Below are 53,960 nucleotides of genomic sequence, written 5' to 3'. Positions count from 1 at the left end.
ACTTAATGTAGAAAACTTAGAGGCTTTCACACTGTATATCATCTTTGTCTCCAGACCACAATAAACGGAATAAATGAAATGACCATACATCTCATCTCATCAGTGAGAAAGTTGGGATACAACCCTTTACATGTAAACAGACTATGTTATAGTTTTCCTTCTTATGTTTTTTTCCTGCTGTATATGTGCGTATAACTAATGAAACAACATTTACATCACAAAAGAGTGGTAAATGTTTATAGGAGCCTGTGTCATTTTCCTTGTATTTTGGGTCCCTGGCATTTTTTTTTTATGTTTAAAGTGGCAAAATAAGTGGGACTCATGACTGAGTTTGTGCTGACACAGGGCTACTATGCGTGTGGGTGTAAGAACAGTTTAAAAAAAAAAAAAAAAGGCTCGTGTGGGGTTAGCATCCCCCGAAATATAGTCAGGACCCAATGCCATACAGGCCTTACATTACCAGTTTACATGCAGGCAACCATTGAAGAGGCGTTAAAGTTGGAGTTATATGCGTTATGTATTGGATCTTTTGAGCGGCCGTGCTTAATGAAATCCCTCAGGACCCTGGCAAGTCCCTGGATTTGAAAACCACTCGTAGAGTTCACCAAATTCCGGGTTTAGATGTTTGGAGATAAATTCCCCACAGGCTCCCCTGAGGAGGAATACTGGAGACGCAGACTCACCGGGAGGGGTGAGCTGAACAATTAAAATAGCCACTGGTAAAACACACTCTCGTTGTGTGAACTTATTCTGAATTAAGTGGCAACAATACAGGCATCTCATTACCTCTCAGCGCTGCGTTGGTTCCAGTCTGCATTTTTCTTTTTCTGTCTGTAGAGGGCCTCGAACACCAATCTGGCAACTGCTGATCTGCAGTCTAACAGCATCCTGCGGTGAAACACCGTTGGTCCGATGTTCCTGCTGTTTTATTCTAAAGGCAGCGAAAGCATACTCATAGGTGTTTTGAAGTGGGAAGCAGAGGGTGGACTTGATAAAGGTCTAGGCCCAGGCTTAATTCCTCCTCGTCAAGTTATCATGTTGAGTGTTTGGGCACGGTCAAGTCAAATTAAGTAGTGATTTAAAATTGGGAGCTCCCCCGTCTGCCAGTGGTGGAAGAAGATGTCATGGCCTTTACTTGAGTAAAAGAGGTGATATCACGCTATAAAAAAAAAAAAAAAAAATCTTCATTACAAGTAAAAGTGCTGGAGTATTACCCGCCACATGTAATTAAAGCATCAAAAGTGAAACAAGTGAGCACATTTTCCACTTTAAATGAGTGAAAATATCAGCAGTGAGGCCATTTTTTGTGTTTCATTTAAAATAGACGCGTTTTAGCAATGCTTTAGAGAGGAATTTCTGCAGCTTGAAATGAGAAAGAATGAGTCAGTTTACTTAGTTACTTTCCACCACTGCCACATGCTCCCATGTCCATCTTCACCTCTCCATCTCCTCTCATTAGTAGAGGTCAACTCTCAGTAAGGATACTAACTTGTTTTTCTCACTTACCCTCTGAAAGGATGTTAAATAAGAGCACATTACTGTTATCATTATTATTATTATTATTAAGTAAAAGTACTTGACCTCTAGTGGCTGACAAATGATCACATATGACATTATTCATATTTATATATCAATGTTAGAGCAGCATTTGACTGTTGTAGTTGCTCGAGGGGAAGCTAGTTTTAACTACTCTATTCACAGTTGGTTAGTTTAGTACAGTGGCTCCCAACATAGGGGTCAGGCCCACTCCAAAGGGTCACATGATAAATCGGGGGAGTCCTGAGATGACTGATGGGGTAGGACTGAAAAAAAACTTTTTTGAATGCTATTCTTAATGTAAAATCTTAATCTTAAGTAACTACAGGTGTCAGGTAAGTGCAGTGGAGTAAAAATGACCATATTTCCCTCTGAAATGTAGTGGAGAGTAGTAGCAGCAGTTCAGTATATACACTGTATGAACTGTTAACAGTACATTTACCTAATAAAACAAATGTACCAAATAAAAGAAAGCATCTATGAATTGTTTGAAAGATTAAAGTGATGGTAACGTGACTGATGATGACATATGGATCTGAGGTCATGGCAGTAGGTTATTCCCAGTCAGCACCGTCATTGTCTATAAAAATGTAAAAGAAATGCTACCGCTGCTGCTGAGCATTTTTTTTCTATCGCCACAGCTGTACAGCAATTTGGAGAACGCTCCCCGGCATCCTGTCCTGACACACAGTAAACCAACAGCACCATCTTCTGTCCATCTATATTATTGTATCTCTGCCCTTGTGCTGGAAGAACCTCTCAGCTCCTGGTGTGTGTGTGTGTGTGTGTGTGTGTGGGGGGGGGGTTTTGTGCTTCATGGAAACGTCGCCCTGTATACCCTCAATCGACACCTCACGTTACTACCGTCCGGCCGGAGATCCAAAATGTTGGCGTGTGTGTGTGTGTATGTCTGTGTGTTTCTGTGTTGTACCCACAACAATCTCGCAATAAATCTTTTTCAAATCTTTCATTGCAAATGTGTCTATGCTACATTTGTGATTCATGGATTTAGCACCATGCACCAAATACCAAAGCAAATCCCTTGTATGTGAAAACCTACTTGGTAACAAACCTGATTCTGTTCCTGCATCCTCCAAGAACTGCATCATATGGACTCATAAAGGTATAATCAACTGTGCAAGTTGTCCGGTGGGGGAAAAAAAAAAAGATATTGAATTTCAATCGTTTATTTATTCATTAATTCATCAATTATTCAATCGATTTTATTCCTGTTGGCAGTCACAGTACATTCAATTTCTCATTTCATAACAGTGTAGACAAATCACACAAAATATCACATCTTATACAAAATCTAAACATCTCTTTTTATAAAACATTTAGACATCATCTGCGGGGGTTTTTTTTTTTTCTCCTTTATTTCATTTTAAATACAGTGCTCTATCTTTTAACGGCATAAAACTCACTGAGAAAGATGAAAACATCTGTTAAAATACATATATATATTATTTATTTTTCCTTACAGTATTTAAAATAGCTTCATTTACCACAACTAAACACACAGTAATACTTCTGCCACTGAGGGAGGGAAGGGGGGAGGCTATAAACATCCACAGCTGTACATCCCTCTGAAGTCCCGGCAGGTTTGCCCCAAATTTCTCTCCTTGCTGCCTTCACCTCTGCTTGCACTCACTGGCAGGTGAACAGAGGGGTTGGGGTGGTCAAAACCTAATTCTTCCATCCAACTTCATTCACTTTTAGAGGTAGAAAACTTTCAGCGGCCATTTAACTTTCACTGGCGTTCGTCTCGTCACTCATACACAAAGATACACCCCCTTGATCTTGCACCTGCTGGAGGTCTTTAGGGGGCCCAGCGCTTGGCTTGCGGGCACTTAAACAAACCCTGCTATTGAGCGACAAACCGACAACTCTGGTTAGCTTCTCTACCTCTGTCTCCCCTCCTCCCGGACAGTCTCAAGGCGCCATTTATTTGCTCTTACTTGACGCCCTGTTCAGCTCCGTGGATCCAGCCATCCAAGAAGTGCGAAATCAAAGGCAAGTGCTGTAGACGTGCGGTAGATTTCTTCGAGACGTTTCGCCTCGCACTCGGGAGGCTTTGTCAGTTCTGACTAACCTCTGTGGGGTCGTTCACAACGGCGTGAGAGTGGTTGAGCTCTCTGCGCATGATTGTGCGATGACAACCCTAAATTTCAGGAGGCACGCAGTGGGTCCGCAGATGCGTCAATTGCGGAAGTTTGCGTGTTTGTTGGGGCCCGGCGCGAGAGGCTTGCAACGAGTCACATGAGTCATGACGTGTGTCAGGAGGTATGTTAAGTGTTCGTATCTGTTCTGCTCGGCCTCACACGCGTATGTTAATGTTTGACGGACGTGGCCGTCAAAGTTGCAGGCGCGTGGCTTTTGCTTTTCAACGATGCGACAAGCACTTCATCCGAAGTGACCAAAGTCAAGGCGTGAACGGGTCTTAAACTGCCAGGCAAAGGGATGTCAGGACGGCGTAGTCAGTGGCTGATTAGTGGTGTTCTTGACCCCTCTGTTGAGTGATGGCTGCTACAGTCTGACACAGATTGCATACTTGCGCTACTCTTTCAAACCAGCTGTCCTTTCTGTTCATTTGTGCACACTGCTGTCCTCACAGCAGCGGTAGACTGCTGAGCATGTGACCTCGGTGGCTTTCAAGGTGTGGATGCCCCTGAGCTCCCCACAAGTCAGTCGGAACTGAGGAGGCCTCTCAGACAAAAGTAATCATATGACCTGGATGACTGAGAATATTCACAGGCATACTGCGGATCAAATCAAGGAAATAGTCCACCACCAGTCCACCCTTTATCTTACTAGACCACATTTGAAACCATATTTGGTCCACTTATGACTCAGTTTCAAGAAACAAGTAAACGAATGACGGGCGCATCTTAATACGCAACTCCGTCTCTATATGTCTGCTGATCTGAAAGCACTGTACAGTCTCTGTGAATGGAAGCCACTATTGCGTCCACACAGACTCTTAGTGTCTCTTTCATATTGCACCGTTGATCCAACAGACAACCTTGATCACGCCTCACCAGCCGTTAATGTGGCCCCAACCCCTTGTCACTGGCTTACATGGCGACCGCACAAGAGAGGAGAAGACGGAGAGGGAGTCACGGCAGATTAAGGAGAGAGGATGGTTTGGCTTAGCCACGAGCCCCCATCACATTTGTGTCTGAAGATCGTGTCATCTTGGAGGGCACAGGAAGATGAGGAAGATTCACATCTGCAGATACGTATACTTTCTAAGGTTATACTGTATGTACTTTTATACACTGTCTATTGGGGTCCTACAGCCAAAAGCTGCTCAGCGGCAATAGGTGCAACAGAGCTGTGCAAAATATAAGGGGTAGTGGTGAGTCCTACAGAGAGTAATTTGCTACTAGAAAGTAGGGCATACTTTCCCAGTTTACTGGTCTAGGGTTGTGGGGTTTTGGTACGATATGGGGGGTCATATGTTGGAACCATGTTAGGTAAGACACAAAGGGAAGGTAGCAGGCTGCAGAGGACACTTCTGGTTTGTGCAAATAGGAGACTAAGATATACATACACTCATAGTGAGTTATTTACACACACACAAAGCAAATGCCTCCTAACACGTCGGCTACACTAGATCAAATATAGACTCTTCACAAGCCAAAGATATCATGCACAGTTTACTAAGGCAACTTCAAAAAAACTGGAGTGAAAGTCAGCTGTTAACACTGTATTGAACACAAACACCACACTTGGGTTGAAAGGCAAGTCTGTCCACATGAATTGAGTTTTATATTCATGATGGAGTCCGATGCGATGGTACTGTAAATGGACAGTGGGTTGCTACTGTTTCAGTGTGTGTGTGTGTGTGTGTGTGTGTGTGTGTGTGTGCGTACGACCTCAAGACTGTCAGGTGACATAACACACCCATAGCTGCCATATTGGTGACTCTTTTGACAGGGATCGAATTCCATCACAGGTACGTCTGATTTCCTTTAAATGACACCAGTTTTATCAGCTAGCTGACATATCCAGGTGGCTAGCCATCATCAGCTCCACACGTCACGCATTAGCTAACACACATGGCATGAGGTCGAACCTTAACGGTTTGTTTTTTTTCGAGGCAAGCAGTCTCATGATAACATTTCTTCTGCTCAATTAGCCGGTTAGCCCACTTACAGCTAACAAACGGCAGAAATAGTTTAAATGCTCTGACTCTTTGTAAATACACACACCCTGAGTTTGTCATTCAGAAGGCCTTAGCCACCATTACTATTTTCTTTTGTGAATTTTAGACGTTTTAGCAACGTTGGACATTTTATAAGCTGATTCCAGTATTTTCAGATTCAAAAACAGCAAGGGTCAAAACAACAAAATAAATGAAATCTTCAGCAGAATGTAACTCCTGGCATTACTGAGAAGGCTTTGATTCACCGTTCACCAGTCTTTCATGCTTGGAAATAAAATGTATATAATAGCAATAATAGTTGACTTGAATAAATAACAAATGAAAAAAAAAAAAAAAACGAAATTAGAAATCTGCTCTTTGGTTTCTTGTCATAATTGTTTGAAGCTGGTGAGGGGTATGTTTTTGGCTATTGATCACCTCAGTATTTAAAAAAACAAACAAATCGTAAGCTACGGCCCTGAAAGCACCACAGATCCTGGAGTGTCGCTGTCAACCTCGGAGGAACTTTTACAGTTCGGAGGTGCCACCGGACGTTCTAACGAAATCAGAGAGTGTGTCTTTAAGCTACATTTTGGAGTAGAGGCAGGCCTAAACTTTAGTAAGACAAACATTTAGCACAGCTCTGAAAACAAATTGACCTCATTGGACTTTAGTTAAAAACTCAAAACCTCCACTCACACCACAACCCTTACTCCTGTACACCTGCAACTGTATGATGGCCCCAGATGTAGTAGCTACCTTAGATGAGCCCTGGGTGTGCTCTGAATGGAAATCAAACAAGCTTGCGCATATGTGTACGCTATAACAGAGCAGAGCCGTTATATTTCGGGGGCGTATTTTTTTTCCCTTGGGTTGAAATGCATGCGTGTGTCAGCAGGCTACCTCTAAATCACTGGCTTGTGCAAACTAAGTTAGGGCAGCATGTTCAGTGTCGCTGATTGTGCAAATGTGTGTCTAAATAAAATGTGTGTTCTTGGTGTATCTCAGCTCAGTCATTTCAAGTGCGGTACAAGTGTGCTTCCAGAAACCCCGTGTGTCGCCGTGGTCAGCCGTCATGGAAATGAGTGAGTGCACGTGAGCTTGCGTGTGCATGCAGGTGTGTGCACTTCGTGTGCGAGCATGCTTGTGAGTGTGCTGAGCTGTGTTGGCCGTTGTGCCGCGGTCTGAAGAGGCAGCTCCTCCTCCTCTTCCGTGCGCCTCTGCTCTGAGACCTCTAGAAGATGCTTTGCCTTCGGTTCTTTCCTCGACCTGGACAGAGACCGAGTGAGGTTGAGCGCTCATTTTAAAATGACGATTATTCAGTGTTGACAAGCACCAGTTGGAGCAGATGATACAGTATATATATTTCTTTTCAGACTCGTACTTTTCCCCATGTAACCTTCATCTGTTGGAAGCTACTTGCTCGCGTTAAGCATAATGAAGTTAGGTCTTTATATGAGCCTAACCAGGGAAAAATAAATAAATTCACAGTGAGACTTATTATAGTCTTATAAGTATACGAAGAGTTGATTAGAGAATGTAAACAGGTGACAGTAATCTGTATTGAATTAGTAGACAGCTCCTTGTTTTTTTTATTTTCTTTCCGTTCCTCTGAGACTCAGTGGTATTTTGATTTGTGTCAGACTAAACTAATCCAGCTCGCTGGCTTCATGCGCATCTTTGCTAATAACCTGCAGACCCTTTAGCATTTCAGATGTTGTGGTCAGCAACAAAACAGAGCTGGATATACTTCTGTTTCGTTCTGGACAATTCAGGAAGCTTACAGTGTTGGAGACCCACATTTTCTGTAGCAGCTTCTAATGGGCTGGTCTCATTATGTGTAATATAAAACTTAAGACTATGAGGATATAAGGGGGGAAAAATGTGAATGCTCACCACGGTCCAACACTGTACCCACATTATGTGCATAGCTGCCCACTATGTAAAGCCGTGAGTGGCTTCCAATAACGGCGACTTGACCGAAACTTGTTGTGAGATTGCGTGGCAGGAATCTTACTTAAAGGCTGAAACACCGAGCTGCGGTGGCCTGGGTCCTTCTGGAGCTGCACCTCTCTGAGGGAAAACACTGAAGCAGCTGAAACAAAGAGCGGAGAGAGACCGAACTCAGGAGCCCAGAAAAAAAAGAAAAAAAAGACTACTACTACTCTACTGATACTGCATACAATTATCTGTGCGGCTTTGATGCGGGAATGGAAAAAGTGCCACATGTACCATAGCTGTACTCACACGATACACCTTATCCTTATCATATAATCTGAGGTTTTAGCTTGACATGTGAACTTCTAAGAATCGAACAAAAACACATGATTCAACTGTTGTGATGTTTTTTGGGTTTTTTTTGAAAGCCCACCGCCGAAATGGCACTGTTCATAGTGTGTGTGCGCGTCTTACTGTCTGCCAAATTGTGTACGTTATCCCCTAGACTCAGGAAGTAGGGATGTCGTAGAGCGGCCTCAGAGGAGATTCTGCTCCTGGTGTCGTACTGCAATCAGAATACAAAAGCAGCTGATTAAACGTCTCTGGAATCACATGTCCCTGTGAGTGAAGGTCACTGTGCTGTCGTCTCATACCAGCAGCAGAGCAGACAGCAGGTCGATCCCCTCCGTGTCCAACCTGAAGGAGACAGAGCAAACGAGTTCAGCTTGTATTATTGACTGTTCAGCTAAATGCAACTAACCAAAAGAGCAGAGAACACCTAGAATAGAATACAACTTATACAAGAGTGGAAATGGGTCTTCAACTCACCAAAACATAAAAGTGGCATTAGAACATGTAACATATATAAAAAAAATTTATGGTAAAACACTCTCAATCACAGACTTGTAAACTATTTCTAAAACTGACCGACTAACTTGAAAGCTGTTGATTATCCTGAGAAGAAAAAGCTGTTGTGTGCAAAGCAGCTTCTCTGAAAATACCAACTATATTTTCAGAGAAGTTGGATTGGCAGCCCCGGAACTGTAGAACTGTAAGACACAGTTTCAACAAGTTGGCTGGCAAGTACAACAGGCCCTGTTATGAAATCCCGCTTGGCACAAATAATCATTTATTTAGTCCTATTAACAGTAATCTCCAAATAGCTGTGCTTTGCACCAAGTCTGGGCTTGTGTTGTGGCCAAATACTCAACTTCACTTAAGGGGTCTGTTTTCTAAAGAGGGACAACTGAGGCCATGTCATCATGTCAGGATTCATAGATTCATTTGTGTAGATGGACGATAGTACAGGGATAAGGCCACATCCTGCCTTCTCTTCATTATCTCTATATTCACACAGACTGACTGAGGAACGATATCCTGATGTCCTAAAAGTTTGAACTTGTCTAGTGACCTATCTCAGCATCTACCAGACGGATTGGTCTTGTACCCAGGTATCCATGGTTCTCAGACGATATATATATATATATACAGTGCTTAACAAACTTATTAGACCACCTGTCGTAAAAATGAGAAAACAAAAAAATATTTTAGAAATCTGTCAAAAACTTGTTTCAAACTAAAAATTGTATTGTTATTTATTAGGCAAATAACAAACTGGAACAACTAAATAGTCCTTATTCACATATATTAACCAAACATCTTAATATTTTGTATGACCTCCTTTGGCCCTGATAACAGCTTGCATTCTTGCAACCACAAAACAAATGTTTCTGTTCAGGAATGCAAGTAAATAACTGTAATTTGGCATCTCAATCAAAAAATAATAAGGTGCTTTACTATTTTTTTCAGCTTTTTTGTAAAACAGTAAATTTGAGAATTCATGGATAACAACAATAATTATATTTTACCATTAAAGATATCATTTTGATTAAAGAGCTTGGCTTGCACATACTGGTGGATTAACCATTACAGAAACATCAAATATTTTGGTAATCAGCAATACTGTTCATTTAGGGCAGCAGTGGCAAACACCTTACACTGGGTGGTGGTCTAATACATTTGTTAAGCACTGTATATATATTGGATGGATTGCCATTGAATTTGGTTCACACATTCATGTCCTCCTCAGAGTGAATGGTCAAAAACTTATTGACAATATTCTCACGGTGGCCATTTCCCTCTGACGTCACACTCAGGGTGGGAAGCTCAAATGCTTTTGTCATGTTGTGCTGCTGTGTTCGTTATAATTTCACCGCTTCTTCTCCATTGATCAGCAACTGAAAAGACAATAGATAGCAAAAATCTGGAGGGACATCCGGCCAATCTTTTAAAGGTAAAACAACATATTTGAAAACCCAACAGCTAACGTTTGACAACAGCTTACGTTAGCATTCAACCAACGGCATTTGAGCTTCCCGCCCTGAGCGTGATGTATGGTCTATACCGTCACCTGCCGCCGTCATCAAGTCGACATTTTAGCTCGACTTAACTTTAGTTAATGACCAAACCGACACTCCCATCAGCCTCAGCTGCAGCTTTGTATTTAGACCTAATTAGCAATTGTTAACATGCTAACGAGCTTAACTAAGACAGTGAACGTGGTAATGTTATACCAGCTAAAGAGCAGCCTCATTGAGCCGCTAGCAGTTGTTCGTTTTTTGTTGCAGTGTGTTACCTGGGCACGTGGTTGATGAGAGCTTGAGGTCTGTATTGAGGAAAGAGGTAAGACCGAAACTCCTCATTACTGCTGATACCAGGCCAGGTGTCCTCTGTTGGAGTGCCTGGAAGACCAAGAAACAAAGAAAGGCATGGCCCGTCTGCTGCCACAGGACACCGTCACACGTATTACTTGTTCTTACTTCCTATATTACTTGATTTCATCCTGTAGGATGTTATCATAATGTGCTGCTATCTTACCTATGAGCCTAAAAACGAGGTGTAGCTCCTCCTTCACCGTGGCACCAGGAAACATGGGGCGACCTGTTGCCATCTCGTACAGGATACAGCCCACGCCCCTGGGAGAGGAGGGAGGAGGTGAAGGCACGGGGAGGCGAAGCAAACAACAAACAGTCCTCCAACGCCACAGAGCTCTAGACGGGGCCGCGTTCGACACACACACTTCAAAGGGCGCTGATCATGAGTGCAAACACGTGCGGTGTGAGTGGGCACAGTGCATCCTTTTGTTCCATCCAGGATGGCGAGTTGAAGAGGCACCCTGTGGCCTGATGAGAGGATACGTGGCTAGGTGTCGCGTTGCTAGAGAGCCACATTTAATCCTCAGTGGTTCGCCAGAGCAGTGCGGGCTTTCTCACCACGACAAACTACTAATGAGCAAAGATATATACGGAAAGTGAGCGCAGATTTTACGCTCCATTGTATGACGAGTGACTCATCTCTCTGCTAATAACCTGGGAGGTTTTAATAGATAGGCATGATTCATAGAAATCCTGGATAATCCTCAAGCTGTTCGACAGTCATCTAATTTACCAAGTAAACAGCAAAGCTCAGGTCCAGGCGTCACACTTTTTTGTGGGGGGGGGCGGCTATGTGCTGAGTTTCTCAGCTTTGTTCAGATCCAGGTGCAGATGGCAGACAAATTATACAGTCTCAGCCAAAACTAGCGTATAGTCTATGTGTTGCTTTCAACCCAGCTGCTCTCACTTTCCCTCAGATCCCAGACGAGAGGATTAATACCACCAGTAGTCAGTCATGAAAGTCAAACATGTCAAAACGTACACATACAGACTTTTAGATCTCAGCAAATTAATATGCTTGGTCAAAAACATGAAGGTGACACAGTTTGTCCAGCAGTACAAAAGCATTCATGTGGCACCAATTAGCCCTGTCATACTGTGTGTCACAGTCCTGAACAACCATCTCTTGTAACTTATTTCAGTCACTGAAATGTATTACTGGGAACTGTTGGGTCTCTGCAATAATCTAAACCTGCTCTATATGTAAAGTATGGACGTTTTTTGGCCTCTCCATTCAAATTGCAATGCATGATGCGATTGGCAATTCAATATGCAAAGTGGCACCGCAATCCTCAATACAGTTTGAATTATTTAGACTGAAAATCCAAATGAAAGCTCAATCAGTTGCGTTTCATATTGCCATGTTTTTTTTAATTTTTTTTGTGGTCTCTTTATTCAAATTGCAGTGCATATTGAATTAGCAATTCAATGAGCATTTTGGCCGTGCAATTTAAAAATGTATTTTGCAATTGGCAATTCAGTATGCAGAGTGGCAATGCAATCCTCAATTCAGTTTGAGTTATTTAGATTAAAATTTAAAATGAACAGAGTGTGTGTGTGTGTGTGTGTGTGTGTGTTGGGGGGGGGGGGGGGTTCTTTTGACACCAAAAGAACGTGGTATCAAGTAAATGTAAATGCTAAACGTAAATGCAATAAACTGGGGGTGCTGTTTTGCTGGCACATCAAATTGCCGATTGCAAAAGGCATTTCTATTTGAATAAAGAGACCCAAAAAAAGACACAGCAGTATGAAATGCAATTGATTGAGCTTTCATTTGAATTTTTCATTCTTGAGGATTGCGTAGCCATTTTGCTCATTGAATTGCCAATTGCCAAAATGCATTGCAATTTGAATAAAGACACCAGAATACTTCCACAGTAAAGTGTTGTGAGATGACTCTTGTTGAAAATGAGCGTTGAGTGTTGAAAAATACAAACTCACAGGATGGTAGGCAATCCTCCTCACCAAGAACGTTCTCCTCCGTGAAAAGTCATTATAAGCCTTGTAAAATCACAGATTTCTTCCTGCCGAAGGTGGTGGCCAGCAGACGTATGAAGGAGACTCTCGTTAGATTCGGAAGTATTACTGTAATCTGTCTTCCACCAGTGGCAGCGCTGAGTGCTCTGCTGATGTGAGCAATTAGTTGCATTTGGGTTGTTTTTCCCAAGCTTATGAGTTGCTAATAAGATTAACTACCCACTGGTGAGTTAACATGTTCAACATTGTGCCCCAAACAAACTTCATGAGGTGCTCAGTGTCTGAAATGTCAAAGTTACTGACAGGACGATGCCGGATTTGTAACACATAGTATGACGGTCCTGGATCGAGGCCAGGCAACATTGTGTCTCCCTTTGTATTTTGTGTATTTTTGGTGATCCACACCTATCCACAAATGCACAAATACACATAATACATTAGTATATACAGAGTACATTATTTTTTGCATCATATTTAAATCTACAAAAGCAAAGCAGCTGCATGTTATTTACTATCTCCTTTTAGGTTTAGAGCCTCTGCGAGGCCCCAACACGGTGTTTGCTCCAGCATGCTTCTACATGTCACAGTTGGGACGGTTTGCAGTGTGGTAGGTCTAGTCTACCCGAGTGAGCAGACGTTCATTGTGACACTGTGGATCAGTATGCCAGGCTTGTTGACGTCCGCGTTGCACTACTCACCACATGTCGATGGGCGTGGAGTATTCTGTAGAGCCCAGCAGCACGTCGGGGGGCCGATACCATAGGGTTACCACTTCATTGGAGTAGGTCTTGGTGGGGACGGACTTGGCCCTTGCCAGACCTGGACAACACAACAGGGTCAGGGTCTAACGATGCGAGACGTCAGTAACGGCAGATTGGCTTTCGTAAGGCGATTTGGGCAAGCCTGCTTTTTGTGCAAATGTTCAACCTCTTTCACTTTGGCGCTACCTTTGTAGCAACATTCTCTCGAAATGAGAGCCTTAAGTATTGTGCATTAGGCCTCATATAGTGGGGTAAAGCTGTATCAGAGCATGAGGTGCGACCAGTAACACCTCACAGCATCTTAACATGTACACCCTCTACCAGCTCATATTCTGTGTTTAGTTAAAACTGTGGAAAAATATTCAGGGAATACTGGTGGGTCTATCTACCCACCTCCAGCACAAAACTGAGAAAACTCAGAGGCAGGGGCACAGTTGCTAGGATACAGGAAGTAAGGGTGCTAAAGTAATCGGGACAAAAGATCTCAGAGTGGCAGTAAAATATAATTGGAAAGCAATCGTGGCGGGAAACGTGGGAATCTTATTCCCAGGTGTCTGGGGCCACGTTTGCTTTTGTCCGTATGCGTGCATTGCCGCATGTAAGCGCGCTGTCTCTCCTACCGAAGTCGGCCAGTTTGAGCTCGCCCCTGTCGTTGATGAGCAAGTTCTGAGGCTTCAGGTCTCTGTGGAGGATTTTCCTCTTGTGGCAGTAGGACAGACCACGCAGCAGCTGAAACATGAAGATCTGTAGGGAGAAAAAGGGAAATGATGAAAATTAGACGTCTGTATGCATATAATGTTAAAAATGGAATACGGATTTTTAAAACCGCTGCTGGCACCTTAGCCGGTAATAAACCTCTAACCTATGACCTTCGTCAACCTTCATCAAACAATCAACAGAATTAGCTATTCAAGTCTCCCCTCCCCCCCTCTGACCCCTCCTGTCCCCCGAAGCCCTGGAACCGAAACAATGACAACATATTCATGTTCTCAAAATAGAGAAGTTACTTCGGAAATAAGAGCAGAAATCCAACAGAATCGTAGAATGAAAGGGTAAAATATCACTTAGTCCCGACCAAGACAAAACTAACAGATCATTTTACTTGATTATTTGCTTCTTGTGTTGAGAATAACCAGCTGCAAATGCTGAATTTGAATGAAAGTCAACAGGTGTAACCGATACGATACCCTCTCTCTCTCTGGTATACTGTCTGTGGTGTTTGACATCCGGTGCTGCTGCTGCTGATGACAGGGGGGCTCACCTTGACGTTATGCATGCTCATGAGATTCCCGCAGTTGTCCAAGTACTGTTTCAGATCACTGTCCTGCAAGACAAGACACAACAGCCACAGCGCTCACGCTTAAATCCATCCGTATTCCGCTCCTGTAATTGCGAGGACACCTGCGCGCCGAACTGCCGATATACTCACCAGATACTCGAACACCAGAGTGAGGCAGCGGTCGGTGTGGATGATGTCGTGCAGTGTGACGATGTTGGCGTGCTTCAGGTTCTTCAGCAGGGACACTGGGGGTTTCGACAGAGAGAAGGAAAGATGGGTTGCGCCGTTTCCTCCAGGAACCTAAAAATGTGCCCTCCGGCTCAACAACAGCAAAAGTAGGGGCCACTGGAAAACAATCTCATCACAATAAACACTCATCAACTGAATTCAACTCCATTGCTGTATCCTCAGAGGCAGCAGTTTAAACTCTACTCTGAGGTTTAGTCTAAACTCGGCTGCTGTGTCCTACAGAATAGCAACGTGTGTAGTGGTGTCATGATTAATCGTAAGACTGAAGAGGAAATGATACAACACTTGCGTTGCAGGACGTCTATAAAGCTTTAAAAAACGCAGATGAAACTTGATAAAGAGATTAAAAAAATCGAACAGTTAATCGTTAATTTCAGAGGTCTCCCTGAAGCTGTTCCGCAGTTACTTTACTTTTTTCCCCCCATGTTCATTTTCCTCTGTTCCTCCATCTCATTTGTACATTGCATCATACATATAAATAACGTTCATCGGCACACAAGCACACTCCACTTCACGCACATGAAGGAGGACTTGAGGTCAGTCTGTCAGCGATGTGGGCGGGTGAGACGCCTGCGAACACCTGTATCATCAATTCTTCCCCCAAAGTTTCATGCAGCCTGACATCTTTGACAGATTATTGATTCTGCAGTAGATTTGTTGTTGCAACCATTACATTATAGCTGATAAAACACTGCATATTGGTATTTCTGATTTAGAAACAGAAGTGGAAAATCAGAAAGCTGAAACCAATGTCCATTTTCTGAGTGAACGCATGCAGTGTTCCTTTGAATCAGCTGAGTGGGACAGACCTTATAAAGTGAGTTCACCATTCGGCTCGCCCGAAAAATTGAATTATTATCCACCCGTGGGCAGAATCCCCAGACTGGAAAATATGTGTGCATGTGTGTTGACGTGTGTGTGTGTGTGTGTGTGTGTGTTGATGTGTGTGTACCCTCTCTGATAGCAGTGCAAGGTGCTCCCTCCTCGTGCTCCAGCCGAATCTCCTTCAACGCCACCAGGTTCTCTGTTAGTTTGCTCCGTCCTTTGAACACTGTGGCATACGTCCCCTATGAACAAACACACACACACACACACACACACACACACACAGAACTGACTTTCTGATAATACTATATTCTAAAGAGCTGTTACTCAGGTTGGCAGCAGGTACGTCTCTTTTCTAAAAAAAATAAAGTAAATTTGATTGGAATGTGTTTACTCTCTCTGCCTGTTTAATTTCTCATAATCTTCCATAGTCCAAACAGGCTTTAACTGAGTCCATTGTTGTTTCTTTGGGATCTAATTATTGGGATTTCCTGATCACCGACTATCACAGCTCATCTTCCTCGCTCGTGATTATCCCTCATGTATCCCGTCTTCGCGCTGCTGAAGATTCTTCTATCATTATGCAGTTGGTTGTAGGTGTTCTGACAACTGTAGATCAGCTACTGCAGGCTGAGCAGGGGGCAAAACCTTTTCTGGACATTGAGAAAACGAAGCGGAGCAAAGGAGGTACTCTCACAACGCTCACATGCACGAATCACTGTGCTCCACTGCAATATTAACCGAGCCGTGCCTCTTTGAACCACAGGTTGTGATAATTGACGACAAAAGCAGCTCTTTTTGATCCGTCACCACTGCTGTTCTCTGCTGCCGAGCCTTGTGACTGAGACTAATGCAGACAGCTTGTGTCACTAATCATTCCTTACCCCTTGGGGCAAAAAAGCCCAAAACATTAAAAGAGATAAATGGTGCAGTCTTAACAGCCCTCCTCATCCACTGCACTGTGATCCTGCAGCACGTCTGAGCACATGGTGTGAGCGCAGTGTTTTATTCTCGCTGAAATGAAGCAAGGAAGTTGACACGTGGGTAAAACTGTAGTTTGTCTTGTTGAAGCTGTATGTGCACTTTGACAGGCTCGTGTATCCCCTGAGAGGCCTGACAGCCCCCCCCCCCCCCACAGCAAGCCTGATAAGCATAATGAAGACTCGCGCACAACTTGTGGTCAGCGGGGTCTACATTATACACCAGAGAGAGATGCTTTGTTCCTGTTCTAAGAGTTCACTTTAGCTTCACGGTATTGCTCGGGGGCCGCAGTGGCTGTAGCGGCCGTACACTCGCCTGAAAAAGGGTTAAAGGTGAATGGTAGGAGACGTACCTCTCCCAGTTTGCCGAGCTTCACGTACGTCTCCAGCTTCCCAAAGCCAATGTCAGACTGGAGGCAACAAGAAAAAGACTAGATTAATCACATAGTGTTCACTGTTGTGATTCTTCTCCTCTGATTATACCTGAGAAACAGTCAAAAGATCACATTTGCATGAATTAGCTCACGCTCTCTAAAGCCAATCAAGAAAAAATCTTTGTTCACTCCATCAGCAGGAAACAGATGCCTCTTAATGCAGAGAAATATCAGAGGAAATAAATGGACTCATTGTAATATTAATACAGAAGGAGCACAATAATAATAATAATAATAACAATAACAACAGGAAGGCAAGATAAGACGACTAGTAATTTGCAGAGAGGAAATATGAGACATTTGCTGGTTCAAGACTAATCTATCAAATGGATTGTGAAACAAACAAGAGGCCATTACGGTTGCTAAAATGAGATTTCTTTGAGTGAGTTAGATAAACAAAAAGCCTGACAGTGGTCAGTATGACAGGAAACAATGACCACTGTCAAATTGTTAACGCTCCACAGGCCTAGGGTTATTTGTGCATAACATTCTACCATATCCAAAATAGCTAAGTACGAAGTAAATACAGAGCACTAACCAGAGAAGCCCGTCGAGACATGCGACTCGGAGGTTTGCAGAGGGGTGAGTTTTCGCTCTCCAGCTGCAGTTTCTTGAGGAACTCCGGAGGCAGGCGGATGTCCATGGGCAGAGACATGCGCTTGCTGACGTCCTGAAGGAGGTCAAACGCACCAAGGTTTATATCGTGTTGTCTGTTGGTCTGTTAGTTTCCTTTTTTTTTTTTTTACTCAAAAATACAACAAACCTCGTGTCATATGAGACTCCGACTGCTGTTAAACTGCTATGTCCTTATGTCAGTTACCAATACTGACCAGCATTATTACGATTGCGAGTGTAACACGGTAACAAGTCCAGTTGTTTGGGTTTTTCCGTTTAGTTTCAGAATGTATTCATTTCTGTACATGGTACCACATTCTAATTAGGCCTAATTTACACTTTATTAATGGTCACTAAATAATTTAGGAATCCACAAAAAAACAGGCATTCACAGCTTCAGCTACACTTTTCAGTCATCTGTCTCTGACTGTCTCTGTAATAATGTAAAGAGTACAGTCTAGACCTGCTCTATGTGTAAAGTGTCATGAGGAAACCTGTTGCGATTTGGTGCTATATAAATGAAACTGAAATTGAAAGTACGCTTCTATTTTGATAAATAGAGTTGTCTGCACTGTCGACACTGTTTCACAGTGTCTATTCTCTTTCGCCGTGCGTGCAAAACTGCAGTGATTGTGTATCACGGTTCTGAGCATTGCCAAAGCTCAGGTGACCTACACTAAATGCTGTGCCTGAATGCACCCTGTGTTGACACGGACGCTGCACTGAAGCTGCTACTGCTAAAGTGCCGCTTTTACTACACGGCCTGTGTAGACGTTGTGTGAACTACTGAAATCACATTTAGTCATCCCTTTCTGTAGTTAAAAATAATGTCAGTGTTTTTTTTTTGTTTTTTCAACGTGTTTTATTATTAAAACAGCCTGTTTGATTGACAGCAGCTGGCAGGCTGCCAGTGTTACACCATAGGGACCAAGAGTCAAAGTAAACAGACTTGCGCTGCAGCTCCATGTCATGGACAGACAGCGAGTTGTTGGTGGTATTAAAGAGTAAGAACCACAGCAGCATCTAACAGGACCCAAGTGTGCTGAAGCTGTGCAGCTAATTAGCTATCTATCCTGCAAGCTGATGTCAGCAGTGTGCCCCCCCCCCCACCCCCCCGGTGAATTTGTGTTTGGTGGCTCATTCAACAAGTTAAGATAAGATCAACCTTTAACTGATCCCCAGCGGGGAGATTTGATTGAAGTTCTCCATCTACGCTGTCTAACTTTTAGACTAAACTATTCATTTGGCTGGTGTATAATAACAATATATAATATAACACAACTTGTTTCGTCTTTTTAGTTAGCTCTTAGAAAAGACCCCTCCAAAGGACAGTTTGATCTCTTAGCTTCTGGAAAAGAGCTGCAAAGCCAAACCAAAATCCACAAATTCACACGATTTGGAAAGGGAGCGTGCTTGCTGTTTTACCAGGAGTTGACATAGCTAAACGTGAAATTGAGTTAGCATAGCATAAAGACTGGAAGGATGGGGACACAGCTAGCCAGAGAAATATATGATTTTGAACAATTCCACTCTCATTTACATGCTTCACACTTTCTTAGCTAGCTAGTTAGCTACCAACACATCCACGAGAGTCAGGAAACTCAAATTATGACTAACTGATAATGTCACAGCATTCTCATTCAATAAGCCATCAGGTGTTTCTTGTTTTTTTGATTGATTGATTGATTTGCTCAGGTCAAAAGTATCAAAAGTCAACACCTATGCGGGTGTATCATGGCTGTGCGGGGCCTTTAAATGTTAAGAAGTCATTAATTAATGAAGGGCTCTTCCACTACAATAATGAGTCATGTCTGCGCTTGTAAATGTTAATGAGTTAATGAATCGATTTTGGTCTGAATGTTCTGTAGCTCTTTTCCAGAGGGTAAATGGCTGAACTGTTCATTGGAAAGGTCGTTCTGACAAATCATAGACAAATCATAAAATTGTCCTTATTAAGGGTACTATTTGTAACAATATGCAACAATTTACATGCATTAATTGCTTTTTATTTCCAATGTGTGAACAGAGTGTAACTTCACTTAAAAATATGATGAGGACGCCCCGACTTTCTCGGTCGCCTATAACACCCTGTGGACTGACTTCAGCGTGAAGGACTTCAGACAAATTTTCCGAGACAATCCAAAGGAGGTGACGTCGTGCGCGCTCCCTGAATACTTAGCCTCTCTTCAGCTCCACGTTCAGCTCCCCCACAGCCCAAACAGTGTGCAACGCTAGCTAACATAAGCTTAGAAACGGAGTCCGCTAACGTCAACAAACTACCGGCACCCACCAAAACAAAGGGCCCAACGCGCGTCCACGTAGCTTGCTTACTAATGCGGACGAATTGCTAGCTAGCTGACGTAGCAAAATGCTGTCTTGAGTGGATAATGTCAGCTAATTCACCCAGACTCCCAGGGCTAATCTGGCTGATAAATTGGCGAGCTTGCCGAATACAAATCACTTCATCAGCTAACGGTACGAAGCAATCAAGGCCAGATCCATGCAGTGTAGCTAAGTTACAGCTAGCTGGCCAACCTTAGATAAAGTACTACCAAAATACAGCAAAATACTACCTGAGTGGATCTGTTAGTTGGCTAGCTTGCCAAATTACTCCACCAGTTAACACGATCCATGATACTAACTGATGCATTATGACAAACAGTACAACGCAAATGTGTAGTAATGTTATAAGGTGGGTCTTTTTGGGGTGATTTTTGTCATTTTATTTGGCTGATTTAATGGTCTGCCCAAAGTCAAGAATTAATTAGCTATGCAGCCATTAGTTACAGCTTGTAAACCCTTTTATTTGACAGAGGCACATACATTTCTTATGCTTGTTGAATGAAGTTATCCAGATTGCCTATGCTCCCAGCCCCTCTCACTGTTGCACCATTATTGCTGTCTTCACAGCACAAGTCCTCTGGCACAGCTTCACTTGACTGTCTGGTGCGAGTCGTGCGGAGCTTGAGAAAGACTTGAAGTGAATCACGCTCCGCGGGGACTTTTTCTGAAAAGGTGGAACGGTGAACTCACTCACATTTCCAATAAAAAGTCTGGTGCTTTGGGGAGGGTTGAAAGATTCTGAGGTGACTCATCTCATTGAGCTGGCAGAGGTGGAAATGGAGAAATGAAGAGTTTAAACTGGAGAACAAACTACTTGTGCCACTGTTTATCTCTCCGTCAGGCTAACCTTTATTGTGCCTGAACCTAGACAGTTTCCTGTCAGCTTGATCAGCAACATGTAAATTACTGTGGCAAGAAAAGCTCGGCAGCATGTCACTACAGCATGACCCGGAAATCAAAGTGAACGCCTGTTCACGCCTGTTAACCCCTCATCTGTCATATGAACCTGTGTCCTCCTACAGCCGCTCTTTGAGCCCCTGCTTACCTCCATGGAGAAACGTCTGTGCTGGGCCTTGCTGTGGTAGTGGAGGTGGGATGGAGACTGAGCTCCCGGTGTTGTTGGCTCAGGAGTCACCGGGCTGGCGTCATGAGATGGAAGACCCAGCCTGTCTGGAGACAGACCTGACAGAGGAGAAACACAAGCATTCAACATTTGCTGATGCACGGGGGGGGGGGGGGGGGGTGACAAAGGAAAACCTGATGGTGTGTCGGGCCACCACAAGCTTTCAGAAGTGCCTCAATGATCAATGGCATAGATTCTCCAAGTCTCTGGAATTCAACACGTCATCCAAAAACTGTGTTCAGTTGCTTTTATAACCAACAGTGAAGGCCATAGCATAACATCCACATTATTTTTTGCTGTTTATACCCATTGTTTGACACCTTGTGCCCTGTGCTGTGTGGAAGCATCTGCACTCCTTATGTTTCTCCACTGTTTAGGTTTTCCCATAGTTATATAGTTACGCCACAGAGACAGTTGCTGCAAATGGAACCGCCTACCACATACTAACGACAAATGCAGTGTGAGGAATGCAGTACATACAGCATGCTTTTCAGAGAGAATGCAGTATGAAAATGAAATGTCAAATCAATTCATTTTGCAGTATGCCCCAGCCAGGCTTTAGCCGGAAAGTGGGCGTAATAATCATGCAGGTGTTATGCCCTTGCAAGAACAAACAAAAAAGTGAGGCCTTGTTGAAGATTCAGCAACTGGGTGAGAGACAGTAAAGCGAGGCAGACTGGTCCGATGCACACTGGAGATTTTTTCCAAATCAGTACGACATCCGGGTGTTTTTGGCATACTGCATATTTTGTTTGCATACCACATGCTACAATTTCTTAATCAGAGTTATGGAGCTGACGTTAAACAGCTTATGAGCCAGATATCTTTCTGGTGAAGACCAAAACAGAGGTAAAAGGAGGGTGAATATTGGAACATGGCTCCAAATGAATGCTAATGTTGCTCCTTGTCAACATTTGCAATGTTTGCTCCTTGTCTTGGATTGTCGATAGGCAAGTTTACGCGAGTTAACAAGTTTATAACGCCTTAATATGTCAAATATGTGCATGATTAGCTTGTATTGGATTAAATCTACTTCAAATAATTGGGACCATGATATGAGTGAGTGACGTTTAGCAGCTAAAAAAAACAACTAGTCAGTGTTCTCTGGTGGGCAAACTGTGTAATGGTGTCACTGTTTCTAAATGACCTCAAACATAAGGATTTAAAGTTCTTATCGTCTTAAGCCTCTGTTGCTACGCCGTAGCCGACATGCCCCTTCTCAGACATGTGACCGCACGTCAGGGCTACAACAGCTGCAGTGAAAGCGGCGACTGGTTGCTGTGCGTCTTTGGCTACATGCGTTTTCTCCTGCAAGTTTCTGATGTCAGCTGAGACTGCCGATAGCGAAGACGCCATTAACAAAGTTCAAGAAGGAAATACGCGACATATCTGCACAAAACAAACAAACAAAGGCATAATGATTGTACACAAGCACACAATGGACCCTCAGCTTGCTGTTTTCAGAGACAAGGCTTATGCAAGACCACAGAGGAGATGGCAGTTAACACTGTGGACACACAGTGAACACACCAGCACTGCAGCGTGACAGCTATCCAGCCAGTGCGGTGGGAGGAACGGGACTTTGATCTTCATCCTACAACACTGTATGTGATGTGTGTTTGATGCCTGGTCGGTGTCTTTTGAATGCTACCTGTTGTGAGGTTGCAGCTGCAGTTTGATCTGTCAATGGCGTGCGTGTGTTGGCCGCCTCGCCAGTATGGCGAGTGGGTTGTGTGAAGTGGACATGTTTCTCCATATGTGTGTGTTACAACTGTTCCCTCCCGAGGTGAAACATGAAGCGCTTAAACTCCTTGTTTCCATGGGGACCGTGGCTCACAAGGGAAGCAGGTCTCACATAACTCTTTAATGCCTCCCTTTTAACACACACACACACACACACACACGTTTAGATGTATGTGGATGTACATATGGACCCCCTTCAGTTCGCCTATCTGCCCCGACTTGGAGTTGAGGATGCCATCATCTACCTGCTCGACCGCGTCTACGCCCACCTGGATAAGCCGGCGAGCACTGTGAGAGTCATGTTTTTTGACTTCTCCAGTGCGTTCAACACCACCCGTCCGGCTCTACTGGGTGAGAAGCTGACGGAGATGCAGGTGGATGCCCCCCTCGTGTCCTGGATTGTCAACTACCTGACTGGCAGACCACAGTATGTGCGCTTACAACACTGTGTGTCAGACAGAGTGGTCAGCAACACCGGGGCCCCGCAGGGGACTGTCCTCTCTCCCTTCCTCTTCACCGTCTACACCACAGACTTCAGCTACTGCACTGAGACCTGCCATCTTCAGAAGGTTTCTGATGACTCAATAGTTGGATGTATCAGTAAGGGTGATGAGGAGGAGTACAGGGCTGCTGTGGACAACTTTGTCGCATGGTGCGAGCAGAACCACCTGCAACTCAACGTGACAAAGACAAAAGGAGCTGACTGTGGATCTGAGGAGGACCAAGGTGCCGATGACCCCTGTTTCCATCCAGGGGGTCAGTGTGGACATTGTAGAGGATTACAAGTACCTGGGAGTTCACATTGACAATAAACTGGACTGGGTGAAGAACACTAATGCCCTCTGCAAGAAGGCGGCTGAGGTCCTTCAACATCTGCCTGACTATGCTGAGGATGTTCTATGAGTCTGTGGTGGCCAGTGCTATCCTCTATGCTGTTGCATGCTGGGGCAGCAGGCTGCGGGTGGCGGACTACTATAGGGATGATGCTGTCCAAGCTGCGGGTCATCTTGGAGGACAATGTCTCACATCCTCTCCATGACGTACTGGTCAGGCACAAAAGCAGCTTCAGTGGGAGACTCATTCCTCCCAAATGTACAACAGAGCGCCACAGGAAATCAGTCCTGCCTGTGGCCATCAAACTGTTCAACTCCTCCCTCTGAGTGTCAGACACTCAGAAGAAACAGACTGAAAATATGGACCTATTTCACCTCTGTCAGCAACAACTAACTCATTATTTATTCTTTATTTATACCAGTGCAACACATACATATACAGACATATACATTGTTGTTGTGTATATTTTTTTACTTTTATTTTTCACTTAAATATTGTAAACGTGGATATTTTTTATTTTGTATTTCTTATTTTTTATATCTTATTTTGTACATACTCTCATTTCTAAATGTATGCTGCTTTCTACTCTTGAATAGGAACACCGGTAACTGTATAACCCCCCCTCAGCAGCATCAGAATATTTCTGATTCTGATTCTGATACACACAAACATTAATATTAACTGCACGACCAACGGCCTTTCTCATACTACGGGTGTTGAACACACACATACACACACACAAGGCCAATGTGGCTCTCAGGTTTTAAGATGTCTGCTAATGGTGCTATGGCGTGGCTGCTGACAGGCCACCCTGTTTCAGATTGATTGGCAGTCTAAATGGGCTGGGGGATGAAATGCCGACCTGTTTGCTGGTCATTTGAATATCACAGCTACAGCGCTCCTTTGATCTCCCGATGCTAATTAAGGTCAGTAAAGGCGACATTGATATGAGCACACACACACACACACACACACACACATGGACACAGTGCCTGATTGCTGTGAGATATGGATGGATGCCTGCTAGACATCTTGTGAGGAAAAGGACAATCCAATATGGTGCACCACATGACGTTTTTGCGGCGGCTCCATCTGAAACTGTGGTTACAGTGAGAGGGTGGCGGAGGCGGAGAGGAGTCAGGAAGGAAATAATAATAAAGTGTTGGGGAATAAGCTTCACAAATAATGGCAGAATGAACCCCTTATGTTTGAGAACATTTTCATATCACACACATTTAAACCTACACGCCGGTCCGTACAGCCCTCAAGCAACGTAAGGCTAAGTGCCTTGCTCAAGGACAAGACACACATTTTCCAAGCACTCATTTTAAGTCACCTTCAGCGCCCAAAACCTTGATGAAAAATTGCTGTGAATACAGCCATGCTAGCGGCTCTGTGAGACTAGCTTTGAGCTAAATGCTAACATCAGCATGCTAACGTGCTCGCAACGACAATGCTGCCATGCTGATGTTTTATCTGGTATACTGTTCACCACGGTCACCATCGTAGTTTAGTCTGTTAGCATGCTAACATTTGTTGATTAGCACTAAAGCTGATGCATTACTGTCTCAAATTTCAAGGCAATCCATCCAATAGCTGTCAAAACGGTTCACTCATAACCCACAAATATTTATATATATGTATCTATATATATATATATAGATACATATATATATATATGCATGACTATTTTGTGTCTGTCTATTAAAAATCAGTCTTGTTTAAAGCTGAAATAGAAAACTTTTATATTTAAAGATACCCTGAGGAGGTTTTGAATACTAGCGTTATACACTCCTGCTGATGGTTTGACGCTATTCCTGTGATCGACGTGATGATGTGATGATGCTAATGTGCCAAGAAACTATGGCAACACGAAAGCGAAGGCATGGAGGAAGAAGAGAGCCAGCTAGCAAACATTACTGTAAACCATGCAAAATATAAAAATAAAAAAAATCAACTTGTCCATGTTTTACTGGAAGAAAACGCATTCAACACATTTGTTACCTTTCATATTGTAACGTACTGTATTTCCTGGTGAAACAGGAGAGATAGGCGGGATTTAACGTTGGGAGGAATTTGGTTCAAGCCGAAGTACCATGCTGTCGCTAGCTCGTTAACTAATGAATCTTAGCTCTGTACCGCTGAAAGGTGAATATTATTGGTTGAAATTGGTTGGTTCAAGCTTATGCAAGCATATTTTGTTATACAGAAGAAAAGAAAAACTTGATTGAATTTTGATATAAAAATACAAAGGAACAGAATTTTTGTCATTTCTTCTGGCATATATTGTTAGATAGGTGCATAATATGACCGGGGATGTGATCTAAGAGGGTTAAAAGGGAATTAGTCATTTAATCTCGACTTCAAAGCTGCACTAATCAATATATTTAAATCAACAATGTGCAACTATTGAACAAAGTGGAGTATTTAGTAACTAAAGAGCCAGATATTTTAGTTAGTGGAGACAAAAAGGAGAGCTGAAAGGAAAGTAAGGATTGGACATTCACCAGGTAACATTACATAGGCCAGAAACATGACTCCAAATGATGTTGCTAATGTTGCTCTGTGTGTGCTGAATGCATCTGTTTGCTAACACTTTGACCGTAACAGCTTTGTAATGTGATAATATGTGTTTAGCTTGTTGCTCTGCACCCACATGGCAAAGAAAATTGTTATCAATTATCAAAGTGGGTACTATTTAACTTAGAACATTTACAAGAAAACTCTGCAGGGTGGCTTTAACTGTGGTTAATCAGGTGGTCAAGCTGGTTAGATGAGGTGGATTGATGGGAATGGCGGCGAAGGTACCTTTCCTGTAAAAGCAAATGGCAGCATGCATTGGACAGCAGCCAGTCAACATAACAAAGATAAGAAACATTCCACCTGCTTGCTAATGAAAGCTTTGTGACTTTGGGTTTGATCATTTGAAGAGTCAACCAACTCACGGTCTCATAGAGCTGATGTTAATCAACTGACTAGAATAATATGTTTGCTGTTCCTTTAATGAGGATTGGAGGTTTTTAACTCTAATCAAGAGGAAGATCTCGTCAGAGCGCTGATGTGACACTGTGACTTATGTGATTACTCTCAACCAGCTTTAAGTGGACTAATAGATGGAGAGTGAACGAGAGGATTCTGCCTAATGTGAAATATTAGTGGTTAGTCAGGGAGTATACCTGTGTTTGTATTAATCTAAAAGAAAAAAAGTCCATAACATCTGACCAGACTAGCATTAATGACATTTTGCATGTATGTTGTGTTCATGTGTTACTGTATCTTATGTGTGTGTGCTAATGAGTTCATTGTGCTCAGTGATCTGAGACTGACTGACTGTTTTTGTGTTTGTCAGTTCGATCCAGCTGCTTTTTTTTTTTTTTTTTTTTTTAAACGTGTCAGAGAATCAGAAACCAACAACCACAAATGTAAAAAAAAAAATTGCAATATTTTAAGAAATAGTTACAGTTATGAACTCCCCCTAAAACCACATATTGTTGTTTTTGTGTTTCTGTTTGTGTACGTATCAAACAAGCCAGATACAACTTACAATTAGTGAGCTTTAGAGGTGTTGGTAGACACATTTTTGATCTCTGGACACAGCTAGGCAAGCAGTTCTCTATGCTAAGCTAATCAACACTCGGCATTCAAGCTAATTAACATATTTCCCAAAATGTCAAATCATTCCTTTTAACATACCACATCACCCTTATTATTCACTGGATGGAGCATTTGCAAAATGTCTTCTTGCCACAGAAATGTTCTGGGCATGTGATGATTATATCCTTGTAGAAATGTCAGATGATGTTTTCCATCTAAGCAGCTGCATATGTTGTGGATAACGCTGCGGGTGCATGATATAATCCCTCGCATAGGAGAGAGGAGAGCCAAATAGAAAAGAGAGGTGACCGGGAAAAGCTTAGAGAGGAGATGTAAACGTCAGACGGCTGCTGGGTTTGGGACAAACACTGTCGCTTTTCTTTCTTTGTCCTCTCTCTCTCTGTCTGGTTACCTCTCTCCTGACCTTCAGGAGCAGACAGTGATGCAGACAGAACCCAGTACTCTGGGGGGTTTAAACTACATATCCAGCTGCTTCTCTCTCGGTCAGGCAGCTGCATAGCAATCTCTCTTACAGTAAATGAACTCTATGTTCGCACAGGAGGCAGAAGCTTTAGTTGCCTGTTTTTGATTAGTTGACTTGAGTGGTAATGCACAAGCAGGTCTGATGAAACACACTGTAAAGCTTGTGCACTTGACTCGCGGCAATTTCAACCGTGACCTTGCGTCGCGCATGATCCGCTTCTCTACTTCTATTGACTCTACATGTTTAGTGGCTTTTTTTTTTGCATAAATATAAAGCATCATATCGGGGATTTATTTCCCACCTTAAAGCAAACAGCCATAAACAACAATGCACAGTGATGACAGCGTGTAGGATGAAAGCGTCAACCATCCTGGTAGTTCTGCGATCTAATGTCTTCAGCCAATTCATTGTTATTCCATGTCTTCACGGTCAAACTCTGCATAATAAAACAGAGACACTCGAAAAACCTAATGCAGAATGCATTCAGTCCCTTTGCATTATTTACCCCTACTTATCCCACCATAACCCTCATTTCCCTTTGAAGCCTGCTGATCCACTGTGGCTCAGCGCCGGTGGTGGTACCAGTCAAAGCTGGAAAAATCCCAGTTAATCTGTGAAGGTCCGCTACAGACACGGAAGCAAGGAAGGCTTTTGTATTTGGTCTTAAAACCCAGAACGAGATTGCAGTATGTGCTCTATTATTAGAGCTGTTCATTCGCACAGGGACCGAAAGGCACAAGGAAGTAGAGCTCACGGTTCAGGACATTGAACATGCTTAATCAACCAGTGGTTTATTGGTTATAAAATGTTAGCCACTGTGGTCACCCTGTCAGAAACTGAAATCCCTCAGGTAGGAGTGGAGTCACAAAAAATATCGTCATCTGGCAACAGAACCAGAACCAACATACATGGCTCAACAGTTGCTGTGTTTACACTCTATATCTATCTGTCTATGTATCTATATCTATCTAAATTCTCTTCAAAGTGAAGCTCAGCGGTGGTGATGTTGAAGTGATGCGACCGTGGTGGAGTTCCTTTGTAGCCTAACGTTAGCTTTTTACTTCTGGTGATTCCATTTATGCTTCAAAACTCATAAAAGTGGTGTTCATTAGTGAAGATTATCTTGCTGAACAAAACGTGTGAGTATCATAAACTTTTGTTTTGCCAAAGAGCTTATTTTCTGCAATAAGCCAAAGTCCTGTGGAACAATCCCATTGGCTTTTTGTGGAGGGAACCAGGGCGATGCTAACCTCAGGGTTAGTGCCAGCGCAACAAGCAGTGTACAATTTAGCTAGGTAGGAAATGCAGGTGTGGAAGTGGGTTTTGGATGAATGTGTACTGTCATGTCAGATTTAAATGCTGGAGAAGGAACTTTTCATCCACCTCAGACCTACGAGTAACTTTGGCTTTTTGCTGTTCATAACATTACCAAGGCGCTTAAAGCTGCACTTGGGGGCTGCGCAACACGCTCAACAATAATGATATATCACCAATAAAGTTGTTACGGCTAACACGTTAGCATGTTAACAGTTTACACACCCAGCAGACAGAGCAACATTACATTTGATTGGAGTCGTAGTTCTGGCCACCTGATGAATGTCTATTTTCTCTCCTTTAAGTTCTATTTCGGCCTCCATCATCCCCTGAGGGAAATATCTGGCTGTTTCGCTGCTAAATGCACCACCTAACCCTAACTTGCTTGCTGCTGCTGCTGAAAACAGGGTTCATGAGAACGGCGAGACTGAACCAAAACAATAAAGGTATGGGCCACAAAACCGAAACCATGAGCTGGAGGATGCGGAAACTACTCCTTAAAGCTCGGGGGAACTACAGAGTCGAGTGACAATTCTCTGTGACTGTGAGTCCTGGTCAGTTGCTAATATAGAATTATTGATTAGTGCAGCTTTAACTTTAATCAGACTTTAATCATTGTACTAGCTATGCACAGGTTTTGGAAAGCATATCAAAAAAATGTTGTAATCAAGTGTAATATTGGGTTTGGGTCCAATATCAGCATTCTGCCTGGCTATAGCGTTGGTTTTGGTTTTGGTTTCACTTCAACACTTTGGACCCAAACAAAATGAGGGAGTATATGTTTAGGGTTATGAACAGGCTCCCCACGGCTGAATGGGGAAATAGGGGTTCTCACCCTGAGTGTGCCGTATGTTGAGCTGGTTGATCTGCTCAGTGAACTCGTTCTCCTCGATGGTCTCAGTGCGAGGAACGGAAAGAGAGAAACGCCTCTTGAAGTTCTTCATCTTGTTCATGGTGCTTGAAGAGCAGACTCTGGGAGACTAAAAGAGACAGAGAGAGAAAGCAAAACAATACACAATCAACCCTCCAATCCATCAGTGCGTACCGTACGTACGTCAACACATTCTTTGATGCTTTTTTCTTGAAGGGAAAATGAAAGGTTGCAGTATTTGTTATGTGTAGCTGCAGACAGAAATGAGGATTTTCTGAATACATTTGAACTGTTTTTATAATGTACAGAACTTAAATGTACACCATGGATGAGTGTAAACAGTACCCAGTACACTGCCTACTTGATACAAGCCGCAGAGCATGCTGTGCAGCTGTGATGGATCTTTTTGCGCAGCTTGACCAAAGACAGTCTTCTGTGTCACCTGGTAATGAGGCAGAAAGCAGCAGGAAAGCATCTGATCAATATAGTCTCTCCCTCCGTAGGTTACATAACCACAGCCGGCCCCACTAGTTAGCTTTCTCTCCTGCATGTCTTTCCCACTCATCTTTTTGTTCTCCGTCTTCTTCTCTGGTCTGCGTGCTTCCTTTACTGACATGGATTTGTGCCTCTGTGTGTGTGTGTGTTTCTGCTCATTATTGTGAGGGCTAAGAGATGTGTATGGTGAGTTCAATTACAGCAAGACTCCACATTCCCTTCTGTTATTTTTTGGGCCTGAATAAACCATCAGGACATTACTGTATATACCAGCACAATGTGTCCAATCAGGAACATGCCATAAACACATATGCAAAATACATGCGCAGAAATGCACACAGACTTCATCAAAATGCACACAAAGTGCCTGGGTGCATCCAGATCTATGTGGTAACGGTCCACCCCAACTAGCAGCAACGACCCTCTAACCAACAACGTGATACCGTTTGAAACAGTATGAGGCTTTCTGAACTTCCTGTTAGTTCCGAGCGCCAAATTACCTATTAGGATATAGCGAGCCCCGTTTCACAAAGATTCCGGCTTTGATATAACCAAAAGTCAGACTTCAGAGAGGTGTCTAAATGTATCACAAAGCTGTCTCCTTCTTGACAACTAAACAAAAAAACATGGCTGACCTAGCAACCGTTTTCAAACCGCTTAGCTCGCTTCGCTCCCAACAGATCGCTTGCCTCCAGGAAGAATCAAACAATTACGAGGATACTTTACGGTCAGTCCAACAATACAAAAAAAAGAAGTAAATCATTCGGGGGGGGGGGGGGGGGTTATTTATGTCTACATTAAAGAGAGTTAATCCCACAGTGAACACGAGCATCAGAGGCAGGCTCAGGACGATGTCCTCACTGATCTCTAAAAAACGTTTTCCTTCTCACTGCTTGCTTCTCAACAAGCCATATTTTCCTTTTCCATTTTTTTTTGTCATTTGGTGCCACTGGTCAGCAGGTGTCTCTGGCTGTTACCATGGAAACTTGGCTCTTACAGTTCAGAGTTAGCCTGGGGGTAGGGTGGCTAACTTTTTAAGCTCCAAATAAGGTTTTTATTTTTGTGAAACAGCCTGACTTGCATTAGACAGGTCTAAGATGCAAAAATTTAGCCTGGCCTAACACTGCAGACCAGTCTAAAATATATCTCTGTGAGACTGACCCCAGGCCAGAGCCCTGGATTTTAATAAGGTGGTACGTAGTTTTGCACAGAATCTGGTGAAGATGAAAAGTAAGAGCGCATACAGCGTCCTCATGGCTGTACAGAGCAGAATAATGGGATTAGGTGTTTCCCTTGTGATAGTTCAGAGAAGAGTAATTACAAACAGGTGTGCTGAGTCTCTTTTCATAATCTTGTGTGGCTGACTCATGGTACTTATTAAATCCTGGATTGACAATTTGATATGAGGTTTAATGCGAGATATCTGGCAGATATTGAGTGTCTACTCGGCATATTTTGATGTAAACAGCAGGACTTTCATACGTTATTGATATAATACCCAGAATGAGGGAAGTCTGGAATGGGGTCATGTAGCTAGATAGAGCCTACTTGTCTATCTGTGTGACGTGCATTTTACTGGTTTCTAACAAGTTGCTTTATTTCTATATTCCACATTTAAGCTGGACAGTCATGAAATTGTAGCATTGTGTCTGCAAGCACACCCGCTGCATAGACACAAGAAAACACAGTTTTTCTCCCTCTTGTTATTTCTTCATTTCTGTACATGCTGCAACATTTGGCTTCCCCTCCGATCACACAAATGAAGAGAACGAATAGCGTGGAGAGAGCCAAACATGGGCTCTGACAAAGTCTGAATGAATGTTACTAAAATTATTGTTTTCATCCTCAGCACTGCCAGCCAGCTCTGTTCAGTTGACAAGGATTGTGTCAGTTTAAAACACTTACCTTTGCGAGTGTTTCACGAGGAAGGTAATGCACTCAGTGCCAGGATACAAACTATATTTTGGCTGGTAACTCTGAATGTAAACATAGCTTATGTTTGTTTACAAGAAAACTCCACAGGGCGCCTTTAAAAAAAAATGAAATGTTATTTTATAATAAAATAGCACCATGGGTTTTGTGCACAAACAATTGGTTTAAGTCAAAAAGTGCAAAGATTGTGAGATCAGATTAAGACACCAAACTAATTATGCGCTTTCATTCCTAGAGGAAAAAGGTGTGTATATATATATATATATATATATATATATATATATATATATATATATATATATATATATATAAAGGTGTAAGATTTGCACAAAGGCCTGGGAGTTAAGAGAAAATAACGAAGGCATTCTCAGAGCCAGAGAAGCGTGGGTGGCAGCCATAAATTGAAGAGCCAGTGGAGGAGAGGAAGCGGCTCAAAAGACGACGGTGGAAGCAAATAATCCCCAGATCAGTGCGGAGAAAGGGAGGATTTCTAATTCCGAACTGGAGAAGCCTTTAGAAATCAATCAAATTCAACTCATGTGACTCTTCGATGGAGAGGGAACCACGCTGAGCAGAGACCTCAGCTTTGTATTTCAGGGCTGGAAAATGCTTTTGGCTCAGTCGCACGCATATTCCGTCCATCTCGAGAGAGAGTAATGGTGCCGTTCACGTCTATTTCGAACACATACAGATGTCTTAGCAGCAACCATTTGCTGCAGACATATTGTGACGGTGATGCTATATGTTAGCTGTCAGACAAAACACACAGTATCAGAGAAGTCTATAAGTTTAGGAAACCGGTATAATAGAAAGCGATCAGCTATAAAGCAGATTAAGGGGTTAAGAATGGAGGAAAGAAAGAGGCTTACTCTGCAGAGAGAAATCAATACCACTCGGCTTGGCTAAAGGTTTGGTGCGTTTGTGGTTGTGTGACGTTTTTTTCTTTTTTGCCTTTGAGAATCTGCGAGGCAGCGTTTGTGAAGGCAGACTTCCCCAGTGTGTCAGCAGGGTAGAGCTATATATATATGTATACAGTATCTCTACTACACTTCATACAGGAGTTCAGATGAACAATAGCAGTTGACGCTGTGCTCTAAAAACAGACAATCGTGTTGGAAAAGCCACAGTACAAAAACCTCTTTGTGTAACAAGCTGAGTAACAGTGCTGGGTCCCTCTAGTTGGGTTTGTTGTGAGGAGGAGGACGGTGTGTATTGTTATGATGCGGATGAAAATTGACCTTTACTCTTCTGTTCCAGCGTCTTTTCACGGATGCTCTACCGCTTTATCTATTCAGCGCTCTCAGTCAAATAAGTGCTATTGTATCTGGGTTCAGGATTACACAGGACACTTTCATAGCTGTTACAACTAACATACTGCGCTATTAATACATTTTGAGATTTGGTCATTCTCATCCTGCAACACATTTTACACGAGAAAATATAAAAGGCTTTCTCCGAGGGTAGTGGGAAGGAGACCGGAGATTCTTTAGTGTGAGTCCAGGGGATAGACCGCTGTTGGCGATTCTAGATCTGATGGTCTGAGTGGAATATCAAGCATTGGAAATGCAGCTTTTGCAGATGTAGCTTTTGTTGTGGATGTTTCTCGAGTCCTGTTATGGTTTAGTATTTGGTCCCTGCGATTCCATCACCGCCCAGCTGAACTTCAGAGCACCAATTCAAATCCTTTACCAAGTAAAAGTAATACCCCAATGTGGAATACTCCAGCACCAGAAAAGTATAGAGAAATTATGAACAAAATGAGCAATTAACATGTATCGAAAGAGGCATGTCACTGCACTAAAACTAAATCTATATGTATATAAATTTGGTTAAGTGCAGCCACCACATTCTCTGCTCTATATCTACATAAACAACCTTTGCCAACAAATGTACTGGATTAGGCGCCAAATACAGCCAAATATGACGTTCCCGAAACCTGCAGTACATTGACATTATTGCCGTTTGTGTCCAAAGAAAGGAATAATGTCTTTATGTGTGGAGTAAACAAAACACAAACCTGGTATTTTTATTAGCAAAGAAAGCCATCCCTGGCTGAACTCTCCCAGAAAAAGGAGGACAGATTTTCACCTCACTGCGTGTTTCCAGGAGTTGTGGAGTACTCCTGCATATGTGAAAGTACTAGTATAACGCCTTTAATGTCTCCAGAGGGACCTGTGCGAAGCCTGATAAATGTCCTCAAGTGATGTCCCTCGAGTCACGTCAGTTGAAGACTGAAAATGAACAACAATCTGTTGGTGTGGGGATGGAAAGAAGTGAACTGACAATCTATGGAGCTCTTGCATATTTCTACTGAATGTCATGGCAACCCATCTAATATTTGCCCCCCCCCCCAAAAAAAAAAAGAATTGAGTTTGACTAGTGTGGCTAAAAATCTGCAGTGAAGTGGACCCAAAGATACCAGCAGAATAATCTCCTCCATATTGAAACTAAATCTAATCAGTTTGCCACAATGAGTCTCAAGAAAACAAAGGTCACGCTGGTTTCTAAGCGTACTTGCGCTTCACTTAAACACTTGGAAGTCTCTCTAAACGAGAGAGCAAATGTCAAATGTTTTAAATGTAAATATTAATATGGGAGGACTACCAAAAAAGCTTTCCTTGCAGCTCTGGATGAGTGCAGTTAAAACCCAGGGTCTATATGCATATCTAAAATTACTTCACTCCCAAATATTTGTCAGGCGTCACTGAGCATGAAGCACCGTTCAGTGGGGCAAACTTCCTTCCTGTTTATAGTTCAGGCCAAAGTCATGGCCAAAGAGTGTCGTCCACGCAGAATCGCTGAATTTCCGGCTGGTGTTTTTCCCACTGTAGATCTGCCCGTCTGTACCCGCAAACCTGTACATCACTGACATGCCCTTCCACCACAAACAGCGGGGGGCGTCTGCGTTCAGGCAGCCACGGTGGGGGTGTAAAACACGTTTGCAGTGTCTCACAGGAGAGAGACTGCACAGTTTCTCCTGCCCTCGCTGGCCTCCTCTCCTCTCCTCCCCTCTCATCTGCTGCTCCGCTCTGGTGTTTAGAAAAGAGACACTTTAGAATCTATTTCGAACAGGGCACAGAAATGGAACGGCCCCCACTCTGATTGGGGAGCCTCTCTTTATTCACCCTGCTCTCTCATTTGCCCTCTTGAACAACTTAATTGCACGGGTCGTGAGTGAGAAAAGTCCTGATTGCGATGGACAGTGTGTGTGTGTGTGTGTGTGTGTGTGTGTGTAAAACTGGCCGTGTGCTTCATTTCTCTTGTGGACAACAGACACCTCTGTTTGGAGAAGGGTACAATTTAAGGGTCTGGGTGCTTGCAGCCAATCAGGAGTGTGCGGCATTACTCTCAAGGTCACTCCATCAAAGGGAGGAAGTTGGTCTTAGTTTGTGTGACACAGTCTGACTACACACATGCACACACACACACGAGGGTTTACATCTTTAAAGTCACATGGATGTGAAATAAAAGTGGATGGTGCAAAACTAGCCAGCTAGCAATTCAAATTGAAAATGATTGATTAAAAATCTCTAATCTCCAACCCTGATGATGGATGATGATCATCAAGAATCGTATTATTGCATAAAGCTAAAAGCATAAAGTAACCCAGTTACTTGAGTACAGGCGCCGATTACTGCCGTGTGAAGCTGTTGCAGTGGGAGGAACGGGTAAAAAGATGAGCCACCCGATGAGCCACCTAAATGCTGTTCCTTATGGCCAGCGACCAAAATCCACTGGAGCAGTTTAGTGCTTGCTGAGGAGGAGTGTGTTTGATTCAGCAAAAAAGCCATATGTCAGTGGTCCAGTGACCCATGTCAGCTCCGGTTAAGTGAATATACACAACTCCCTCCATGCGTACTCATTTAGAATGGGGCCAGCTGATGGAAAAGATGCGGGGCTTATTTAAATGGGCTCCATGGTTTTACACAGGTCAGTGGGCACAGTAATCGGAGAATATGAGACACATTCAGCAATCCATCTACATATAAGGCATACAGCACTGGCATGAGATACACAACTGTGACTCATGCTGGGTGATGAGTTCACACATGCACACACTCATATTCAAACCTTCGGGCAAATATTTTTCTCTCTCTCTCTCTCTCTCTTTCACCTTTTTCCCCCTCTGTCCAGTTCGTTGGAATTGAATAAATGAATGACCCTGAGAGGGAGCTATGGCACAGCGTCAGGGCAGACCATTAGCCCGTTAACAGTGAGACCACAGCTTCACTCGACCGCTGTGTTTGTCCAGGGAGACCTGGCACGGCAGCGTCCTGTTCCTGACAGCCAGACGAGCTGCCAGAACAAGCTGCGATCTCGGGGAGGGTCAAGAGGGACGGGGGCAACGACAGAGATGCAGAGAGCTACTATGTGAAACAGAGAGAAAGAGGTCTGCTATTTCCAGATCCAACATTCAAGAGAACACGAAAAAACAGACTTTGTTTCATTCTGAAATGGTTTCTTATCTTCTAAACTGCTGATTGTTGACTGTTTTCAAAGTCCCATCAATAGACCCCTTTTTCTGTAAATATCAGTAAACATTAAGATGTGTTTTTTGTGGGCGGAGCTTAGGTGGAGGCAGAATAATTCCCTGAACACGTTAGCTAATGCTAGCTAGCAAGTTTTGTTGGCTTGTTTTTTTTAACAACGGCTGAAGAGAACAGGAGTTTCTCTGAATATGTACGGCCACTCACTCGGTTAAAGTGAACATGACCCAGCGGGGCCAGAGTGGCCAACCCGCCCACGCTCACTCACGTGGATGGACGATCTGCCAGGATTACCTCCGGCGGAATGGCCAGACATTTAGTGCTACACCTCCCTGACAGAGAAACCAAGCGTGTACAGTAAAAAGAAACTGAGGGCGTATAAATCTTTACATGCCTATAACTCTGTCCTGAATGGCCATGAAGGCCTACGAGACTTGAAATGCAAAAGAATTAACGGACAAGTTTTGTTCCTGGCCATACAACTAGCTAACAAAGTTAGCTAATGCGCTAAAAGAGTTAGCGTAACGAGAAAAGTCACCTATTCCTCAGAGTTCCCCCGATTTCTGAAGAGGTGGGCATGACGTTATCCACACCTACAACAGACAACACTTTATTTAACTTTGCGTGATATGAAGTGTGAGCTACAAATAAATTTTTTGACGATCGCCTCGGTCCAATCCTTTAGTCTTATCGCATTTAACCATAGCCGTGACGTAATCATGACGTCTGCACTAATAGGGTTTATAGTAATAACCTTTAGCTACTTATGTTAAAAATATATATATATATATATTTCCATGTACATTAACTCTTGGCAGTGTGGAGAAGGCCCTCACGTCGTGAATGTTGTGAATACATTGATTGTGGATTAATTCAAATGATTAGAAATGTCACTTGTGTTGGTGATGGGAAAGATTTTCAACAACACAGAACATTACTTTGAAAAAAGTAACAACATGACGTTTCACTCAAATCTGCTCGGTTAATAGAATAATCATACTGCTGTTTTGTGCGCACCGGCTTGAAAATAAAGCTTTTCGGCCTTCATATGAGGAAGAAACCAGAGCTTCTTCAAACAGAGATGGAACACTTGACTACTGAAAACACAAATAGTGCTTTAGTTACATCTCTCAAAAAGGATTTCAACGCAAATCCAATGTGAGGAAATCATCCTCACGTTGCTTTTCTTTGCTTTATGCTTTCATTTTCCACCTTGCTTCCTTTTCAATGCTGTTGGACAGTGTGTTTGCACTGCAAGCGTGTGTGTGTGTGTGTGTGTGAGAGAGAGGGAGAGAGAGAGAGAGAGAGAGGCACATGCACACATCTGTCTGTGTCATCTGTATGTGTGTGATGGGTCATATGCTCTAAAACTGACCTTGGGCCTGAGGTTACATTACTGTGTGCTCCAGTAGTTCATATGGACTGAAAAAAATGTTCAACTCAAACACACACACACACACACACACACACACACACACACACCCACACACACTTTTTCCCTAAAGGAGAAGAGTGGTGGTGACAGTGCTGCTTCACATAAACCAGAGTGGTGAGAGACAATCACTGTTAAACAGCTGGTGTGTTTAGTCTGTAGTGCAGCTCATCCAATTTTAGCTGCCATTATCCAGCCACCTTCCAACAACAACACACAGGATATAATATGCGGGTAATAATAATAAAGTTTTCTGCCAGTGACGGTGAAATCAACTGCAAAATGGGAACACAACCTGTGTTACCAAGTGTTTTCACATTGTGCCAGCAAGTGAAAAGTTTAGTTATTTCTGTAGGAAACTGAAATCATGTCCCATAGCTGTTTGACTGGTAAAGCACAAGGCAGAATTTGGGTTTGTCCCATAGACTGTATACAAAGATGGACGACGCGTCTCCACCACAGACTGTCTATAAAGATGGCCGACGCGTCTCCACCACAGATTGTATATAAAGATGGACGACGCTGTACAAACATGAAGCCTCCCGGATACGGCCGCTGCCATCTTGCGCTGGTGACGTCATTTGGAGTCTGCTCAGTGGGGATTGGGGGGGGGGGGTCGAGCCACGAGGTCGAGGTCCCGCCCATACCAATCGCAAGCACACCACAGTCAATCACAGCTGTCAATAATGATGTCTCACCCCGTTTTTATAGCATCAAATAACTAATTAAAACCAAACTTATCAGTTTTTGTTTCCCTGTCCAGACCACATAAGATCAGTCATATAAGATATACAGTAATACTGAGAGCCAAAAGGAAAATACTGTTATTTAAGTATTTTTCTCTACCAGAGAACAGAGAAAACAAATGTGCAGTTGCCCTTTTCTCTGTTTTCAGGTGTAAAGGTTTCACAACTTTGAGGAAATATGCTTGATGAAAAAAATTGACACCGCTCTCATTTGTTTGTAGTCGTTTGTACGCTAAACATGAAGCTAGCGAAGCCAGCAAACTTAGCTTAGCATAAAGACTACAAGCAGAATTAACGCAGAATCAACCGAGAAACATTTTTCCCTTTTGTTTAACGTGTAAATTAGTAGTTGTGAACCACAGTCCAACTTCAGCCTTGTTCACAAAGTCTGGTTGCGACTAGGCAAGCAGAAAAGTAGAAGTTAGGCCTGCGCGATTATGGCCAAAATGATGATGAAAACATGTTGATCAATATTGAGATCATGACTATTTATCACGATTATTCATCGACTTTAGGGACAAAATATTTTTTATTTATAATCTTTTATACTTACACTTTCCTATTTAAATGTACTCATATGGAGTCGTGTTTCTGGCCACCTGATGAACACAAGTCCGGCGTTCAGTCTACTTTTAGCTCTGTTTTGGTTGACACCGACTCCTGAGAAAATATCTGTCTATCTTACCTGCTAAATGCCGCAGCCTATACTGTCCTCGCCAGCTAGTAGTTGTCTGTCGGCTGTGTGGTTCTGGGCAGGTAGCGTACAATGAGTGCTTTTCTCTGAAAAACAACTACCGGCTGCTGCTGGAAACAAGGTTGATGGGAGCAGAGTTTACAATTTCCTAAAAAGACGTGTGACTGTGTGACTTCCTCATTACAAGCGACACCTTTCACATCACACATAGTCAAATGTAATGTACCTACCCCAGTCTTCTAGAAGCAATCATTTTCTTCATTAGACAGAATTATGCCACAGGAAAGGTCATAAAAAAACAACAACTAAAGAGCCAGGAAGCCTGAGCGTTAGCCGAGTTTGCAGATGATCAGTGCATAACACACGGAGCTTTATATGGCCCGTTCAGATAATCGTCAGATTGTATTCTCATGAACTCCAAACAAAGCTTGAACCAGAGACTCTCCTCTCAACAATCTGATTGATGGCTTAAACAACATTGTCTGACTGAATATGATGTTGGGATAGCCTAAAGCCCGTTTGAGCTCCTCCCCTTTACTTCCTACAAGCTGCAGTGAACACCAGTTTCACCCTGAACACTATTCTTAAAAGGGCATGTTACAGAGACTTGGCTTAAGCCCTGTCTGCGACAAGTGCAATCGCTTTGAGAGATAGAAGCAATCCGGAGGCTTTCTCCCACAGGGATAATCAACTCCAGCTCTCAGCTGGAGGAAAACGTTAAGGCCTGGACAGACAGTAGCCAACCTTGTGCTTGAACCCATGTCCCTCGAATCAGTTATGAAAGATCCAGCATACTCTTGCTTGACAGCTTTGTGACATGTTACACAAAGCGTGTAGTCACAAAGATGAGGTCTCGTTCTCCTTCGCGTCCGGGCTGAAGCCGCAATAAAGATGACCTTTTGTGTCCTCCCATCCCGTCTTCTCTTGGAGTCGGGCCTCACTAGACAACAATCACTGCCTTATTTGCTCTGTTAAATGGCTATACATCACGCTCCCTGTTTCTCTGCCTGACAAAAATGATCTTTTTCTTCACTTGTTTACTCCCTCATTGTCCTTGGCTCCTCATCCAACTCACCTTCTCTCAGAATTTTGCTCGGAATACTTGAAGGAAAATGCTAATAGTGAAGCTGCCGCGAGCAGGAAAACTGAAAACAGTGTTGACAGCAACAATAAATCCCTCTGTCTTTCTTCTCTGTATCTGTCTACATGTCACCCCATGCACCCATGTGAACAGTAGGCCTACTGTGTCCAGTGGTTTTGAGTGAATAACAACAGTGCTGGGGGGGTCAACATCAGACTGGCCTATTGTATCACAGGCCACGGCAGTTTGTGGAAAAGGCCACCCATGCCGTGGTGGTTGTTTTGTTTGGAGATTCACATAAATTGCCCCATGTACTTGATATATAAGGATCAATTCTAATCATCCGTCCATGCCTCCACTCCCTGCTACTTATCCAGTCTGCTCCAGATACCGCTGAGATAATGAGAAACCAGTTTGATAGATCTATGAGTTGGCCAACAACAGTGCGATGCTGATGCTGGATCGTGTCTCATTGTGTTCCAGCAAAAGTTGAGCCAGGGTCGAAATCCTTCTCCTTAACCATGTCCTCTGGCTCTTCTTAAGTAATCCCTCCGTCATATTCTGGGTCTGAGCTGGGGTCTCCTCCTAGTTGGATGTGCCTGGAATACCTTGGCAGGGAGGTATCCTAAATCAGATGCCCAAACCACCTCAGGTGTCATGAACTCTTTCAAAATGTGTGAGCTCCTCACCCTATCTAAGTGGGAGCCCAGCCACACAATCACTATTAGCAATCTAATTATTTTCTTCCCTACCCAGATCTCATGACCTTAGGTGAGGGTTGGAATGGAAACAAACTGGAAAATCAAGTCTGCCTTCATGCTCAGCTCCATGTTCGCTATGATTGCCCATTACAGCGTCCACGTGACTGCTGTCGAGCACCAATCCACCTGAACGTGACCCCATGATACTTGAACTCCTGCACTTGTGGCATCGACTCACTCCCAACACCAAGGCCACCATGCAGCCTGGAGGTCGTGGTCTGATGAAGCCGGCAGAACCATCACATGTGCCAAAAGAGAGAGATGCAATCCTGTGGCCAGTAGCCCTTTGTGGTGTAGGCGACATGGGTGATTGCCAGTGGTGTCCACTGCCTGGGGAATGCGTGAAGGAGAGGGGAAAAAATAGCTTGGTGCGCCCCTTGCACCCTTTATTCTGAGTTAACATTCAGAAAAATCTGAACCCTTAGAAACCCTTAGAAATGATGCTTTTTTACCTTATCAACTCTATAATCATCATGTTTAGGCTTTCCTTAGTATCAAAAGTATTCCAGAGTTCGGAGTGAGAGTTCTCCCAGGGAGCCAAAACACCCCCAACCACCACTGTGTGCTGCCCCCTGGCTGGATACCCTCCAAACCTTGGCTGTGGCTACAGACAAACACAGATCACAACAACGTAAACTGGCATTCTAACAAAGGCCTAAATGTCCAAAGATCTGAAAGTCAGAGCGAAAAGATGTCTCATTACTTCCCACAGTGTGTGATTGACATCTATGGAAAGTGCAGTGGAAAAAAAAATACCACGCCCAAGTATAAATATAATCTTGCCTTACACACATATATTCAACTGTGTATTTGCTGCATCCACACACACACTCTTGTACGTACGGCCATATAGACTTTCATGTTGGTAATGTGAATGCATTTAAAGGAAAGAAAACAGCCCAGTAGACTTGAGTGAAAAGTCATGCTGCCTCGGCCTCAGCCTCAGGTTCTCTGGTGACATTTGAAGCAGACTTAAACATGCAGGCAGTCGTCAGAAGAGCACCTGCACAGGTCAAAAGCTCCATGACGAAGCTTGAAAACTGGGCTACATTTGCAGGCAGGCACATATTAATCGGAGGCAAGTGTAGGGTGCAGAAGGTGAGGCGCGTCACCACGTATGAGGCGCGACTCCAATTAAAAATGTCTCTGCTGATGATTTAGTTACGTCGAGAGAAAAAAAAAGAAAGAAAGAGAAAGAGTCAGATGATATGTAGAGAAAGAGAGTGGAGAGGAGGAGATAGTAACAGCACATACAGTTATCATCCTCTGATAGCTCAGTCCAGTGGACTGTCTGTCTGTTGTGACTGAAATCATGAGATGATTCGAGTGAAGCGAAAAAGGGCACACTGTAAAATTAGACTGTTAAGAAATACTACGTTCAGCCAGAGCTTTCTGAACGGCAACTCACAAAGGCCTGCGAGTCTCCACATCTTCTCCGAGTGTAGTTTTCACTTTGCCGCCTTCTTTGCCCCATTCGAAAACAAACTCAGACAAGCGACACAAAGGTGAAGTCTATACTTTATTAGAAGTGTTTTTCGGTTTGACAAGGGAAAAGACGATGGATGAGGATTAACTGGTTGTACGTCTGGTTGACCTACCCACAGCTGCCTCCCGGAGCTTTTCTATGGGAATCCATCCGGGACTGTCTCCCATACAGTGGACAAGACAGTCCCAAACAGGGCTAGCGCTGTATACTGCACGACTGCGTATCCATCCCTCTGAGGCGATTGATACCAATCTACACACTCTGATACAAAAAACTGCTGCTGCCTGCTCTGCTCCGGCCCCCGTCTCCAGCCCTTTGTCTCGTTGTCCCCACTCCTCTGCCTTGGACCCCCGCTTAGCTCAGCTCAGCGACTCTCTCTCCTTTCCTTTCTCTCTGGACCTGCTTGGCTCTGCCCCCCAGCTTCCCTTGGCTCTCATCCCATCCCTTTAACCCTGCAATAAATGATCTTCTTTATTTAAACCCCAAGTCGCCTCCCCGTGTCTCACACTTGGGGGTTCAGTAGCCTAGCCGTAACAAGCTAGTCCCTAAGGGGGAATCCATGTTTTACTAAAATGCTGCATTTGGGTAAAGGATTGTTCTTCAAGGATACATGGTCGTACGTCCTTCTAAAATATAACAGCTGCAGGCTTCAGTTCAGTTCAGGCTATGGAAGTATGTTACCAGCTGCTGTTACCATGTCTTGCATTGATTGTTCCCGCTAGTAACGTTCGACTTCTTAAATCAGTGGCAAGGTTTGTAGCTATTTTTCAGATCGTAAACGCGGACTGTTCAGAATTAATTCCTGTTTGACTGAGCAGGCAAAAAACAAACCATGGCCATTAAACTAGTTACACAAGACTTGACAGCGTAGATAAAAAAATATTTTTCAGCTTAAAGTCAGAAACGTGCATCAGTGTTTCAGACCTTTGCATCTGTCAGATCACTTTACGTCACATTGCGTGTGTGTGTGTGTGAGATTATTCGGATCTGCTGGTTGTTGGGACTTTTCCCTCGGGTTCTGGCCTTTGGTCCCGCTCCTGACAGGAGCAGCTCTGTGACTCACAGCTTACCTCACACCACTCACACACACAACACATTATACATTTCCCAAGGTGGTTTCTGCCTGTGTCTGTGCGCGAGCCAACCTCTAATAAGCCATTACAGCTGCAGCACTGGACTAGCATCACGGGAGAAAGAGGCCTGCATTTATGTAAAGCGCCTAAACACACCGCTGAGCACCACAGCTGGCTAACGTTCCCGCCCAGAGAAGAAAATCCTGGACTTCAGGGTGCCTAGCATAACAGCTTCTCTCTGCCCACCGGTCACAACATTTGTGCTTGTCCAGTGTTCCCTGAAAACAACCCCATTCCATATAAAGCATTGGGCAGCGGCAGATAGGATGGATCATTTTAAATGAGATGGATAGCTCGGCTGTGAATGCACCGCCCGCCCACCTGTGAAGAGCTTTTGAAGCGTATCGGGGGTGAGTGAAGAAAGAATACCCAGCACCACTTTAGGTTCTTTAGGTCTTTTTTTGTTTTTAGTAATTTAATGCCACCCTGGCAGCAGCAGTGGCACCGGATGGAGTAAGTGGCTGCTGCTCATGCTCACAAAAACAGTGTGCAACCATGTTCCTAACAACACATTAAATGTACCTATGATGATGCCTTATGATAATCTGCGACAAGCTAGTAAAGTGAACCTTCGGCTAAGATAATTTGGTTTACGATAACGTGCAGAGAAGTATAGAAAGGTGCCAACAAAAACAGGGAGGAAGAAGACTGCAAATTTCAACAATGCACCATTAAAGATTGGCTTCGCAGATGTTTCATGAGAAAGGAAATGCATTCACACGCTGAGTTTTGGTGAGTAACGCTGAATGTAAACCTAACTTTTGTATGTTTACATGTAAAACTCCACAGGGCATCCTGTAAGACTGACGGGTGTAAGCCAGTGTTTGGTTTTGGGCCAAGTGGTGTGCATGTTCACTGCCAGCTGCAGTGGTTACTACTTTATCTTTATCAGTGCGCACTGTACCAACTGACGCTTTACTGTGCACTGACAACAGAGCAATAATGTGGTGATATAACTGGGGTGCATTTTGCAGTTAAACAGTAAGAGCAGAAAAGTAACAAGAACACTCTGGGAACACAATGTTCCTTGAACTGGCAATTTTGCATGTTGGCATTTCAAATTGACGACAATAAGAGGAAAACTGCTTTACCTAGAAATTCTGTAACGTTAGTAACCTGCAAGTAGCACACAGTCTGTTATCTCTTCACACAAAAAACACACACCACAGCAGCGACTGAGCCGGGCATATCTAATGCTGATGATCTTTGTGTTGTTTGGGAAACAGACTGCGCTGCTAGAACACAGCCACCGTAGTATAATTTAGACAAACAACAAGCACCCACGGAGTCTCAGGTTGTGCAGAAGACGGACTTGTTTCCACTCCACTAGGTTTCATCACAGGAGCCAGGAGGCTCGGTGCTGTGTGAAACGCAAACTGCCTTCCATTTGCCGCGTTTGACCAAATGTTGTGTGCGTGTATTTGTTCATCTGTGAGCGGTGTTTAGTGCTGGCGCCAGGGCTATTGTTGAATATGGTAGGGTCTTATCTCCACATTAGCATGGCTGAGTGGACCCTGGGGCTGCGTGACGAATCGGGGACTCAATAATAAACTGCTTATGTAAACATTACACATTGTGTCTCAGTTGTAGCATGCTAAGGCCAATGATAGCTACTCTTGGACTGAACAATTACAGCGACAACCTCTCAGACTGCCAAGCTAGGCACATGGGCTGTTTACAATGATAACAGTGGCAGATTCACCGCTTAAAATCTAACACAGCTTCTCGTGTTTCATCTTTTTTTGTTTTTTTTCCCATCAATTTTGCCAGCTGACAAATGTTGCGGGCGAGTTGATCAGCTCCAGCCAGCCAGCTAAAGTTTCCAGTTGGAAATAAAGTTGGAATTGAATCGCTGAATCGTCGATGGCTGCACACACGGCACTATGCTAAGAGACTGAGGCTAAAGCTGCATGCCCCTGGCTAAAAGTTAGCATCCTCAGCAGCTGGACTATAGGAAAACATACTTGGAGAAGCAACACAGGCGTTAAGATTCATGCTTTTGGTTAAATTTTCGTGTTTCACTTTTTGCAAAAGAAAATGTTTTGAGGAATGAGGAATTTGGGGAATGTAATGCTTTCTCTGGTGACGACGATAAAGAGCAGGGCAGAGCTTCTGACATTAGCCTAAACGTTGATGCAGTTCGATGAACTGGCTTCCACACTAACACTAAATACTAATACTAAATTTTTTCTGATGTAGTCACACAAAATAATAGTTAGGTAGCTAGTTATGTGGCACATAACACTAGGTTGCTACTGTAGGCAGTAAGCTAGTTAGCAAGGCGCACCAACGTCAACTGCTTATGCCAGCGCAGATAAAACACAGTGTTTAATCCAATCCTTACACCTTTGCTCTTGTGTTTTTATTACAGAAAGGCGAGAAGATACCGAAGCTCCGTGCATGCTGCTTCAGCATGCTGAGAAAGTGAAAACTCGTCACATACGTGTCGTGCCTAGTTACGGTTGCTATGCCACGATTGGACAACTGCTGTTCGGAAGAGGGGTTTATCGATTGGTCACTTTAAGAATCTGCCTACTTAATTATCAAATGTCGTATCTGTCAGAATCTGTCGCTTAACTAAAAATAAACCTGCACGCTGTAGCATGAAAAATAAAAATATCTCTAGCAAGGCATTACGATGCTTTTGAAGACCCCACAATGTAATCTTAGTCATAACTTAACACATGTGTGTTCACCATGCAACACAGAAGTGTAACTTCTCACCAACATGTCAGACCGTTATTTTTGTGATAGCACGTCAGCAAAGCTGCAGTCTAAACCCTGCATGATTCAACAATGCATGACAACAATACGGAAAGGGGAACCAGTTTTGTGTGTGTACACTGCACACACACACTGCACACACACCAGACACCCAATTACACCCGCACGCACTCATACTGTAGGTAAACAGTGCTGTGTGTACGGTGGTTATGGACAGACTTCTTCTTCCAGCGTCAGTTTACATATGAGTACTAATGCATCAGGCTCGTCACAGAGGCGGATGAGTGAGTGGGTTGGTGGGTGGGTGTGTGCGGGGGGTTTCAGATGTACTAAGATGTTCTTATTGCAGTGGTGGACAAAAAAAAAAAACAGAAGCAACAGTTCTAGACATTCCAAACTTTTCAAATCAAGACAAAAGAGAGGCGTCCTCATCCATCCCCATACTGTATCACGCTGTTGTGCTCACTGTGCACGGTGCAGGCTACCGCTATTATAACTGAAAAGCATGACCTTATACTTCCGATGACCACTGGGCACAGAATTATCAACATGACCAGTAGTTTTGTATGGAACAATATGCGCTTTCTCCCGTTAAATAGGCAATCGTGTTTGAATATTGCGCACTGCGTTGCAACCTCTGAATTTCATGACATACCGTGCATCATTAAAGTTCAAGCTCAAGATACAAGTTTCAGACCAAAAAGATAGTATAGTGACCACTAATGTGGCAAATTAGTAGACCCCAGGGGAGTGCAGGAAGTCCCCCTGAGATGTCCAGAGAGCAAATGAGGAATCCTGGTACAAAATAATGAACACATTTCCTCCTCAAAGCAGCAGTTCAGCCTCATATCAGCAACATGTACACCTGTCTTTGCCTTCCCTGGCCTCGGACCCTTGTTGATATGCCTTAATGAAAAAATGTGGGTGGATGTGGCTGCAGCAGAGCTACTTACAGAAGAGCACAGGTCATCCACACGCACACAGGAGAGAAGGGATGGAGGGGGGTTGGGGGGGTGGGGGGTGGGAGGCAGACTCCTGCCTCTCCGTTCAGGTTTCCCTTCCCAGGTGTCACTCACGCAGAGGTAAATCCACAGGATGCAGGCAGCTCTATCGCAGTGATGGACAGACGGCTTGGCAGGAAGACAGGGGAAAATGGACCGTCCTGTCCACGAGTACCTCTGACAGCTCACCCTCCCTCCGTCCCCCGCACAGAACACTGCGAGCTGCCTGACTGGCCAGATAACAGCAAAGACTAAATGATACAGTGGAGACAGCTCAGGAGAGGAGGAACTGCTGCTCAGAAGGGTTTTATAATCAGCCTGCGGCTCCTCCCCCACCAGTCTCTCACTTTGGCCCTCCCTCGTTGGTATGGCAACGGCCAATCACCACTCAGCATAGCACAAGCCTCCTCCTCTCCGTCCTCCTCCTCAGCCAGCCCCTGGTGTTGACAGGATTGTCACACACCAGTGAGAGCTTCGAAAGCATGTGTGTGTGTTTGTATATGTAAAAGAATGTATAAAACAATGTTAATGGAGTGTGTGTGTGTGTGTGTGTATAAGTCTGAACGCATGTACTGTGCGTGTGCACATTTGTGCATTTTAGGCATGTGTATTGGTGTGTTGGTATTGATGTCTGCAAGTGTGTGCATATGCTTGTATGTATGCATGCCGTGTGTGCATGAATGTATGAAGCCTATACATGTGTAACTAGGGCGGATGCATGTACGTGTGTGTGTGTGTGATTGTGCTTGCATGTGTATGTGTGAAAATGTGCATGTACGTGTGTGTGTGTGTGTGTGTGATTGTGCTTGCATGTGTATGTGTGAAAATGTGCATGCATGCATGTGTGTGTGTGTGTGTATGTTTGTGTGTCCTTTATTAGCAGTACAGTATTCCTTCATTAGCTGTGTATTTACACCCGATGTGATACGAGTGCTGCTGTCGGTCACTCCATTAGCACAAACGAAGTGAAACAGTGTTACAGTTAAAAACAAACAGAGCAGCTGGTGATAGCATGAAACACATATAGATAAGCTGGAGTAGCGGTGTTAGGCATGTAGCTAATCCATGTCCCGCTGGACATTATGTTGACATTCATGTTGAGGGTGTTTTATCACACATTATGTTATATCATACTGTACCTGCCTTTGTAACCCACACTTCTGGTGCCGAACACTTGCCACAGCGAAGGCTCCAAAACGTGAGAATGACAGGTAATGTGAGGTGAAGTACCACAAACAAAGGAAGAGCAGAGGAAGGAAGGATGAAGGCCTCACCTGAACCCTGGCGAGCTTTACTCGCTTGCCCGCAGTTACGTCTTGACGTTCGGTAACCAATCGACAGGACAAATGACAACATGTGACCATGACACTTAACTGTAAGATGCCACATAGACCAGTGGTTCCCAACCTGGGGACCCATCATGGGTCGCCAAAGTTCCATGGGGTGGGGTTGTGAAGCCCTCTTGATTTTAAGGGTGTAAGAATTATTATATATATATAAAACATAATATACATGCATTTAATTAATTTCTGTGAAGAACACAACTAAAGGGTTATTTTATTTCTCATAAAGCCAGACTGCTTGGACTTGTAACGCTTTTAACGGACATAGAGTCGTCCGTTGATAGATTGCAGGAAATAGTCTGTTCAGAATTTTATACACATTGCTAGTTTTACAAAAACTTCCTGCAGGTGTTAAGTTCAATATTTAGGCTAATTGTACTGTTAATTGTTCTGTGCTGTTGTTGTGTTTTTATGCAATGAATATAATGAAGATATTTCAAAGGAAGCAGGCTACTTTTCCCCCTTTTTTGTATGTGGGTGGGCGTCATCAGTGTATATACAATTGTAAAACGTTGGGAACCACTGCCATAGACGACACAGGAGCTGATTTAAAGTTGGGTGTAGCTGTTGTCGTAGCACCATTCGAAAACTAGATGGATGTGCTGTACATTATTATTATTATTAAATTAGCCTGAAAATCAGACTGAAATGTCGTTTTGTTTCACTTCATTATTTAATCTGAGCCAACTTCTGTTGCGGAGCAGTCATTTTGCCCTTTACTATCAGCAGTGAGTCATTCATCCCGTCAACCAGCTAGCGGTTGGCTACTATCAGTTGCTAGGAGAAGGTAACTCAACAGTTGTCACGTTGATAAACTATGCAGATTGCAGATATGCAGAGAAGAGTTGTTCTCACTGTAAGTTGAGTCTCGAGTCGACAAAGTTCTGATTGGCCAACCAGAGAAACAGGTGCCATTGAGCACAGCACTGGTTGCTTTGCTCTTTCTACCCTTGATGAAGATAGGACTACTGAAGTTATTGGACATGTCTAAATAAAAAACCCGTCAGAGCCTCTCACGTGCGTTTTGTATTCTTTTTAAAGTGTTGTTGACTGCCTGTCGCTGGGTCACAGCATTTGGCGCCCTTTAAATTTACTGTACTGATTGTCCAGGTGCTGCTGATGTGATTTTTTCCCCCCAGCCTCACCTGCTGCAATCAGTGCAGTCAAAGCAGGTTTAAACCAGTGGTTCCCACCCTTTTCACCTTGTGACCCCCCCTGTGAGAAAAGCTGTGTCTATCTGGGGGCCCCTCTAAACTGATCAGATCAGCTAAATTTAAACAACTGTTTGATGTCCGAAGAGGTACAGATATGCAACATTAGATTTTGAATGCAGGACTTGGACTTGAGTGTTTTAACAATACCGTAATGGTACTTCTACTTAGTAGCCTTGAGTAGCCTACTTGTCATAACCAATAGGAATGGCCAAAACTACCGAACAAAGTACAAATATGCTAGAATTATCCTTTAAATCTACCATCAGGGGCACTTTGGAGCTGCTGCTGAAACTTGAGGAGTTGTTTTATTGTCATCAACATTACTGATATTTTTGTTATTTAGACCCAAGTAAAACTGGCAGTCCCCCCCACCCAGAGGGGGTCCGTAGCAATTATGTATGTCTTTCTATGAAGCTGGAGGAAATTGTGCATCTCACCACAATGTCAACTCCGATTGGCCACAGGAGGCTGCAGCATTACAGGTCAAACACGATGAGGATGTCTTCATCAGTTGTGGGGATTTCGATTGTTTGATTTTGTCATGCTTTCTACATTTGCACATTTCCATTGTGATCCAGAAGTGAATTTGCAGGCTACCTGGTAGGCCAGTCTTTTAATACACCTTTCTTCAGGGTGGCGGCTTGTTTGTGTGTGTTTTTATTCACTGCAAGGCCACAAGTCCAGTTTACCGTCTGTAGAGTGTTTTAAATGAGCTGTGCGGCTCATGGTGAAAGATGCCGGAGGTGAAAGGTCAGTTTGTGTTTTTCCTGGGAATGAGAACAGGAAGGGGGAAATAAAGAAACAATGAACTGCTGAATTCTTCTCTTCTCAGGAGTTCTTTGCTGCGACATACACTCAACATGTTCTCTGTTTCTCCTCTCCGCTCTCCTCTCCATCTCGATCGCCATGAAATTATAGTAATCCAGATTTCATGGTGCTTATGGGTGTATGCATATTTGCTGCAAAAGTCACGTGTGCTTTGCATATGGCCCCTATCATTGTTGTATAATGCCAAAATTGCACAGTTATTTCAGATTTTGGATTTGTTTATCAGATGCATACATCTTAACAATAGTTTAAAAATGCAGAAAACATGTTTAAAATACTCTTGATTCTTCTGGGTTGGCTGAGGTAACATGTCTACCTGTTGAGACACAAAACTAGGTGAGCCTGTCTGATTCACTAATTAACAATGTTTGTTGTCACAACAGCAACGCTACTGTGAACATAAACCATTACACCTGTCAGTCAAAAAAACAAATCCAGATGTAGGCAAGTATCATTTTACCTTTTATAGTACGCTGCCAGTTTATTAAATACACCTCGCTAAAACTAATGCATTCTAATACAACATCCCTAATTTGATTCATTGCAAATTTGTGCCACCAGCTCCTGTGCTATTATCTCAGCTTGCAGCTCTATCTTGCAGAGGGGCCATTGGTCAAAGTCTAGTTTCAAGACTTTTTTTTTTAGTTTTAGCCTGCGTTCACATGGTGCATATTCCTCTTATCTATATTTATATATTATATATTCTAGACTTATCTATTCATATTGCCACAGATGAATTGACACCCAGAAAACCTGGGCTGGGTAGTGTTCCAGCATAGAGTGTCTATCTATAGTAGAGACTGCTGTGCACTACTCGCAGGCAAACACAGGTTAGATCAAAGTTTATTTGGTCAAAAAACAAGGCAGAGGGTCAGCAACAGGTAACGGAACAGGCAACCAAGACCAAAAGCACATCAAAAAGGCAGACGGTGGGCCAAAAACACAGCAGGCAGAATTGTAGGACAAGAAGGTGAGGAGTTGATGAGGGATTAGAGTGCTGCAGGAATGAGTCCTCAAACCCGGAAATGAGTCAGCATTTTTGCACTTCCAGTCCCCCCGTCTGGAAGTCAGTGGGTTTTTTTTGAATGGGTTTTGTTCTACGACAAAAAATGCATCAGCAGATACCCCCACCATGTGTCGGTTGCTAACAAGCGGCTAAATGAGACTACAGAGGTTGTCGCGGACATTAAACGTCTTCACGCCGAACACGGAAAGTCATCTACTCACTCGTCCCATGGAACAATCCCATTGGCTTTTAGTCGAGGGGAACCAGGGCGATGCTAACTTCCGGGTTTGCCTACAAAAATACGTCACCCCTGCGGCACTCTATTGGGAGCAGGTGTGCAGGTGGGTGTTGAGGTCAGGTGATGGTGAATGGCAGGAACACACAGGGGACTCCTGCAGGACAACGAGGGAACTGCAGGAGAGATATGTGACAGGCAGACAGGTGAAAAAAGGTTAGCCTGCACCATGAACCGCAGAAGCATAGAGTGAGAGGTGAGATGGTCGGTGGTGGGGGGTAAATGGGGACACCCCTGGGTGCCTGCCAGGGTAATCGGGCCATTGTTTGTACTGATTTATTACAAACCATTCATGAGTTGTAAACAAGACGTCCCATGGACTGACATGTGAGACATTTATTGGACCGTGTGGGGTGGACCTGTCGTCCTGCATTATCCTGCACACACCCACAAGGGAAACATCTAAACACAGTTTAGTGGCCCATCACTGCACATGAAGCACTTGTCTATCCGCCCTGGAGGTATGATCTCACAAAGTTCACTAGTTAGACAAGAGGACTACTTGGAGAATCAACTAGACTCCAGCTGTCCCAAATAATGACGAGACAGACCGCCATGATGACGCCGTCTGTGCTGCATTGACGAACTGCTCCAGAGTTGGACCTTTTCAGGTGGACTTGGTGGAGTGACACCTCCACCTGATAGCTGCTTTTTGCATTTGAGTATGACGGACATCATTGGAGTGAAAGAGCTCATGAGTAAGCAAACACACACACACACACACACAACAATGGACAGGGTGCAGCCAGCAGCCTGGCCTAGAACATTCTTCAGTGTGATTAGATTGCCCTTGTCCTTCATTACAGGGCAAGTATCTCTCTCTCTCTCTCTCTCTCTCTCTCTCTCTCTCTCTCTCTCTCTCTCTCACACACACACACACACACACACACACACACACACACACACACACACAGAGGGACGTGGTGTACAAGCACACAGCATTACAGAAAATTAAAATCTATCCTGGGGAGCTGCTGGCACCAAGGAGGCTGTTTCATATTTGGTGAGCAAACAGGGAAGTCTCTGTCTCTCTCTCTCTCTCTCTCTCTCTCTCTCTCTCTCTCTCTCTCTCTCTCTCTCTTACTGCTCCTAACTCCTTTTCCTTCCGTCCAAGGCTGGTTGAATGGCGGTAATGAACATCATATCATCCATGCTGTTTCACCAATACGCCGACTGTACAATGAGCGGCTGAAGAGCCGGATATTTCCCTCCACAAATGACTGCTAATGTTGCTCCGTAACTGCGGTGATGTGCAAATAGTGGAGCTGTCTGCTTGCAAATGAGCCACATCAAAGTGAAAGGTGATGTCAGTGTTGTGTTCACAGCCTGCTTCCTCTGCCCCAAAGCGGCCAAAAAAAAAAAAAAGGTTCAGTAAGGACCTGACTGAATACTTTCAAGGGTCGTCATGGGTTAGCCCCATCTTATATCACTGACCTTACTCACCGGCACTCAGCTCCTAGGGTCTCTTTAGATCAGAAAACAAATGTCCCACGGTCAAGACTAAAGCTAAAAGGAGACAGAGCCTTTGCAGTCGCTGGATA

General features: G+C 43.6%; 1 protein-coding gene across 1 annotated transcript; it reads right to left on the bottom strand.

Moving 5' to 3' along the window:
- Nucleotides 1–2,731: 2,731 nt before the first annotated feature.
- Nucleotides 2,732–47,726, bottom strand: cdk18 (cyclin dependent kinase 18). The gene is made up of 16 exons (XM_070902075.1): nt 47,686–47,726; nt 29,726–29,870; nt 20,844–20,980; nt 17,379–17,510; nt 16,760–16,816; nt 15,554–15,668; nt 14,503–14,597; nt 14,335–14,397; nt 13,694–13,817; nt 13,011–13,131; nt 10,499–10,596; nt 10,257–10,362; nt 8,275–8,317; nt 8,096–8,186; nt 7,701–7,778; nt 2,732–6,952 (listed from the first exon to the last, which is right to left on the bottom strand). The coding sequence occupies exons 2-16, from the start codon at nt 29,841–29,843 to the stop codon at nt 6,918–6,920; spliced, it is 1,413 nt and encodes a 470-aa protein (XP_070758176.1). The 5' UTR covers nt 29,844–29,870; nt 47,686–47,726; the 3' UTR covers nt 2,732–6,917.
- Between the last annotated feature and the right edge of the window lie 6,234 nt (nt 47,727–53,960).

This window comes from Enoplosus armatus, chromosome 3 (assembly GCF_043641665.1).
Source record: "Enoplosus armatus isolate fEnoArm2 chromosome 3, fEnoArm2.hap1, whole genome shotgun sequence".
In the NCBI taxonomy this organism is placed as follows: Eukaryota; Metazoa; Chordata; class Actinopteri; order Centrarchiformes; family Enoplosidae; genus Enoplosus; species Enoplosus armatus.
The sequence above is the reverse complement of the archived record's forward strand: the minus strand, read 5'-3'. Positions and strand labels throughout refer to the sequence as shown.

Bases quoted from the DNA above. Each gene is read 5' to 3' on its own strand.
- cdk18 (XM_070902075.1), bottom strand. From the start codon at position 29,843: ATGAACAAGATGAAGAACTTCAAGAGGCGTTTCTCTCTTTCCGTTCCT. The intron at 17,511-20,843 runs GTAAGCAGGGGC...GACCTCCTTCAG, and splicing joins ACAGACGTTTCTCCATGGAG to GACGTCAGCAAGCGCATGTC. The intron at 14,398-14,502 runs GTGAGTATATCG...CTTGTCTTGCAG, and splicing joins CTCTGGTGTTCGAGTATCTG to GACAGTGATCTGAAACAGTA.